We start from the raw sequence: 71,675 nt of genomic DNA on the forward strand, positions 1-71,675 counted from the left end.
CACGTCCAGCCTCATTAGTGCCACTTATAGGTCGTCAAGGGCTTTGCTCAGGGCGCCACATAACTTCATAAGCAACTTAGGGACGGATTGTACCTAGCGCAACTGTAGTTAGGCCTCCACCACACTAGGTACAAAACTGCGTTCAGCGTGTCACCAAGTAAACGGGCGTGAAATGGATGCTCAAGATATGTCTTGTAAAACGCTCTCGATGTTTTCTGAGAATTAATAAATTTGAAAATTGTCGCGTCACCACGTTGCAACATAGCCAATTTCCTTACCCACGACGGAAAGCGCCTCCTCCAGCTACACTACCAGGCACAGCTCCAGACAGTCAGTATGCCAAACAGCGCAGTACCTTTTTTTATAATAAACTGTCAGAGGCAACCCTTGTCACTCCAAACAGCAAGTACTTCCTTCCCTGAGTGACTCGAATTTAACTAGCTGCAAAGTTCTGGGAAATTGCAAAATAATAGTGAACAAATCTCGATTTGTGTGATCGAAGCATTTTTGCGTGCCGTGCGTCGGCTAGGCACCGGCGGATAATGTCGGCAGAAAAATAGGCAGAATTCGGTAAATTTTCTGGTAAGTTTCATGCATGTTTGATATGTGGATAAAGAAATGGAGCAGAATTTGAGGAATTGCCCGCCATAAGGTTGGTATGGTTCTGCCAATTTCACTGCTTTTCGAGCAGAATCTGCCACCTTTTCGAGCATTATCCGCCGGTCCCTAGCACCGGCCACCGCGTGACATAGCAGATAGAGGGATTTCATTGAGTTGATCGACAATTCCATTTGCTGGTGCCAGTTTTTTACTTTTTGCAAAAGTTGCCATCCCCTGCTTCAGAAAATGGGTCATTGCCTGCCCTGACCTGGGTTTAATACGGTCCTTCAGAACATAGATCACTATCATAACGTTTCTAACGGTCATAGCTATTATTGTTCAGGAGTTCGCAAATGTCACTGACATGCAAACTTGCTTCGTGGTACATGTACATGTAGCTATGAGTTTCGTTAGGATTCACACTTTTAAGTCACAGGCTTTGTCTTCACCTTCTATCGCACCTGCTGATTGAGTTCTTCGCATCCAAGTGCTAAACGGTATCACCGTGAGGGTCAACGGGTTATAGTGCTTATGAGGTCGTTGGAAGGCTTCAAGCAAGTGCGACTTGGAGTCAGAGTTTTCTAATAGAGTTCTTTTGCTAAAGTTGTGAGCTGGTTCTGTAACCGTTCCACCTCCTTCTGCCTTCTTATCACTGCACACCTATGTACGTGCCTATCACTGCAGAGCTTGTGCGCGCCTATCAGTTGCAAACCTTGTGCAACTTCTAGCACTTACTGTTCACGGTTAACCTTGGCACGTGTTATTCTACTTACTGTATAAAACTGCTTCTTTACTAATAAAGAGACGACTATTCCTCAGCTGACTAAGTGAGACGTTTACAGGTTGTTTTTGTGATTTTGGTGTGTGCTGAGGCAGGAGCACGCCTCTACAGAACAATTATGCTAGATATTTAAATCATTAGTCATGTTCTATGTTCCAGAGGTGATATGCAAACAGGTTTTGACAAAAGTTACAATTTGTGACGCATCCCCAGTGGGGCATGCTCGCATGAAATTAGTCATACCGTATTGAATAATGTGCGGATCCGTCTAATGGTCTCTTTTCCAAGATTCCACACCTATCAATAAGGTTCTGCAAGTAACTGGTTTCCACCAAATGCCCTTCGGAGATCGATTTTTGAACACCAAATTAGAAATTTGAATAGTTTGCAGGCAACCTGCCTGCAATCAAGAGCGCACTGCATTTCACACAAAAGCATTAGAAGTATCGCTTCCACGTTTCGGTCTTCATCACCATCATCAGGAATGAAGTGGGCATGAAAAAACCAGCAGTACAAAACAAGGAAGCAAAGCGCGTTACCTAGTGAGAGCTAGAAGCTAAAAATATGGCTGCATCGGTGGAGCTACAGCAGGTCCCAGCCCCTGTTGTTGTTGTTGTTTTCCGGGGATCGCTCCCTGATGTTGATGGCCTGTCGGATCCTCCTCCAGGGCAGTCACACTCAGAACCAAGGGCTTGAAAACCGGAGAAGGCTGTTGCTCCCAATGGTAATGTCTCTGATGTATGCTATAACCCCACTTATGCGGCCATATTAGTAGCTTATAGCAGGCGTTCTGGGTGATACACTCGGCACATGTGTGTGGGCAATAGAGAGGTTCCGGGGTACGATTTTCCGTGCCAAAATCCGTGTGGGCGCTACGGATTTTTTTTCAGGCGTGCTTTTTTATTTTTTTATTTTATTGGGAACACAGCCCTACAAAGAGACATGTGGAGACAAACACAAGACAAGACACAGGGGATGTAGAGACGACGTGCCGATGTACAGGGAGCAACTCGACCGACCAGGGGTCTCGGCGTTAGCGTTGCAACCTGGCATCGAAAAAGGGGGGGGGGGTGCATGGTCAGGTAGCAAAAATAATAATTTGGTGCGAGAAAGGGGCGCTAGTATTGCACCAAATAATATAAATACGTGTAATGACTAAACCAGAAGGGAAAATGAAGAAAGAGAACAATAATCATAATAAGCAAGTAGTAGTAGAGAGGTACATGTAAATACTAAATGGGTCTCAAATCTCAATATCATCGTCACAGGTACTGTGTGGACCACAGCCATCTCTTTCGGATTAGATCCTTACATACGTTGACCTTGAAGGTTTGGAGGCGTCTTGAATGAGGCTCGTGAAGCAGGAGGTCCGCAGGCAGGTTGTTCCAGGGTGTGATGGCGAAGAAGGGGAAGGATCGCAGGAGGTAGTCAGGGGCTGTGCGAGGGGGTGTCCACTTCAGCTGAAAGGCATGGTGCGTCTGACGTTTTTGCCGTGTGCACATGCTAGCTACGGCAGGGGGCTTGGTTGGTGGCAGCATGGGCTTTACCTGGGGAGGCCCTGGAATGTAGTGCAGCTTGAACAAGTATGACAGGGCTGCCACCATCCGACGAAGCTGGAGACTTTGGAGGATGGTTCCAGGTCCCAGGAAATGCAGGGCACGTTGCTGAACCTTGTCCAGCTGGGCCATGTTAGTTGCGGCTGCGCTCGACCAGGCCAGTGGGGCATATTCAAGTAGGGATCTCACGAATCCCTTGTAGACCGTCACTCGACCATGGTCGTCCAGGATGGGTGCTGCCTTTCGTAGGAAACCCAGCCTTTGGGAGGCGCGCAGTGCAACACTGCGAGTGTGCGCTCTGTAGGAGAGAGTAGGGTCGAGCATGACTCCCAGCAGCTTCAGGGTATCTGTCTCCTGGAGTGCTTCACCTCCAAAGGTGACTGGTAGAGTGCAGGGAGGAACGTGCTTGCGATGTAGAGTCATGCGCTGTGTCTTGGCTGGCTCAAAACAGATACGCCACTTGCGGCCCCACTCCTCAAGACTGTTGAGGGACCCTTGGAGGGAGGCGGTGGACTGTTGGAGATCGTCAGTTGGCTGTACTAAGCTGTAGAGTGTGGTGTCGTCTGCAAAGCTGCTCAGCTGCGTTCCTGGAGTTAAACATTGTTCAATGTCACAGGTGTATAGAAGGAAGAGGCTAGGTCCTAGGATGCTGCCTTGGGGGACACCAGCCTGGATGGGTTGAGCATCTGACCTCTGGCCTCCAACCACAACGCGGATGTTTCGGTTGGTGAGGTAGTCCTGTAGCCATACAAGCGGGCGTCCGTCGACGCCGGCCTGCTTTGCTTTGTACAGCACTCCTGTGTGCGATACCCGGTCAAACGCACCGGCAATATCCACGGCGAGGACCTGGACACAACCGCCAGTACTTATGGTGTGGACCCATTCATGTTGGAGAGCCGTTAAGATATCTGCGGTTCCTCTACCACGTCGGAATCCAAGCTGGCTGTTTGGCAACACCTCATGCTTCTCTAGGTAGTTAACCAGTTGCGTGTTTACAATGCCCTCCATGACTTTCGACATGATCGTTAGCAGTGATATTGGTCGGTAGTTAGATGCCAAAGATCTGGAGGACCGTTTGTGAACTGGGACTACATGAGGAAGTTTCCATGCCCCAGGTTGCACACCGGCTAAGAAGCAGAGGGCGAAGAGCTTTGCCAGTGGGTCTGCAAGTTCAGATGAGCACATCTTGAGCACACGAGCAGAGATGCCATCCGGTCCAGTTGCTTTTGATACAGCCAAGTTCGCCAAGTGCCGTTTGACCGTTGCTGCGCGGAAGTGAATGTGCTTTAGCGTGGCATAGCCAGGTCGTTGCAGGTCAGGCAGGTCAGCAGCACAGAGGTCGTTATTGCCAAGGCTACACTTGTTCGCAAACTGCGCTGCAAAGCACTCGGCTTTCTCACGAGAAGAGTGGAACTCTTGTCCTGCAGGGTTGGTCAGCAGGGGGATATCAGAGCAACGTTCCTTGCCTGCTGCGCTCTTGATGGTTGACCACCACTCTTTGTCCCGGAGGGAACCTGTAGTAAGCTTGTTGCGAATTCTACGTTGATGTGCTAATCGCGCTGCATGACACGCTTCCACTTCGTGGTTAACAGTTGTGATGTACTGGACCTTGTGGTTATCGTTGCGGGGGTTGCGTCGCCACAGCTTCCATGCCCGCTCCTTGGCATGATTGGCGTTAGAACAGTCCGGTGTCCACCATACAGGGTTGGATTGGTGCACCACAAGCTCTTTGGATGGTATGAACTGTTTCATTCCATGCATGATGACATCAGTTACGCGCTGACAGGACTGCTCCGCACACCCATGGATCTTGGCGGGCCAGTCCATGTTGCGGAGGTAGGCTCTCAGGCGGTGCCAGTCAGCAAGGGAGTATTTCCAAACCTGTCGAACAGCAGGATCTTCGCGTCGTGGATGCTGTTGGAGAAACTCGGCAATGATAACGGCATGATCAGATCGTCCAAGTGGTGCATAGGCTGTGGTGCATACGGGGTGTGGGAAATCGGAGATGATAAGATCGAGAGTATTGTTGCCGCGGGTTGGCTCCATACGATTTTTCGGCACGGAGGATCCGTGTGGACTGGCTTTCACACGAACCATGTTTCGTATGGAGATTTTGCGTCATCGGGTGCAGAAAGATTTTTCGCGTACAAATTTGGTACGAGAAACATGGATTTTCCGCGGGAAGTTTTGATTTCGGTACAAATTTTCAAAATAAAAAGGCATAGCGCGGGAATGTGACGTGTTTGCGATCGTAACCTAGGCAATGACGGCAAACACATTAGTTCCGTACCCCGGAACTTTTCACTGCCCGAAAACGACGTATAAAAAATCCGTAGCGCCTCCACGGATTTTGGCACGAAAAATCGTACTCCGGAACCTCCCTAATGCATGACCTCACCTACGTAGGATGCCACTTTTATGCCACGCCACATTCTACCAGGGTCTACATAATGCTTCTTCCTCAGTTACCTATAGCATCATGCATGGGATGTTAGGGTGGCAGACTACCCAAAAATTCCATGAAAAATCGAATTTGTAAATTCATATTGAGTGCTACGTCAGTTGAAAGAGCATGAATAGCTGCAAATTCTCTGAAAATTGTGTCCCGACCTGACCGGCCGTTCAAGAGTTATGGCCGAAAATGTGCCCTTGCAAGGAAAGATTTTTTTGTTGCACGCTGTCATTTGTTGGCAGCACTGTATTTGAACGTGAGCAGACCGTGCGCAACTTGTCGTATCATGGAAACACGTGAAAGTGTGCAGAATTTTGCTCCAAGTCCAAAAAATCAGGTTTTTGAGCCACGTATTGGGCTGCACGGCAGCAGGCTTCGCCCGCCGCCGTGCAGCAGGACTTTTGCCAGCACCCTCGTGACGTTGCAGATATGTGGCTTGATTATTGTAGTTGGCGTTGATTTAGTAACTTTGGCAAGTTTGAGTCGTGTCAAGAAGTCAGGTAGGATTCAGTACTAGGCAGTAGTGAGACGTGAGTGGTAGTTTTTGCCGGTTTCTGAGGGTATCCTGGATTTGGGGTGCAGCGCTGTGGAAATGGCTTGCTGTGTAGGTCCCAGCACTGGATGTTGTATCAAAGGTACGACCTCGTAGCACGTGCTAAACCTAAACAAATTCAAAAATTGACTTGGGTCTGTGGGAGTGTGTGAGAGAACGCCCACTCGTTCCGTTGTGACAGATTCCAGGGCCTCGTTGAGGGGCCTACCCCATCACCCATGGCTGCTTCTGGACTTGTTCTAGGTTTGAGTCCCGCGCACGAACAAAATGAGCACGAAAATGTGAAAAAAATTGTAAATGCATTTGTTTGGCTCCTGGGTGGCTCGCACACCCTGGCACTATGCCGGAAATTTGAGTTTTTCCGGCCTGGAAAGCCTGTCAGTGAGGCGCAAGAACTTGTAAATCATGTCCTGAGGGCCAGCATAGTGGCAGGAGCGTGTGGTCAAAAGTTCACTCAAATCCATTGTGAAACACCAAAGTTACGGTCAATTGAATGCCATATGACCTCGTGGCCAGCTACAGTTTATATCCCGGAGTTCACCAGCCGACTCGGTTCTCAGCAAACTCTGCACCAACCACACTGGATCAATTTTACAATACACTCGACCCTCTAAATATGGCTACTGTTATCCCCATCGCGTTCAGTGACCATGCAGCAGTTCTCAGTGAATTTCAACTCAGCCCAGTAAGAAGTACTGTAACTTCTGGGCTACGGCGACACTACCGAAACATAAATCATGACCAGTTCAAGGCAGATTTGGTCCAACAGGATTTTTGTGAAATTGACGGAAGCCCAACTGTCATGTGGACTGAGTGGGCCAGCCGCTTTCTACAAGTGTTAGACAGACATGCTCCTCTTGCACCAAGCCCTCGACGCAAGAAAAAATCAGTACCATGGATGAACCGCCAGTTATTACACCTCTTGACCAAGCGCAACCGGCTCCATAGGAGGTGGCTTAGTGATGGAACAGAACATTCCCACTCAGCTTTCAAGGCTGCCAGGCGGGAAGCTACCAGCTATAATAGGCAACAGAAAGAGACATACTACCAATTCAAGTTTCGAGCTGCGTCTGGCAATACCAAACAGACATGGCACACGATCAAAGAATTGAGTGGTAAACATCGACAATCTCAGCCACCTCAATGTTCTGTTGATGCCATCCGAAACACCTTTGCAGAGATAGTAGAGGACGCCAGCCGCCCAGTGCATCTCTCATTTCCCTACGGGCCCGCCTCAAGCACTGATCTGACAGCCTTTGCGCCAGTGTCTATTGCCAGAGTGAGGAAGCTCCTCGAACGTTTAAATCCGGCCAAGTCCAGCGGTGATGATGACATTTCTGCAGCCCTTCTCCGCACACATGCAGACGTACTGGCGCCATCTCTGACTTTTATCTTTAACAAGTCCCTGAGAGAGGGCATATTTCCTGCCCAGATGAAAAGTGCTAGGATATCGCCACTCTTCAAAGGCGGAGATCCGAGCATGCCAAAGAATCATCGACCAGTGTCCTTGTTATCGATTGCATCCAAAGTGTTGGAAAGGATAGTCCACGAGCAACTCACACGATATCTAGTCCAGAGCAATTTATTCCCGCCAACTCAATTCGGCTACAGATCCCACCACTCTACATCCGACGCACTAGTGCTAGCTGTGGAAGGTATCTGTGAGGCCCGTATGAACAGACTCAACACAGGTGTAGCCTTTGTTGATATGTCAAAGGCATTCGATAAAGTGAAACATCAAACTCTTGTGCAAGATCTGTTCGAACTTGGCATCTGCGACACGGCACTCTGTTGGCTGGTGGATTACCTCTCTGATAGAGAACAGTACGTTCAGGTTGGCCAGACTAGAAGTCTCCCGTACACCAGTTACTCAGGTGTCCCCCAGGGGTCGGTACTGGGCCCACTGCTATTTATTGTCTATGCCCGCGGCATAGCAGAAGAACTATCGCCGTTTAATGTGGGAGCAATCCAGTTAGCTGATGACATCTCTATACGATGTAGCAGGGAGTCTGCGGAAGCTGTTTCTGCACACCTTTCAGCTGCTGTTCAGCACCTGGCCACCTGGCTGAAGGGCCGTGGTTTAATTCTTAATGAAAGAAAGACACAGATATTGCCTATTCCCCCATCCCCATCTCAAGCACTTGAGCTGCATGTAATTTGTAATGGGCAGACGCTGCCTGTTGTGAAAACGGCCAAGTATCTTGGCCTACATTTCGACTCAGACATGAGCTGGAACACCATGACAAGCCATGTTGCACGCCGCGTTGCCGCTAAGATTGGGCTACTAAATCGAAGTGCAGCATGTTTGCCTTTTTCTTGCCGTGTTCAGTTTTTCAGGTCCTTTATACTATCAGAATTTGACTATGCATCTGCTGCCTATGCCCCTTTCTTATCGTCTTATCAGGATAAGCGCCTAAATAGTTTGTTCAAACGTGCGGCTCGCTCCGTGTGCAGGGCAGCCCCTCGCACTCACGCGGCTCCCTTACTTGAACGCATGAATGCCCATACCCTCAGCATATACACCCACATGCACATCCTTGTATTCATTTGGCGCTGCCTGAACAAATCTTCAAGTACTCTGTTTGCAAGCTTTTTCACCCATAGTCCCTCTCTCCGAACACGAGGAGGGAACAGCAAGTTACTCATCATTCCTGTCTCCCCCACTGCATCCTCAGCTAAGCGCATTAGCCATGCTGGAGCTATCCTGTGGAACCAGCTCCCAGACACAGCACGCCTCGAAAGAAAGCGCTCCACTTTCAAATCGCTAAGACTGGCCTTTCTGTTAGGCAGTACCGTCAACTAGGATGAACTCATCTGCTTCACTACCTCTCTCTCTCTCTCTCTCTCTCTCTCTCTCTCTCTCTCTCTCTCTCTCTCTCTCTCTCTCTCTCTCTCTCTCTCTCTCTCTCTCTCTCTCTCTCTCTCTCTCTCTCTCTCTCTCTCTCTCTCTCTCGCTCTCTCGCTCTCTCTCTCTCTCTCTCTCTCTCTCTCTCTCTCTCACTCTCTCTCTCTCTCTCTCTCTCTCTCTCACTCACTCACTCCTTTCTTCCCGGTTGCCGTGCTTGTGACTTTTTCCCCTGCTGCCGTGCTCATATTAGTTATCTAACTACAGCTGTATCTTCTTCTTGGTTCTGTTATATTTTCTTTTCTCTTATTATCAGTGGGACCATTGTCATTAGGTTTAGGCCTGTTTTGGAACTCCACTTTAAATAAAGCCAAACAACAACAACAACATATGAAATACCCATAACTTTCATATATTTTAAGGGGGCAGCCTACCCATAACTTTCATATGGCATTCAATTGACCGTAACTTTGGTGTTTCTCAATGGATGTGAGTGAAATTTTGACCACACACTCCTGCCACTATGCTGGCCCTCAGGACATGATTTACAAGTTCTTGCGCCTCACTGACAGGCTTTCCAGGCCAGAAACTCAAATTTCCGGCATAGTCCCACGGTGTGCGAGCCACCCAGGAGCCAAACAAATGCATTTACAATTTTTCACATTTTTGTGCTCATTCTGTTCGTGCGCGGGCCTCAAACCTAGAACAAGTCCAGAAGCAGCCATGGGTGATGGGGTAGGGCCCCTCAACGAGGCCCTGGAATCTGTCACAACGGAATGAGTGGGCGTTCTTTCACACACTGAACAGTTACTGCCAGCCCTCGGCAACGACTTGCCTTTCACTGTGCCTTGTAGAATTGGTCCACCGAAGGAGAAGGCGAAAGGCAACCTGTGCTAGTCCCAGGAAATTCATGTCATGTAGCCGCTGTTCGACCAAATGCTGATGCTTCAATGAGCGATCGCGATGTTCCACAGGTAAGAAGACAAACAAACGAGTCAGAGCTCGCCAGGCAGGGAACGCCGAGAACATACAACACGGAGCTGCTGATCGGATGGAGGCGAACGTGACCAGCAAATTCGCGAGGCGTTAGTTGAGGGCCACTAAAGGCCAGGTTTCCAGAGGTACCAGTTCCTCCATGATGGCGAAATGCGCTGACACAAGAACTCCAGCGAGAACGAAAGCACAGCAGCCAACTCCGCGGGCGAACTGAGGAGAGAACATCTGAAAATCTGTGCGCAATGATTTTCTGTTGGACGGCGCGCGTTGCTGTTCCGCTGCATGCATGCGTTTTTCTTGTTGTTTGATCTGGTGCTGCTTTTGCACTTTTGGCGTTCTGCGCGCTGAGTGGCACTCACTCAAAAATGTCCACTACATCTCATTCTTGGCGGATTTTGATCATCTATGGCTTATTTTTTTCAGCGTGGAATTCTTCAGACATTTACCGATCACTTTTCCGATTGCTGTGCCGAAATCGAAGCCAAAACGACCAGACTTTGGCTAATCCGTGCCGGAAAACTGGAGGGAAAATGGTGAAACGCTGCGGTAGATCACTGAGTTTGGGGGTTTTGAATCAGCACAGCGAATCCCAGCTTCGTGGACATCAGCCTCAGGGCCGATGTAGTGGACAAGATCAAAGATTTGAGAATAGAGGAGAATAGAGGCCTGTGATTAGTCAGTTGTCATCACGTGACATCCGCGCAAAGCCGTGCGCGACTCCACGCTTTTGTATTGGACTGTGAGCCCTGAATATGAATTTACAAATTCGATTTTTCAGCGAATTTTTGGGTAGTCTGCCACCTTAAGTATTTCATCCTATTGTGTTTTGCACAATCAAGAGGAGGGGGATGGTGTAACCATTACACCTTCTTCTGCCTTCCTATCACTGCACACGTATGTGCCCGCCTATCGCTGGACAGCTTGTGCGCGCCTATCACTGCACAGCTTGTGTGCGCCTATCACTGCACAGATTGTGCGCGCCTATCATTGCACAACTTGTGCGCGTCTATCACTGCACAGATTGTGCGCGCCTATTACTGCACAGCTTGTGCACGCCTATCACTGCACAGCTTGTGCGCGCCTACCACTGCACAGCTTGTGCGCGCCTATCACTTCACAGCTTGTGCGCGCTTATCACTGCACAGCTTGTGCGCGCTTATCACTGCATAGCTTATGCGCACCTATCACTGCACAACTTATGCGCCCCTCTAGCTCTTCACAGCTTGTTCGCGCCTATCACTGCACAGATTGCGCGCGCCCCATCTCGCAACAATCCCTGCTGATATATAGGCCAGAGCGTTTTTAGACAACATTCACTTGTTTCATGTCCTTTACCGTTCAGATTTTCAAATTGGCGTTTGTCCTTTCAGTGTAAAGTCAGACCTATTTGTTTGCCAAACAGCTTTGATCCGTTCCAGTGTCTAAGAGAAAGTGTTCGATTTTCAGATTTTAATCGGAGATGGCAGCTATACTGAAGTTAGTGAGTAACGACGGCGAGGTATTCGACGTGGAGGTCAAGGTCGCCTGCCAATCAAAAGTACTCAAGGCCATGTTACAGGACACGGGCGATATCGCCGATGACGATGAGCCTGTGCCGTTGCCCCCTGTAAATGGCGCGACTTTGCGAAAGGTGATAGAATGGTGCACGCACTACCAGAACGAAAATTTAGTGGAAGGGGAAGATCTCCTAGACGAGAATGAAAGAATTAACATTGATAGCTGGGATGAAGAATTTTTGAAAGTAGACCAAGGAATCCTCGTTGAGCTCATCAATGCGGCGAATTACTTGGACATAAAGGTGAGACAATTGGTAGATGCTGTATGTCGTTTCGTATACTAGTATGCTGAATTGTGATTCTTGTCCAGCGAGTACTTTGATACACTGTATTGTGTTTTTGGGTCCTGTTTGCAGCCGGCTGAGTGTTGTTGCCATGGATAGGCACTTGTAGTTTCATTTTCAAATCAGGTTTGTGATAGGGGATACTCTTTCTCTCTGTCTCTCTTTCTTTCACTCTTTGTCTTCCTCTATCCTTTTAGTGTTTCATCTCTCCGACTATCAATCTCATTATCTCTCTCGATCCGTCTCTCTTTATTCTCAATCTCTCTCTCCGTCCCTCTCTCTTTCTCTCTCTCTCTCTCTCTCTCTCTCTCTCTCTCTCTCTCTCTTTCCCTCACTCTCTTTATTTCTGTCCACTGTAGGGACTTTTGGATGCCGCTGTCAAGACTGTCGCTAATATGATCAAAGGCAAGACTACCGAGGAGATCCGGAAGACATTCAACATGGTGGGCGACTTCTCTTCCGACGAAGAGGAGGAGATCCGCAAGGAGAAGGCATGGTTGCAAGACAAATAGCTAATATGATCAAAGGCAAGACTACCGAGGAGATCCGGAAGACATTCAACATGGTGGGCGACTTCTCTTCCGACGAAGAGGAGGAGATCCGCAAGGAGAAGGCATGGTTGCAAGACAAATAGGCATGCAGCCCTCGTTCCTGACACGAGTTTTCGACGTCTTGTCAGACAAGCGGAAGTGAATGGGCTCTTTTCCAGTAGGATGGCCTGTTTCCGGTCAGAGATTTCTTTTGTTGGATGTACTCTGCAAACATATGTCAGCAAACATGGTCATCGATCAGTGGACAATGTGCTCATTACGCTCGAGTAGCGCTTTTGGTAGGGGCATGTGCCGAAAGGCTTGTATTTGGTTGTTGTATCGTGGAGTCCAGTGTCTGATGTCATCTCTTCCAAGTGTACGTTTGGGTATGGCGTGATGTGTGACGTTTATGGTGTGTGGTGCATGCAACAGTACGCGTTGTCCGAGCGTGAGAATCTGCTTCCGTCTTGTGTTAGATTGACTGTCAAGTGAATGCTGTACATGCTCGGTGCTAGTTTGAACTGGTAGTGAGAATCATGTGTGATTTGTTCGTGGCCTGGTTGTCTTGGTCTAGGTCATGTGTTCTGTACGTATTGCTCCTTGATTGGCCGTCTAGATTATAAGGCTCTATATTACTGCTTGTTCTTTGTTGTTTCTTCGTGTCTTTTTCCGTTGGCTTTTCATCAAGTCTTGTTTTCGTCTTTCTCCTCCTGCTCTCTTTCCGTTTGCATGAGAAGTCGGAAACTATACCAAGTTGTTTGAGTTGTTATGTGACAGGGGCCGGGTGGAAAAGGCAATACTACTTCAGTGATCATCGTATTTAGGAAGAAATTTTGTTCCTGGAGTGTGTAGTAGAGTGGCATCTACAGTCGCGCTAGGTGTAATCCGACATAAACGCAAAGCTAACGCCCTCGACCAGTTTCGAGTACATCCCTCTATCTGTACATGATGTGTATTGTTCACGTCCAGCCTCATTAGTGCCACTTCTAGGTCGTCAAGGGCTTTGCTCAGGGCGCCACATAACTTCATAAGCAACTTAGGGACGGATTGTACCTAGCGCAACTGTAGTTAGGCCTCCACCACACTAGGTACAAAACTGCGTTCAGCGTGTCACCAAGTAAACGGGCGTGAAATGGATGCTCATGATATGTCTTGTAAAACGCTCTCGATGTTTTCTGAGAATTAATAAATTTGAAAATTGTCGCGTCACCACGTTGCAACATAGCCAATTTGCTTACCCACGACGGAAAGCGCCTCCTCCAGCTACACTACCAGGCACAGCTCCAGACGGTCAGTATGCCAAACAGCGCAGTACCTTTTTTTATAATAAACTGTCAGAGGCAACCCTTGTCACTCCAAACAGCAAGTACTTCCTCCCTGAGTGACTCGAATTTAACTATGTAGCTGCAAAGTTCTGGGAAATTGCAAAATAATAGTGAACAAATCTCGATTTGTGTGATCGAAGCATTTTTTGCGTGCCGTGCGTCGGCTAGGCACCGGCGGATAATGTCGGCAGAAAAATAGGCAGAATTCGGTAAATTTTCTGGTAAGTTTCATGCATGTTTGGTATGTGGATAAAGAAATGGAGCAGAATTTGAGGAATTGCCCGCCATAAGGTTGGTATGGTTCTGCCAATTTCACTGCTTTTCGAGCAGAATCTGCCACCTTTTCGAGCATTATCCGCCGGTCCCTAGCACCGGCCACCGCGTGACATAGCAGATAGAGGGATTTCATTGAGTTGATCGACAATTCCATTTGCTGGTGCCAGTTTTTTACTTTTTGCAAAAGTTGCCATCCCCTGCTTCAGAAAATGGGTCATTGCCTGCCCTGACCTGGGTTTAATACGGTCCTTCAGAACATAGATCACTTTTAACGTTTCTAACGGTCATAGCTATTATTGTTCAGGAGTTCGCAAATGTCACTGACATGCAAACTTGCTTCGTGGTACATGTACATGTAGCTATGAGTTTCGTTAGGATTCCCACTTTTAAGTCACAGGCTTTGTCTTCACCTTCTTTCGCACCTGCTGATTGAGTTCTTCGCATCCAAGTGTTATAAACTAAACGGTATCACCGTGAGGGTCAACGGGTTATAGTGCTTATGAGGTCGTTGGAAGGCTTCAAGCAAGTGCGACTTGGAGTCAGAGTTTTCTAATAGAGTTCTTTTGCTAAAGTTGTGAGCTGGTTCTGTAACCGTTCCACCTTCTTCTGCCTTCTTATCACTGCACACCTATGTACGTGCCTATCACTGCAGAGCTTGTGCGCGCCTATCAGTTGCAAACCTTGTGCAACTTCTAGCACTTACTGTTCACGGTTAACCTTGGCACGTGTTATTCTACTTACTGTATAAAACTGCTTCTTTACTAATAAAGAGACGATTATTCCTCAGGTGACTAATTGAGACGTTTACAGGTTGTTTGTGTGATTTGGGTGTGTGCCGAGGCAGGAGCACGCCTCTACAGAACAATTATGCTAGATATTTAAATCATTAGTCATGTTCTATGTTCCAGAGGTGATATGCAAACAGGTTTTGACAAAAGTTACAATTTGTGACGCATCCCCAGTGGGGCATGCTCGCATGAAATTAGTCATACCGTATTGAATAATGTGCTGATCCGTCTAATGGTCTCTTTTCCAAGATTCCACACCTATCAATAAGGTTCTGCAAGTAACTGGTTTCCACCAAATGTCCTTCGGAGATCGATTTTTGAACACCAAATTAGAAATTTGAATAGTTTGCAGGCAACCTGCCTGCAATCAAGAGCGCACTGCATTTCACACAAAAGCATTAGAAGTATCGCTTCCACGTTTCGGTCTTCATCACCATCATCAGGAATGAAGTGGGCATGAAAAAACCAGCAGTACAAAACAAGGAAGCAAAGCGCGTTACCTAGTGAGAGCTAGAAGCTAAAAATATGGCTGCATCGGTGGAGCTACAGCAGGTCCCAGCCCCTGTTGTTGTTGTTGTTTTCCGGGGATCGCTCCCTGATGTTGATGGCCTGTCGGATCCTCCTCCAGGGCAGTCACACTCAGAACCAAGGGCTTGAAAACCGGAGAAGGCTGTTGCTCCCAATGGTAATGTCTCTGATGTATGCTATAACCCCACTTATGCGGCCATATTAGTAGCTTATAGCAGGCGTTCTGGGTGATACACTCGGCACATGTGTGTGGGCAATAGAGAGGTTCCGGGGTACGATTTTCCGTGCCAAAATCCGTGTGGGCGCTACGGATTTTTTTTCAGGCGTGCTTTTTTATTTTTTTATTTTATTGGGAACACAGCCCTACAAAGAGACATGTGGAGACAAACACAAGACAAGACACAGGGGATGTAGAGACGACGTGCCGATGTACAGGGAGCAACTCGACCGACCAGGGGTCTCGGCGTTAGCGTTGCAACCTGGCATCGAAAAAGGGGGGGGGGTGCATGGTCAGGTAGCAAAAATAATAATTTGGTGCGAGAAAGGGGCGCTAGTATTGCACCAAATAATATAAATACGTGTAATGACTAAACCAGAAGGGAAAATGAAGAAAGAGAACAATAATCATAATAAGCAAGTAGTAGTAGAGAGGTAAATACTAAATGGGTCTCAAATCTCAATATCATCGTCACAGGTACTGTGTGGACCACAGCCATCTCTTTCGGATTAGATCCTTACATACGTTGACCTTGAAGGTTTGGAGGCGTCTTGAATGAGGCTCGTGAAGCAGGAGGTCCGCAGGCAGGTTGTTCCAGGGTGTGATGGCGAAGAAGGGGAAGGATCGCAGGAGGTAGTCAGGGGCTGTGCGAGGGGGTGTCCACTTCAGCTGAAAGGCATGGTGCGTCTGACGTTTTTGCCGTGTGCACATGCTAGCTACGGCAGGGGGCTTGGTTGGGGGCAGCATGGGCTTTACCTGGGGAGGCCCTGGAATGTAGTGCAGCTTGAACAAGTATGACAGGGCTGCCACCATCCGACGAAGCTGGAGACTTTGGAGGATGGTTCCAGGTCCCAGGAAATGCAGGGCACGTTGCTGAACCTTGTCCAGCTGGGCCATGTTAGTTGCGGCTGCGCTCGACCAGGCCAGTGGGGCATATTCAAGTAGGGATCGCACGAATCCCTTGTAGACCGTCACTCGACCATGGTCGTCCAGGATGGGTGCTGCCTTTCGTAGGAAACCCAGCCTTTGGGAGGCGCGCAGTGCAACACTGCGAGTGTGCGCTCTGTAGGAGAGAGTAGGGTCGAGCATGACTCCCAGCAGCTTCAGGGTATCTGTCTCCTGGAGTGCTTCACCTCCAAAGGTGACTGGTAGAGTGCAGGGAGGAACGTGCTTGCGATGTAGAGTCATGCGCTGTGTCTTGGCTGGCTCAAAACAGATACGCCACTTGCGGCCCCACTCCTCAAGACTGTTGAGGGACCCTTGGAGGGAGGCGGTGGACTGTTGGAGATCGTCAGTTGGCTGTACTAAGCTGTAGAGTGTGGTGTCGTCTGCAAAGCTGCTCAGCTGCGTTCCTGGAGTTAAACATTGTTCAATGTCACAGGTGTATAGAAGGAAGAGGCTAGGTCCTAGGATGCTGCCTTGGGGGACACCAGCCTGGATGGGTTGAGCATCTGACCTCTGGCCTCCAACCACAACGCGGATGTTTCGGTTGGTGAGGTAGTCCTGTAGCCATACAAGCGGGCGTCCGTCGACGCCGGCCTGCTTTGCTTTGTACAGCACTCCTGTGTGCGATACCCGGTCAAACGCACTGGCAATATCCACGGCGAGGACCTGGACACAACCGCCAGTACTTATGGTGTGGACCCATTCATGTTGGAGAGCCGTTAAGATATCTGCGGTTCCTCTACCACGTCGGAATCCAAGCTGGCTGTTTGGCAACACCTCATGCTTCTCTAGGTAGTTAACCAGTTGCGTGTTTACAATGCCCTCCATGACTTTCGACATGATCGTTAGCAGTGATATTGGTCGGTAGTTAGATGCCAAAGATCTGGAGGACCGTTTGTGAACTGGGACTACATGAGGAAGTTTCCATGCCCCAGGTTGCACACCGGCTAAGAAGCAGAGGGCGAAGAGCTTTGCCAGTGGGTCTGCAAGTTCAGATGAGCACATCTTGAGCACACGAGCAGAGATGCCATCCGGTCCAGTTGCTTTTGATACAGCCAAGTTCGCCAAGTGCCGTTTGACCGTTGCTGCGCGGAAGTGAATGTGCTTTAGCGTGGCATAGCCAGGTCGTTGCAGGTCAGGCAGGTCAGCAGCACAGAGGTCGTTATTGCCAAGGCTACACTTGTTCGCAAACTGCGCTGCAAAGCACTCGGCTTTCTCACGAGAAGAGTGGAACTCATGTCCTGCAGGGTTGGTCAGCAGGGGGATATCAGAGCAACGTTCCTTGCCTGCTGCGCTCTTGATGGTTGACCACCACTCTTTGTCCCGGAGGGAACCTGTAGTAAGCTTGTTGCGAATTCTACGTTGATGTGCTAATCGCGCTGCATGACACGCTTCCACTTCGTGGTTAACAGTTGTGATGTACTGGACCTTGTGGTTATCGTTGCGGGGGTTGCGTCGCCACAGCTTCCATGCCCGCTCCTTGGCATGATTGGCGTTAGAACAGTCCGGTGTCCACCATACAGGGTTGGATTGGTGCACCACAAGCTCTTTGGATGGTATGAACTGTTTCATTCCATGCATGATGACATCAGTTACGCGCTGACAGGACTGCTCCGCACACCCATGGATCTTGGCGGGCCAGTCTATGTTGCGGAGGTAGGCTCTCAGGCGGTGCCAGTCAGCAAGGGAGTATTTCCAAACCTGTCGAACAGCAGGATCTTCGCGTCGTGGATGCTGTTGGAGAAACTCGGCAATGATAACGGCATGATCAGATCGTCCAAGTGGTGCATAGGCTGTGGTGCATACGGGGTGTGGGAAATCGGAGATGATAAGATCGAGAGTATTGTTGCCGCGGGTTGGCTCCATACGATTTTTCGGCACGGAGGATCCGTGTGGACTGGCTTTCACACGAACCATGTTTCGTATGGAGATTTTGCGTCATCGGGTGCAGAAAGATTTTTCGCGTACACATTTGGTACGAGAAACATGGATTTTCCGCGGGAAGTTTTGATTTCGGTACAAATTTTCAAAATAAAAAGGCATAGCGCGGGAATGTGACGTGTTTGCGATCGTAACCTAGGCAATGACGGCAAACACATTAGTTCCGTACCCCGGAACTTTTCACTGCCCGAAAACGACGTATAAAAAATCCGTAGCGCCTCCACGGATTTTGGCACGAAAAATCGTACTCCGGAACCTCCCTAATGCATGACCTCACCTACGTAGGATGCCACTTTTATGCCACGCCACATTCTACCAGGGTCTACATAATCCTTCTTCCTCAGTTACCTACAGCATCATGCATGGGATGTTAGGGTGGCAGACTACCCAAAAATTCGCTGAAAAATCGAATTTGTAAATTCATATTGAGTGCTACGTCAGTTGAAAGAGCATGAATAGCTGCAAATTCTCTGAAAATTGTGTCCCGATCTGACCGGCCGTTCAAGAGTTATGGCCGAAAATGTGCCCTTGCAAGGAAAGATTTTTTTGTTGCACGCTGTCATTTGTTGGCAGCACTGTATTTGAACGTGAGCAGACCGTGCGCAACTTGTCGTATCATGGAAACACTTGAAAGTGTGCAGAATTTTGCTCCAAGTCCAAAAAATCAGGTTTTTGAGCCACGTATTGGGCTGCACGGCAGCAGGCTTCGCCCGCCGCCGTGCAGCAGGACTTTTGCCAGCACCCTCGTGACGTTGCAGATATGTGGCTTGATTATTGTAGTTGGCGTTGATTTAGTAACTTTGGCAAGTTTGAGTCGTGTCAAGAAGTCAGGTAGGATTCAGTACTAGGCAGTAGTGAGACGTGAGTGGTAGTTTTTGCCGGTTTCTGAGGGTATCCTGGATTTGGGGTGCAGCGCTGTGGAAATGGCTTGCTGTGTAGGTCCCAGCACTGGATGTTGTATCAAAGGTACGACCTCGTAGCACGTGCTAAACCTAAACAAATTCAAAAATTGACTTGGGTCTGTGGGAGTGTGTGAGAGAACGCCCACTCATTCCGTTGTGACAGATTCCAGGGCCTCGTTGAGGGGCCCTACCCCATCACCCATGGCTGCTTCTGGACTTGTTCTAGGTTTGAGTCCCGCGCACGAACAAAATGAGCACGAAAATGTGAAAAAATTGTAAATGCATTTGTTTGGCTCCTGGGTGGCTCGCACACCCTGGCACTATGCCGGAAATTTGAGTTTTTCCGGCCTGGAAAGCCTGTCAGTGAGGCGCAAGAACTTGTAAATCATGTCCTGAGGGCCAGCATAGTGGCAGGAGTGTGTGGTCAAAAGTTCACTCAAATCCATTGTGAAACACCAAAGTTACGGTCAATTGAATGCCATATGACCTCGTGGCCAGCTACAGTTTATATCCCGGAGTTCACCAGCCGACTCGGTTCTCAGCAAACTCTGCACCAACCACACTGGATCAATTTTACAATACACTCGACCCTCTAAATATGGCTACTGTTATCCCCATCGCGTTCAGTGACCATGCAGCAGTTCTCAGTGAATTTCAACTCAGCCCAGTAAGAAGTACTGTAACTTCTGGGCTACGGCGACACTACCGAAACATAAATCATGACCAGTTCAAGGCAGATTTGGTCCAACAGGATTTTTGTGAAATTGACGGAAGCCCAACTGTCATGTGGACTGAGTGGGCCAGCCGCTTTCTACAAGTGTTAGACAGACATGCTCCTCTTGCACCAAGCCCTCGACGCAAGAAAAAAATCAGTACCATGGATGAACCGCCAGTTATTACACCTCTTGACCAAGCGCAACCGGCTCCATAGGAGGTGGCTTAGTGATGGAACAGAACATTCCCACTCAGCTTTCAAGGCTGCCAGGCGGGAAGCTACCAGCTATAATAGGCCACGGTGACTTCGTGTGCACCAACTAACGACATGGCGTCCTTTCATGCGGTTTACCGCACGGATTTATGAAGTCGGACATATTCCGATTTATTTGCATCAATCGCACAAAATTAGGTACATTTCTCTTGTAAACCCTGTCAGTTTGAGAATTTAGACAAACACCGAACAAATTTTAGCCGCGACGAGGATCGGGAGGAATCCATCATAATTATTTTACATAGCTACTACCATCACGTCGACCGAGTGAAGATCGAAATGATAATGGAGTGGAGAGAAGAAGACCTGAACTAGAGTGCTTGAGAGACTATGTAGTGTCACATGAGAATTGCTTCGTTAGGAAGGCTCTCCTTTTGAATGGAGAAGCCCAACGTCGCTGATTTGCATCGCCGTTTTCAAGCGCTGATCTGCAGTAGGAATGTTTCTGTAAATTATTCGTAGTTGTGGACGTGGATGGATTCAGCGCTCTGTTCTCTCAGCAAGCCTACTCAGTCCAACACGAAGGACTTCCATGAGCGAAACAACGTGCTCCTCGAGCAAGTGCAGCTCGGGGTAATATGGCCAATGCCACGGGAGACCACCTCGTGCCTGCATAAGGCCAAGAATTGATGGCAAGAAATCTTTGATGAGCGCCTTCGACTTCAAGGACGCAATATTATATCTCCTCAGCAGTAACTGCAGCGCTCTTGCTGAAAATATCACTGCAAGCATGCACTAGGCATGATTTAGTGAAGAGCTACTTGTACTAGCGATTGGAGATTTGGTGTTGGCATATCTGCTCCATCATGGTAACTGGTGCGCTTGTCAAGGCAGTGCAGTTTCTGCTGCTGTTTCACAAGCCATATGCGCAGTGAGTAGGAATTTGTTGTATGATAGCTGAGGATCACCAGCCTTCATGGACAAACCTATGTTGGGACTGGTTGCTGAACAGTGCACACCTAAATCTCTCAGCAAGCTCTCTTGCTCAGCTGGTGACGAACACTATATACCCGCTGCTTTGGGCTTGCAGCCCCGTCTCCCGACCGTAGACGGATCGAAAGGCTGTCACGGTCCTGTGACCATCGGCGTACAGTTGACACTGATGGGGCATCGGATAAAGTGCTGGTGTCAGTAATTCTCTGGTATACCTGGAATCTACATCTACAGCTGGTTTCGACTTCCAGCCATCCTTCGCTAGTTATTTATGCTTGTGACTATCATGCCAGCAAGTCGATCAGCAGCATCACCTCGCATCTTTGATGGTGAGGCCTGCAAAACGTCACCGACCAGTGACGATGCTCAAATAGGGCACCCTACCAGAGCTGGCGCAGTGTATGGTGCAGTCTTTCATGAATCCATAAACTATGCTGTTTGGCTGCTGTAGCTCTGACGCTTGCGTGTGTGCCTTACATTAAGGACAGCGGGCCGTCTGCTCTAGCCATTTGCCAATGCATGCACGGCTGAACGTCTACCAGCAAGCTGCAAACACTTCTCTCCCTACCTGTGACATAGTGGACATTGTGCGTGTGTTATTGCATTCCTATCTGAACTGTTCTGGATGCAGAGATTTACCCACTAAGCCCTAGAGAAATATGAATAAATACTATACTACTACTACTATTACTAAACTTGGTATGCGGGTGTGACGTGCTGCTGCTCATCAGATTCGGTCCATGCGACGCTCGTGTTTTTAGTTTTGTTATTTTGTCTTCCTTTTTTGAATTCGTAAACCGAACAGACTAAACTATCCAGTGATCAGGTACTGGTGTGGTGGGGTGAGGTTTTGTTGGTGATGCTGCTGTCAGTGGTGGCGGCGTGCATGTGCTCGTGCTTGCGGGCGATGGCCCGCGTTTTCTCCCATGCCGCAAGTTTGTCTTGCGTTTGTGTTTTGTATTTGGACTTCCTGCCAAGCTTGGAAGACATTTCAAACAGTTTGTCCCACTGTGTGGCTCCCAGTCTTTGAACGGTGTACATCCACCTCTGGAGCTCCAGAGAATGTTGGGCCCCTGGCAGTAGCAGTGCATTCCATGGCCAATTTGCAAGTGTGGCAAAAAAGTTCAGGGTGTATTTGGTTTCATCCACATTGAGATGAAACACTGCCAAAATGGATTGAGTATGATCTGCCACACGATACTTCGTCCGTCCACTCCTTGACGCGAATTTCTCCCCTCCAATACGACAACACGACGACAGGAAGCTAACATTAGCCTCCATTTCTGAACAAAATAACGTCTCTAACATGGCCAGGAAAAGCTACAGTGATGCACGTCAAGCTTAGGAATACACAAAACGAAAGGCTAGGACATCGATGTATACTAGAAAATTGTCTGCGAGGCGGAGAAAATTCGCTGACGAGGTTGGTGAGCCCTTGAAATCGAGCGACGATCCAAAAATAATTGCACCCACGTCGAGAAAGAAACCATGCGTAGCGCGTGGGTAACCCAAAAAGATCGCTCGAGCGGCGGCACAGTCGAAGGCAAGGCCAGTCCAAGCTCTAAACTCTATCGAATGACCTGGCAAACACCCGTGGTTTCGGTTGACCTTGCCCGTTTGAGATGGAAGTCGAGCGAAATTGCAAACATACGACTAGGCCAGATCGCGTAAAAAATGAAAAAGATTAAAATTTGGCCGCCATATTAAATGAACGCGCTTCGCATGCATGGGACAGCCGTGAGGCAACAGAAAGAGACATACTACCAATTCAAGTTTCGAGCTGCGTCTGGCAATACCAAACAGACATGGCACACGATCAAAGAATTGAGTGGTAAACATCGACAATCTCAGCCACCTCAATGTTCTGTTGATGCCATCCGAAACACCTTTGCAGAGATAGTAGAGGACGCCAGCCGCCCAGTGCATCTCTCATTTCCCTACGGGCCCGCCTCAAGCACTGATCTGACAGCCTTTGCGCCAGTGTCTATTGCCAGAGTGAGGAAGCTCCTCGAACGTTTAAATCCGGCCAAGTCCAGCGGTGATGATGACATTTCTGCAGCCCTTCTCCGCACACATGCAGACGTACTGGCGCCATCTCTGACTTTGATCTTTAACAAGTCCCTGAGAGAGGGCATATATCCTGCCCAGATGAAAAGTGCTAGGATATCGCCACTCTTCAAAGGCGGAGATCCGAGCATGCCAAAGAATCATCGACCAGTGTCCTTGTTATCGATTGCATCCAAAGTGTTGGAAAGGATAGTCCACGAGCAACTCACACGATATCTAGTCCAGAGCAATTTATTCCCGCCAACTCAATTCGGCTACAGATCCCACCACTCTACATCCGACGCACTAGTGCTAGCTGTGGAAGGTATCTGTGAGGCCCGTATGAACAGACTCAACACAGGTGTAGCCTTTGTTGATATGTCAAAGGCATTCGATAAAGTGAAACATCAAACTCTTGTGCAAGATCTGTTCGAACTTGGCATCTGCGACACGGCACTCTGTTGGCTGGTGGATTACCTCTCTGATAGAGAACAGTACGTTCAGGTTGGCCAGACTAGAAGTCCCCCGTACACCAGTTACTCAGGTGTCCCCCAGGGGTCGGTACTGGGCCCACTGCTATTTATTGTCTATGCCCGCGGCATAGCAGAAGAACTATCGCCGTTTAATGTGGGAGCAATCCAGTTAGCTGATGACATCTCTATACGATGTAGCAGGGAGTCTGCGGAAGCTGTTTCTGCACACCTTTCAGCTGCTGTTCAGCACCTGGCCACCTGGCTGAAGGGCCGTGGTTTAATTCTTAATGAAAGAAAGACACAGATATTGCCTATTCCCCCATCCCCATCTCAAGCACTTGAGCTGCATGTCATTTGTAATGGGCAGACGCTGCCTGTTGTGAAAACGGCCAAGTATCTTGGCCTACATTTCGACTCAGACATGAGCTGGAACACCATGACAAGCCATGTTGCACGCCGCGTTGCCGCTAAGATTGGGCTACTAAATCGAAGTGCAGCATGTTTGCCTTTTTCTTGCCGTGTTCAGTTTTTCAGGTCCTTTATACTATCAGAATTTGACTATGCATCTGCTGCCTATGCCCCTTTCTTATCGTCTTATCAGGATAAGCGCCTAAATAGTTTGTTCAAACGTGCGGCTCGCTCCGTGTGCAGGGCAGCCCCTCGCACTCACGCGGCTCCCTTACTTGAACGCATGAATGCCCATACCCTCAGCATATACACCCACATGCACATCCTTGTATTCATTTGGCGCTGCCTGAACAAATCTTCAAGTACTCTGTTTGCAAGCTTTTTCACCCATAGTCCCTCTCTCCGAACACGCGGAGGGAACAGCAAGTTACTCATCATTCCTGTCTCCCCCACTGCATCCTCAGCTAAGCGCATTAGCCATGCTGGAGCTATCCTGTGGAACCAGCTCCCAGACACAGCACGCCTCGAAAGAAACCGCTCCACTTTCAAATCGCTAAGCCTGGCCTTTCTGTTAGGCAGTACCGTCAACTAGGATGAACTCATCTGCTTCACTACCTCTCTCTCTCTCTCTCTCTCTCTCTCTCTCTCTCTCTCTCTCTCTCTCTCTCTCTCTCTCTCTCTCTCTCTCTCTCTCTCTCTCTCTCTCTCTCTCTCTCTCTCTCTCTCTCTCTCTCTCTCTCTCTCTCTCTCTCTCTCTCTCTCTCTCTCTCTCTCTCTCTCTCTCTCTCTCTCTCTCTCTCTCTCTCTCTCTCACTCACTCACTCCTTTCTTCCCGGTTGCCGTGCTTGTGACTTTTTCCCCTGCTGCCGTGCTCATATTAGTTATCTAACTACAGCTGTATCTTCTTCTTGGTTCTGTTATATTTTCTTTTCTCTTATTATCAGTGGGACCATTGTCATTAGGTTTAGGCCTGTTTTGGAACTCCACTTTAAATAAAGCCAAACAACAACAACATATGAAATACCCATAACTTTCATATATTTTAAGGGGGCAGCCTACCCATAACTTTCATATGGCATTCAATTGACCGTAACTTTGGTGTTTCTCAATGGATTTGAGTGAAATTTTGACCACACACTCCTGCCACTATGCTGGCCCTCAGGACATGATTTACAAGTTCTTGCGCCTCACTGACAGGCTTTCCAGGCCAGAAACTCAAATTTCCGGCATAGTCCCACGGTGTGCGAGCCACCCAGGAGCCAAACAAATGCATTTCCATTTTTTCACATTTTTGTGCTCATTCTGTTCGTGCGCGGGCCTCAAACCTAGAACAAGTCCAGAAGCAGCCATGGGTGATGGGGTAGGGCCCCTCAACGAGGCCCTGGAATCTGTCACAACGGAATGAGTGGGCGTTCTCTCACACACTCCCACAGACCCAAGTCAATTTTTGAATTTTTTTAGGTTAAGCACGTGCTACGAGGTCGTACCTTTGATACAACAACCAGTGCTGGGACCTCCACAGCAAGCCATTTCCACAGCGCTGCACACCAAATCCAGGATACCCTCAGAAACCGGCAAAGACTACCACTCACGTTTTACTACTGCCTAGTACTGAATCCTACCTGACTTCTTGACACGACTCAAACTTGCCAAAGTCACTAAATCAACGTCAACTACAATAATCAAGCCACATATCTGCACGAGGGTGCTGGCAAAAGTCCTGCTGCACGGCGGCGGGCTTCGCCCGCCGCCGTGCAGCCCAATACGTGCCTCAAAAACCTGATTTTTTGGACTTTTTTGGACAGCGTGCAACAAAAAAATCTTTCCTTGCAAGGGCACATTTTCGGCCATAACTCTTGAACGGCCTGTCAGATCGGGACACAATTTTCAGAGAATTTGCAGCTATTCATGCTCTTTCCACTGACGGAGCACTCAATATCAGGGCTCACACAGTCGGTATGCAGGATCGACAAAAGCGTCGTGCGAGGGCGGGTTTGGTGCACGTGAGTCGCGTGACCCCACGAGAGCACAGATTGTGTACATCCTACGCATCCCAACAGAAGAAAGAAGAGAAAGAACCTTGGCTTGAGTAGCCTGTTCTTGTCTTGTAAAGCCGATGTTCGCGATATTTTGGTCGGACCTGTCCTTTCCTCGCTTCTCTTGGCATGCAGTGTCACACCATTCTCGTTTCCGTTCGTCTCGATCTTGTGCTTTTACGATCGTGCATACTCGAGTGGAAATAGTTTGCTTTATTATTTTCACTGGGAATTGCACTGCAACACTGAACAGTTACTGCCAGCCCTCGGCAACGACTTGCCTTTCACTGTGCCTTGTAGAATTGGTCCACCGAAGGAGAAGGCGAAAGGCAACCTGTGCTAGTCCCAGGAAATTCATGTCATGTAGCCGCTGTTCGACCAAATGCTGATGCTTCAATGAGCGATCGCGATGTTCCACAGGTAAGAAGACAAACAAACGAGTCAGAGCTCGCCAGGCAGGGAACGCCGAGAACATACAACACGGAGCTGCTGATCGGATGGAGGCGAACGGGACCAGCAAATCCGCCAGGCGTTAGTTGAGGGCCACTAAAGGCCAGGTTTCCAGAGGTACCAGTTCCTCCATGATGGCGAAATGCGCTGCCACAAGAACTCCAGCGAGAACGAAAGCACAGCAGCCAACTCCGCGGGCGAACTGAGGAGAGAACATCTGAAAATCTGTGCGCAATGATTTTCTGTTGGACGGCGCGCGTTGCTGTTCCGCTGCATGCATGCGTTTTTCTTGTTGTTTGATCTGGTGCTGCTTTTGCACTTTTGGCGTTCTGCGCGCTGAGTGGCACTCACTCAAAAATGTCCACTACATCTCATTCTTGGCGGATTTTGATCATCTATGGCTTATTTTTTTCAGCGTGGAATTCTTCAGACATTTACCGATCACTTTTCCGATTGCTGTGCCGAAATCGAAGCCAAAACGACCAGACTTTGGCTAATCCGTGCCGGAAAACTGGAGGGAAAATGGTGAAACGCTGCGGTAGATCACTGAGTTTGGGGGTTTTGAATCAGCACAGCGAATCCCAGCTTCGTGGACATCAGCCTCAGGGCCGATGTAGTGGACAAGATCAAAGATTTGAGAATAGAGGAGAATAGAGGCCTGTGATTGGTCAGTTGTCATCACGTGACATCCGCGCAAAGCCGTGCGCGACTCCACGCTTTTGTATTGGACTGTGAGCCCTGAATATGAATTTACAAATTCGATTTTTCAGCGAATTTTTGGGTAGTCTGCCACCTTAAGTATTTCATCCTATTGTGTTTTGCACAATCAAGAGGAGGGGGATGGTGTAACCATTACACCTTCTTCTGCCTTCCTATCACTGCACACGTATGTGCCCGCCTATCGCTGGACAGCTTGTGCGCGCCTATCACTGCACAGCTTGTGTGCGCCTATCACTGCACAGATTGTGCGCGCCTATCACTGCACAGCTTGTGCGCGCCTATCACTGCACAGATTGTGCGCGCCTATTACTGCACAGCTTGTGCACGCCTATCACTGCACAGCTTGTGCACGCCTATCACTGCACAGCTTGTGCGCGCCTACCACTGCACAGCTTGTGCGCGCCTATCACTTCACAGCTTGTGCGCGCTTATCACTGCACAGCTTGTGCGCGCTTATCACTGCATAGCTTATGCGCACCTATCACTGCACAACTTATGCGCCTCTCTAGCTCTTCACAGCTTGTTCGCGCCTATCACTGCACAGATTGCGCGCGCCCCATCTCGCAACAATCCCTGCTGATATATAGGCCAGAGCGTTTTTAGACAACATTCACTTGTTTCATGTCCTTTACAGTTCAGATTTTCAAATTGGCGTTTGTCCTTTCAGTGTAAAGTCAGACCTATTTGTTTGCCACACAGCTTTGATCCGTTCTAGTGTCTAAGAGAAAGTGTTCGATTTTCAGATTTTAATCGGAGATGGCAGCTATACTGAAGTTAGTGAGTAACGACGGCGAGGTATTCGACGTGGAGGTCAAGGTCGCCTGCCAATCAAAAGTACTCAAGGCCATGTTACAGGACACGGGCGATATCGCCGATGACGATGAGCCTGTGCCGTTGCCCCCTGTAAATGGCGCGACTTTGCGAAAGGTGATAGAATGGTGCACGCACTACCAGAACGAAAATTTAGTGGAAGGGGAAGATCTCCTAGACGAGAATGAAAGAATTAACATTGATAGCTGGGATGAAGAATTTTTGAAAGTAGACCAAGGAATCCTCGTTGAGCTCATGAATGCGGCGAATTACTTGGACATAAAGGTGAGACAATTGGTAGATGCTGTATGTCGTTTCGTATACTAGTATGCTGAATCGTGATTCTTGTCCAGCGAGTACTTTGATACACTGTATTGTGTTTTTGGGTCCTGTTTGCAGCCGGCTGAGTGTTGTTGCCATGGATAGGCACTTGTAGTTTCATTTTCAAATCAGGTTTGTGATAGGGGATACTCTTTCTCTCTGTCTCTCTTTCTTTCACTCTTTGTCTTCCTCTATCCTTTTAGTGTTTCATCTCTCCGACTATCAATCTCATTATCTCTCTCGATCCGTCTCTCTTTATTCTCAATCTCTCTCTCCGTCCCTCTCTCTTTCTCTCTCTCTCTCTCTCTCTCTCTCTCTCTCTTTCCCTCACTCTCTTTATTTCTGTCCACTGTAGGGACTTTTGGATGCCGCTTGCAAGACTGTCGCTAATATGATCAAAGGCAAGACTACCGAGGAGATCCGGAAGACATTCAACATGGTGGGCGACTTCTCTTCCGACGAAGAGGAGGAGATCCGCAAGGAGAACGCATGGTTGCAAGACAAATAGCTACTATGATCAAAGGCAAGACTACCGAGGAGATCCGGAAGACATTCAACATGGTGGGCGACTTCTCTTCCGACGAAGAGGAGGAGATCTGCAAGGAGAAGGCATGGTTGCAAGACAAATAGGCATGCAGCCCTCGTTCCTGACACGAGTTTTCGACGTCCTGTCAGACAAGCGGAAGTGAATGGGCTCTTTTCCAGTAGGATGGCCTGTTTCCGGTCAGAGATTTCTTTTGTTGGATGTACTCCGCAAACATATGTCAGCAAACATGGTCATCGATCAGTGGACAATGTGCTCATTACGCTCGAGTAGCGCTTTTGGTAGGGGCATGTGCTGAAAGGCTTGTATTTGGTTGTTGTATCGTGGAGTCCAGTGTCTGATGTCATCTCTTCCAAGTGTACGTTTGGGTATGGCGTGATGTGTGACGTTTATGGTGTGTGGTGCATGCAACAGTACGCGTTGTCCGAGCGTGAGAATCTGCTTCCGTCTTGTGTTAGATTGACTGTCAAGTGAATGCTGTACATGCTCAGTGCTAGTTTGAACTGGTAGTGAGAATCATGTGTGATTTGTTCGTGGCCTGGTTGTCTTGGTCTAGGTCATGTGTTCTGTACGTATTGCTCCTTGATTGGTCGTCTAGATTATAAGGCTCTATATTACTGCTTGTTCTTTGTTGTTTCTTCGTGTCTTTTTCCGTTGGCTTTTCATCAAGTCTTGTTTTCGTCTTTCTCCTCCTGCTCTCTTTCCGTTTGCATGAGAAGTCAGAAACTATACCAAGTTGTTTGAGTTGTTATGTGACAGGGGCCGGGTGGAAAAGGCAATACTACTTCAGTGATCATCGTATTTAGGAAGAAATTTTGTTCCTGGAGTGTGTAGTAGAGTGGCATCTACAGTCGCGCTAGGTGTAATCCGACATAAACGCAAAGCTAACGCCCTCGACCAGTTTCGAGTACATCCCTCTATCTGTACATGATGTGTATTGTTCACGTCCAGCCTCATTAGTGCCACTTCTAGGTCGTCAAGGGCTTTGCTCAGGGCGCCACATAACTTCATAAGCAACTTAGGGACGGATTGTACCTAGCGCAACTGTAGTTAGGCCTCCACCACACTAGGTACAAAACTGCGTTCAGCGTGTCACCAAGTAAACGGGCGTGAAATGGATGCTCAAGATATGTCTTGTAAAACGCTCTCGATGTTTTCTGAGAATTAATAAATTTGAAAATTGTCGCGTCACCACGTTGCAACATAGCCAATTTCCTTACCCACGACGGAAAGCGCCTCCTCCAGCTACACTACCAGGCACAGCTCCAGACAGTCAGTATGCCAAACAGCGCAGTACCTTTTTTTATAATAAACTGTCAGAGGCAACCCTTGTCACTCCAAACAGCAAGTACTTCCTTCCCTGAGTGACTCGAATTTAACTAGCTGCAAAGTTCTGGGAAATTGCAAAATAATAGTGAACAAATCTCGATTTGTGTGATCGAAGCATTTTTGCGTGCCGTGCGTCGGCTAGGCACCGGCGGATAATGTCGGCAGAAAAATAGGCAGAATTCGGTAAATTTTCTGGTAAGTTTCATGCATGTTTGGTATGTGGATAAAGAAATGGAGCAGAATTTGAGGAATTGCCCGCCATAAGGTTGGTATGGTTCTGCCAATTTCACTGCTTTTCGAGCAGAATCTGCCACCTTTTCGAGCATTATCCGCCGGTCCCTAGCACCGGCCACCGCGTGACATAGCAGATAGAGGGATTTGATTGAGTTGATCGACAATTCCATTTGCTGGTGCCAGTTTTTTACTTTTTGCAAAAGTTGCCATCCCCTGCTTCAGAAAATGGGTCATTGCCTGCCCTGACCTGGGTTTAATACGGTCCTTCAGAACATAGATCACTATCATAACGTTTCTAACGGTCATAGCTATTATTGTTCAGGAGTTCGCAAATGTCACTGACATGCAAACTTGCTTCGTGGTACATGTACGTGTAGCTATGAGTTTCGTTAGGATTCACACTTTTAAGTCACAGGCTTTGTCTTCACCTTCTTTCGCACCTGCTGATTGAGTTCTTCGCATCCAAGTGTTATAAACTAAACGGTATCACCGTGAGGGTCAACGGGTTATAGTGCTTATGAGGTCGTTGGAAGGCTTCAAGCAAGTGCGACTTGGAGTCAGAGTTTTCTAATAGAGTTCTTTTGCTAAAGTTGTGAGCTGGTTCTGTAACCGTTCCACCTTCTTCTGCCTTCTTATCACTGCACACCTATGTACGTGCCTATCACTGCAGAGCTTGTGCGCGCCTATCAGTTGCAAACCTTGTGCAACTTCTAGCACTTACTGTTCACGGTTAACCTTGGCACGTGTTATTCTACTTACTGTATAAAACTGCTTCTTTACTAATAAAGAGACGATTATTCCTCAGGTGACTAAGTGAGATGTTTACAGGTTGTTTGTGTGATTTGGGCGTGTGCTGAGGCAGGAGCACGCCTCTACAGAACAATTATGCTAGATATTTAAATCATTAGTCATGTTCTATGTTCCAGAGGTGATATGCAAATAGGTTTTGACAAAAGTTACAATTTGTGACGCATCCCCAGTGGGGCATGCTCGCATGAAATTAGTCATACCGTATTGAATAATGTGCTGATCCGTCTAATGGTCTCTTTTCCAAGATTCCACACCTATCAATAAGGTTCTGCAAGTAACTGGTTTCCACCAAATGTCCTTCGGAGACCGATTTTTGAACACCAAATTAGAAATTTGAATAGTTTGCAGGCAACCTGCCTACAATCAAGAGAGCACTGCATTTCACACAAAAGCATGAGAAGTATCGCTTCTACGTTTCGGTCTTCATCACCATCATCAGGAATGAAGTGGGCATGAAAAAACCAGCAGTACAAAACAAGGAAGCAAAGCGCGTTACCTAGTGAGAGCTAGAAGGTAATAACATGGCTGCATAAGTGGAGTTACAGCAGGTCCCAGCCCCTGTTGTTGTTGTTGTTTTCCGGGGATCGCTCCCTGATGTTGATGGCCTTTCGGATCCTCCTCCAGGGGCGGTCACACTCAGAACCAAGGGCTTGAAAACCGGAGAAGGCTGTTGCTCCGAATGGTAATGTCTCTGATGTATGCTATAACCCCACTTATGCGGCCATATTAGTAGCTTCTAGCAGGCGTTCTGGGTGATACACTCGGCACATGTGTGTGGGCAATGCATGACTTCACCTACGTAGGATGCCACTTTTATGCCACGCCACATTCTACCAGGGTCTACATAATCCTTCTTGCTCAGTTACCTACAGCATCATGCATGGGATGTTAAGATACTGACCCGTGCGTTCTGCATGCATACAATGTCATAATTATTACTGTTATTTACCCCGAGTGGCGCGTGGTTCTACACACCTCACTGTACTTGTAGGTGTTAGACTGGAGTTATGCTTGTATCACTGTTGTAGCGGAATAATTATGTTACAGTTAGATGGAACTTTGATCTGGGCATGGAAATTCTGTCGTTATTCGCGAATTGTCGTTATATCTGCAGTCGTTATTAGCGAAGTTGACTGTACTCATATCACAATCAGGGCAACAATTGAAGGATTCCAGAAAGATTTCTGGTGACAATTATCAATAGAATTCGTGAATAAAGCGAATGATGAAAATAGGACTTACAACCTTGGAATGACGAAAACGAGGATACAAGGATAGTAACGAAAATAACACAAACATTGGAAAAGTATATTGCACTGGTAATAAAACTATACAGGTGAGAAGTGAACCTGGGGTATGTTATGCCTTTCTCTTTGCATCAGATGGAATATACAATTGAGAGCTACTGATAGGCCAAGACAAACACCTCTTGGGATCGTCAGATTAATTTATGCGGACCGAGCTAGCCGAGAACAAACCCTCGCGCCGACGGACGCATGAATAAGGGAAAAAACCAGGTGTATAATCCCAAGTGGCAACATGGCATCATGAAAACAGGCACAACATTTTATCTACACCCCAAGGAAGAAAAAGAAGATGCGCAGACATTTTTTTATTCTTCGCAAAACACTGAACTGAGATAAATATAATGACAGCATGCTAGACTAATGACTATGTGGAAGGTAATACCGCATACGGGTGTATTGAGAGTTCACATAACAGTAGCAATTCATCATGTATTGTGTTTCAAGTCTGTGTCAGACATGAATGGTGGGAGCGCGGGTACAATGTTGAGACTCATCAAAGTGACTGGGATGCTGTCTCAGGGCAGGCCAATGAGTTTACTTGGTAGAATGCTTGTTTACCCTCGTGGAGTGTAGATAAGGTCGACCATAAACAATTTGTTGAAGTCGCGGGTGTACGCATCCTGCTTCGCAGTAACATCAAGCACAATGGAATTAACATTCGCTAACTCTTCAAAAGTCATGTTGAGGAATTTCTTGCAGGTGACATGCAAAAGACCCTGGATTAGAAGAAAGAGAGATACAGAGAGAGAGAGAGAGAGAGAGAGAGAGAGAGAGAGCGAGAGAGAGAGAGAAAGAGAGAGAGAGAAGAGAGAGAGAGAGAGAGAGAGAGAGAGAGAGAGAGAAAGGGACCGGGAGACAAACAGATTGATGTGCACAAATGGCAAAGAGGAGGCTGTTGCATTACGCATCTCTCGCTATCTTACGTCATTAGAGCACTATGGCTCTAGAGCAACGCGTTATCTTATTTTCTGTGGTGCCACCTTTGCATCATGGCCGGGTTACTTAGGACTCTTAGCTGTACATATGAGGCCTATATCGCCGAAACAGCTTTCTGCCTACAACATTAATAATTGTGTGTTGCTCCCTACATAGTACATGGGAGCTCGCGCTTTTCCTGCCGACTTGATTTCTCGCTTGACTAACCCAAGACTGCCATCCAGAGCACACGAGAAGGCCATCGAACCGTCCACTCGCAAACCTGCTAGAACGCACCACTCCACGCTCAATACACAGTTTTTCGGGGAATTCACCCCTCATCATTTGAGCTTGAGTAGGCTGAGGAAGATTGTACCTGACGAGCACCACTTATAAGCGCTCTCCGAGCACACACATCACCAGGGATACAAACGTACACAGACGCTCCGTTTCCAACGCAACAAACACCTTGCGAACTACAGATAGCAGCGTGAGTCAGTATCGCTTATGGAAGTGCTGAACAAGGAGCGAGCTGCCATGCAGGGAGCAACACGCAATCCCCAAGTACCGCCAAAGTCGCACCAACCTCTTCCACACAACATTTGGTATAGCATTGGTGATAGGGTATATATTATTATAAAGAGAGAGAGAGAAAAGGAGAGATAAATAGGTAGAGACAGAGAGACAGAGAGAGACAGACAGACAGAGAGAGAGAGAGACGGAGAGAGATACAGAGAGAGGCGGAGTGAGGGAAAGAGAGGAGAGAGAGAGAGAGGGCGTACCTGAGAATAATACGGTGATGGACACAAGGAGAGAAAGAGCCCACAACTCAAACCAATACATCAATTATTAGTCTCACCTTGATCTGTAAGTACTTGGCAGCTAGGATGAGCTCAACTAGGGTTTTTAGGTCAACTCTCAAATCCTCCATGCCAACGGCATCCATGTTGTCAGTACTTCTTTCTTTGGTATCCAGGGGATCATCCTCTTTCACTGGCGTGTCGTTCTGGTGCTGCTCGCACCAAGTAATGATCTTTCTCAAAGTTCTGGCGTTCACATAGGGCAAAGGCACAATCGTGTCGCCATCTTCGGATTGGACACGGTGCTCCAACTTGGTCTTGATTGTTTCAGACTGGTGGGCAACTTTAACTCCAACGGCGAACACCCAGCCCTCAGTACACTCCAAACCTATGGTACTTGCCATTTTCAAACAATTTCCGAAGATCGAACCACGTTGATCAGACTTCAAAAACAAGCAACCTTCTCTTGCACACAAGAATTGAACAACTCTGTTTGGCGAAACATATACTATAGATCTGACATTTCCCTCCTTGCTAGCAGCAGCGGCTACGTATACCTCAACGCAGGGTGTTCGGTGGAGATTGGCATCAATGCAAGTACAATCTAAGAACCATTACGTAGGCTGGGTTGGAGGGATAATTATTGTGTACTGGGTTGATTACGTGCATGCGTTCACTGCATGCAAACCACTGCAATGTACAGTGACTAGAGTGTCTACGTGTCATGCTCCATTGACCTACGCTTAGAAGGCGCGGGTGGTGGCATATTTTTTTTTTTTTTTTTTTTTTTTTTTTACTAAGTACACAACCTACTCGTCAGAAGGGGAGAAGACAACAGAGTATACAATGACAAAACAGCAGGGAGAGCAGGGGCTGCAAAGCAAGCCTGTGCTGGTGAGGCAAGCCCACAACACCGACCTATGGTCTCGGCGTTAACGTGAGCTTGCGCAATATGGCGAGTGTGGGTTGCGCTTTTCTTTATGGTTACAAACTACACTCTCAGTAGTTGCTTGGTATGACGTAGTGCAACAACGACTCCTCTCCTAGTCCTCATGCTGGGTGTGTAACCGTGGGTACCAGCGTACAGATCACTGCAGGGTTCATCAAATCTGCTGGCATAGGGACTGGTTCACCACGTATACAAAGTACGTACTTGAGTAGCTAAGAGGTTTATTAGCACAGACGAGAAACCATAGTAATAAGAGAACCAAAGCGAAAGACTGAACTCGGATGGAGGGCCAAGGATTAGTTAAAAAAAGTAAAAAGGACCAAGAAACTACAAGTAATAATGTCCACTATCACCGCCAGTTACTGAACAATCCGCTCGTGTGATAACGTTGCACGACACTGACCGACGGAGCTGATTGTTTAGTAACTGGTGGTGTTAGTGGATAATATATTCTAACTTGTAGTTTCTTGGGCCTTTTTAACTTTTATAAAAGCGAAAGACAAAAAATAGAGTGCTTTCATGAAGTGTAAGATTAAACACAAAGGCTTGACATGACAAGTAATTAATTGACGAACTCCTTACCGCGCCACCGCATTCTATCCAAAAATATCAAGAGTACCATGATCATGAATGTACTCTTGTGTGTGCAGACTTCTTCATACCTGCATACACGATGCGGATAGGTTTTGTACTGCATTGTACAATGCTAGCAAAAGAAATCTAACAACATGAAAAAACCGCCGCGTTCGAGATAACCGACAAGTATGTGTAGTGCTGAGTGTGTGTAGCGCCCGGCACTATTATACCCATGACGTTGGATTTCTTTGGCCCGCACTGTACATTGTACATTGTAGTGCGTAGTGGTAGATTTGATTACTCAACCATTCGCTACCCCGTTATTGAGCACTCCTGCTCGTTTGGTCTTGCGAATTCAAATAAAATCTATTAAATATTTAACGGACGTACTGACGATGACGTCACCACACTGCTGTACAGTGTTTTGGTTTCGTACGCTGAGAGCCCACGCACGTCATCAAGAATATAAAGAGTGCAATGATCACGATTGTACTCTTGAGAATATGTGCAGGCCCACTTCTTCCCACCTGCATACACGAGGCAGAGAGGCGGAGAGGTTTTTGTACTACAATCATGTACAGTGCTAGCAAAAGAAATCCAACTACATGAAAATGAATAAAAAACACCGGGTTCGAGGGCACAGACCAGTATTGTGTAGTGCTAAGTCTGTGTAGCGCCCGGCACTATTATACTCATGACGTTGCATTTCTTTGGCCAGCACTGTGCCCTGTGCTCGATTCCTAGACTGGGAGCCGCGGGCTCGCTGAAGCTGTCGCAGCCTACGAGTTTTTTAGCGATACAGCCGGCCCGATCTCGAAGCAATCCCTGCTGATATAATGACCAGAGAGTTTTAACCAGCATTCACTTGTTTCATGTCCGTGGCAGCTCAGAGTTGCAAATTTGCGTTTTACCCTTTCAGTGCGAAGTCAGACCTATTTGCTTTGCCGAACAGCTTTGATCCGTTCCAGTGTCTAAGAGAAGGTGTTAGGATTTTCAGATTCTATTATTTGGAGATGGCCGCTATACTGAAGTTGGAGAGTGGCGACGGCGAGGTGTTCGACGTGGAGGTCAACGTCGCCTGCCAATCCGAAGTAATCAAGGTCATGTTAGAGGCCACGGGCGATATCGCCGATGACGATGATCCTGTGCCGTTGCCCAATGTAAATGGCGCCACTTTGAGAAAGGTGATAGCTTGGTGCACGCAGCACCAGAATGACAATCCAGTTGAAGAGGAAAATACCCTAGAAGCGAGTGAACCAGGAACGGATAACCTTGATAGCTGGGATAAAGATTTTTTCAAGGTAGACCAAGGAATCCTCTTTGAGCTCATCCTAGCGGCGAATTACTTGGACATAAAGGTGAGACAATTTGTAGATGCTATGCGCAGTTTAGTCTATGCTGAATCGTGATTCTTGTCCACACGAGTACTTTCATACACTGTAGTGGGCGCTTTCGATTATAGGCATTTCGGTAAATTCTAGAATTAGTTATTGTTGATGCAAAGTTCGATTTCACAAAAATGAAAAGTACAGTCGTTAGAACTGATTTTATCCAATTCCGTCATATCCGTCAATTGTGAACAGAGGGCGGAATTTCTCTAATTCTGGCGCCAAAATTGCACAGTCGGTGGATCACCGATCTGGTCATGGCTCAAGCGCGCGAATAGCCTCCCTGGCCGGCGTGTGCGCGATGCTGGGTCAACGTGCGCGCGAGGGTGTATGTGATTTTTTTACGATTATCATCAATTTTGTTTGTGAAATGACATAAAACATGAATAAAATGCGTTGTGAATTCCAGTCATGCGTTTGCAAGGCCCGAATCCGCTCATTCTGGTCATTCCAGAATTAAAAAAAAAAACAGTTCCAGAACTGTGTAAACGTGTAAGCGAAAGCGCCCATTGTGTTAATTGCTGAGTTCTGTCTGCAGCCAGCAGCGTGTTGTTGCCATGGATATGCATGTGTTGTAACATTATGAAATCAGGGTTGTGATATGGTATGCTCTTTCCCTCTGTCTCTCTTTTTCTCTTGTCTTCCTTTCTCTCTATCCTTCTACGTTTCATCTCTCCATCTATCAATCTCATTATCTCCCTTGAACAGTATTTCTTTCTTTTCAATCTCTCTTGATCCGTCTCCGTTTCATCTCCGTCTCTTTTTCTCTTTATCTCTCACGAACCATCTCTCTTTCGTCTCTCTCTCTCTCATTCTCTTTCTCTCTCTCTCACTCTCTCTCTTTCCCCTTTCTTTTGGTTTCTATCTCTCGCACTCTCTCTCCCTCTCTCTTCCCCTTCTCTCCTTCTATCTCTCTCTCTATCTCTTTATCCCTCTCTCTCTCTCTCTCTCTCTCTCTCTCTCTCTCTCTCTCTCTCTCTCTCTCTCTCTCTCTCTCTCTCTCTCTCTCTTTCTGTCTCTCTCTCCCCCCCGCTCTCTCTCTCTCTCTTTTTCTCTCTCTCTCTCTCTCTTTCTCTCTCTCTCTCTCTCTCTCTCTCCTTCTCTTTCTCACTCCCTGTCACTCTCTCTTTTTGTCCACTTTAGAGTCTTTTGGATGCCGGTTGCAAGACTGTCGCTAATATTATCGAAGGCAAGACTACCGAGGAGCTCCGGAAGACATTCAACATCGTGAACGACTTCTCTTCCGACGAAGAGGAGGAGATCCGCCAGGAGAATGCATGGTGCGAAGATAAATAGGCATGCAGTCCTCGTTCCTGACATGAGTTTTCTACGTCCTGTCAGACAAGCGGAAGTGAATGGGCTCTTTTCCAGTAGGATGGCCTGTTTCCGGTCAGAGTTTTCTTTTGTCGGATGCCTTCCGCAAACCTATGTCAGCAAACATGGTCGTCGATCAGTGGATCAATGTGCTCAGGATGCTCGAGTTGCGTTTTTTCCTTCCTTTTTTCATTATTTGATTTATATTCTTTATTGTTGTTTTTGAACACTCTGATGTTTTAGTTTGATGTATAATTTTTGTAGGCGCATTTGCCGAAAGGCTTGTATTTTGGTTCTTGTCTCGTAAAGTCCAGTGTCTCATTAAATGGTCTAAGTGCACGTGGCGGGTATGGTGTGAGGTGTGACGTTTATGGTGTGCGCCTCGTGTATGCAGGTAGGAAAAAGTGGGCCTGCACATTCGTATTCTCAAGAGTACAATCACGCTCATTGTACTCTTGATATCATGGGGTGGCGGGGTAAGGAGTTCGACAGATTACTTGTCATGTCAAGCTTGTCAAAACAAGCAATGATCGTCTCAAAAAACAGTTCACTGTTAAATTTTTTGGTTTTCCGAAAATGGTAATCTTCAATGGATTGTCATTAACCCTTTACCGTTTGTACGTACAAATTTCGACCGCTCACGGTCGATGACTTCTATGCGCACAGCGCTGGACTGGTTCACCGCAGAGAGCTGGGATTTTCCCTACTGGTAGCCAAGATGTACGCGCAGAGGATGCCGACGATTTTTTTGTGTGATGCAATATAAAAAATCGCGAAAATCGCGACTTGAAAAATGCGCTTTGGGAAAAGTGCGTACCCTGCGACTTTTGGTATTGCCTGCAGATTATTTCGACTTTTGCTTGAGCTGGCCTCACGACTGTCTGCCCTGCTGTGCAAGCCATGGACGCGGAGCAAGCTCTTTCGCTTCTGGAGACCCTTCCTGACGACTCTGTCGCTGCCTCATCCAGCGAAGATGAGTTTGTGGAGCCAGACAATCCTGTTGAAAATATTTATTCTGACGACGACCGCGATGATGACATGGCGAGTGAAAGCAGCGCCAGTGAGAGTGACATGGATGTCACAGACGACGACAGTGTTGCTGAGATGAGTGCCACTAATGGTGGAAGGGGACGTGGCAGAGAGAGAGGATTCGGCCGTGGAATAGGCCGTCGTCAGGGTAGAGGTCGTGGTGCACAGGTACTATGTACAGCCAGCGGTGCAACCTGCACTAGTCGATATTTGCAATACTTGGGACAATGCTGACACCGCTGTGACTGGTAACACTCCTGCATTCCACCCAGAGAACGAACCTGGTATCCACTTACCTGAGGGAGCCACTCCAGTGCAAGGATCTGATTTATTGCATATTGCAACAGTTTGCCCGATCGGGAATAAATCCAAATAATTATTAGTGCTAAATAGTGAAATCTGTGTTCGTTTTCTGGACTTGAAAGTTGTTGCATCGCATTCCTGAGGGTTTTTACTTTCAGAATCACCCCATTTTGTACATAATAAAAGTGAAAAATAAAAAAGTTACGGCATGAACAATGACGGTCGGTTTATGCTGTACAAATACCTAAAACGGTAAAGGGTTAAAACAGAAAAAGAAAATAATAAGTAGGGCTGAAACAATTATACCGATAACTCGCATATCGATCGTTAAGAGTGCAAAACGAGTGCTATCGATTTTTTATGCATGCATAAGCGTAAGCGAAGCTGTGGACGCAGCATACTGCTGCTACACTTCAGCGCGGGAATGCGTATAATAATAATAATAATAATAATAATAATAACAATGTGTAGGTAAGCTGGCGGCCAAAGCACAACATTGCAAACCGTGATGATATTTGCCTAAGGATTGCAGTTTGCAGACCACACCATGGAAGCAGTGAATACAGAATTATTGTAATGTCATACAAAGACAAGCAAAGAAGTGGCCACCATACACCAGAAACTTGCAGAAAGTCACATATCCAACAGATAGAGAAGTGAACAGCATCTGGTACAGCCCACACAAAACCAAGCTGACCTGATACTCGTCCGAAGATCGTAAGTGGCAGATCCTTTTCAACGATAGCATGCAGGTGTACGTTACACGCATGGACAAAATCTGACCGTGTCACCGGCATACATTGTCATCACATGCATACCCCACAAGTTACACACATGCACAGTAGAAGCACAATAAAAGCAATGGAAAAATATGAAGGGGTTGCTGAAGCATCTTCACACTTCAATTTCAGACTTCGATGTGGTCGTCACGGGGTGATATACCTGCAAGATACAAGTGATACAGAAAGAAAGCATAAGGTCGTGAGGTAGGCTATGAGACACCACCTAATAATAAGGCACCCATTTTGATAGTCCAGGGGATGGCCCACGCCTGGTAAAGAGAAAAAAATAGAGAAAAGAAAAGACGGGTATTTCACAGGAAGTACATGTACATGTACATGTGCAATGGGGACACAGTGCAGTTCAGTATTAAATGGCGATATTGCCTGGAGCGAATCCATGAACAAATTGTGGGCAGAGTCACGAAATGGCTTGGACGTTAACAAGTCACCGCAGCTGCAAGAGGTGATTGTGCTTCTGCTGGCCCCGAAACAAAGTCGTGGATAGTTGCTGCACAACTCGCTCTCATGTGTTTCTTCTCTTTTTTGCATATCTTTTTTAGGAACGGGTTTGCTCCTGATATCCACCATGGTAATACTAACATCAAGAGTACATAAAACTGGTTATGCACTCTTGCTAACATGAGCCTGCAGATTATGGGTCACGTGTGTAATGAGCTGGCTTATATTCGGACGTTAACGTAATTGGTCGCGCCAAAATGGGGCGTGCAAGAGATGAGACGAGCTGTAGTGACACCGTGTCACATTAGGTCGCGCTGTACTGGGGGTGCTAATATGAACACGCGCCGTTTATGGTTGCGCTGTTTTGGGTGTAAATCGTGCTTACACGTCAAGCAAGCACTCCATTTATTGCTGAATTTCGGTTGTCGTTCGCTATTTCTTCCATTAAGAGTAAAAAACTGGTGTTATGTACTCTTGAAACTATGGTTTCTGTTTTGTGCCAATAAACCTCTTAGCTACTTTCAAGTACGTACTTTGTAGACGTGGTGACCGAGTCGCTATGCTTGCAGATTTGACGAGCCCTGCAGTGATCTGTACGCTCGTACCAATACAGACCGAGTAGGAGGAATAGTATAATGAGTCTCATAATAATTATTATGAATTAATACTCTGACCTACCATGAGAAAAAAAAGAAAAAAGGTTAATCAGTCTCTGTGGCATTACGTCATACCAAGAGTACATAACCAAGAGTGTGCAGCGGCGAAATTGTTATGACATCAGTCTTTGGTGGCAGTTTGGCTTACTGATGCCATCATGCGTAGCCAGAGATAAAAGCACAGATAATTTATTTTTTAGATCAATAGATCGATATGTCTTGAACCTGGTGAACTCTCAACGTATCTACAAAACAAGTGCGGGAAAGCCTACGCACTTCATCTTACCGCTGCCAATGAATGACGCAATAAAAAAATCCGCTCTGGGTTAGCCCATTGCAGCCCAGAATGGGAGTTGTACACTCTCTATAGTATGTACTAGTCTTGGTCATACCCAAGTACTACTCAGAGCAGAGAGTGACACAGTAAAGCAAATAGACAACTCAAATTCGTCATGCGCCCACCAGAAGCAGTATGATTGTACACGTAGACACTCTAGTCACTATACATTGTAGGGGTTTGAATGCAGTGAATCTATGCAAGTAAACAACCCAGTACCAAAATAATTATCCCTCCAACCCAGCCCACGTAATGGCTCCTGCACTTGTCTGGCATGGATGCCAAGGTCCTTCCGTCACTGATCAGATCGGTCCTAGAGAGATCTATGCAGGCCACGCTGCTGGCAAGGAGTGGATTCGTGCAGACCAACCCGGTATTGGGAAAGATTCCGTGCAAACCTACAGTCACAGATGTGGCACCTCCGCAATACAGTATTGAATCACTTTGTATTTCACAAATTGAGATGCTCCAGTGAAGGACCAACGCACACTGAGTGCCAGGGTTAGCTGACGTAATCAATGAAATCTTAAATTGTAGGGCTAATCGTCGGTCTCTCCACGCAAACGGCTAACTTCTGCGTAGGTGCATTGAAAATGCGGAGATATTCTATACTACACGTGTATTTGTATCCTATCAGTGGCCGGTTGGAGAGTGTTGTCAAAATAGAGAGTGTCCTGAAGATGTATGGATTCACGTATGCTAGGCTCGGAGCCTCGTGCTGGCGGGCGTGCTCGCAGCCCCGCGCGAGTAGCCCTAGCCATGATCTCCTTGTACCACTTGCTAGTAGCTTGAAGGCAAGGAAGCTTCGGATAATACTCAATTACTTGTTCCTCTTGATAGCTCAGAGTTGCAAATTGTTTTCAAGGTGCAGAGTCAGATCTTTTTTTATTTGAAGATGGCAGTTATACTGAAGTTGATGAGCAACGACGGCAAGGTATTCAACGTGGAATTCAACGTCACTTTCCGATCCAAAGTACTCAAGGCCATGTTAGAGGACACTGGCGATATCGACGATAGCGATTAGCCTGTGTCGTTGGCCCCTATAAATGGGGCGACTTTGAGAAAGGTGATAGCTTGGTGCACGCAGCATCAGATCGACAAGCCGGTGGAAGGGGAAGATCCCCTAGATGGGAGTGAAAGTAGAACGGATAACATTGATAGCTGAGATAAAGAATTTTTGAAAGTAAACCAAGAAATCCTCTCTGAGCTCATGCTAGCGGCGAATTACTTGGACATAAAGGTGAGACAATTGGTAGATGCTGTGTGTTGTTTCGTCTATGCTGAATCGCGATTCTTGTTCAACGAGAACTTTGATAAACTGTATTGTGTTGCTGAACTCTGTCTGCAGCCGGCTGAGTGTTGTTGCCATGGATATGCATTTCCGGTTTCGTTTTCAAATCAGGGTCGTGATAGTTTATGTCTCTCTTTCTTTCTCCCTTTATTTCCTCTCTCTCTATCCTTGTACCGTTACATCTCTCCATCTATCTATCTCATTATCCCCCTCGGTCCTTCTCGCTTTTTTCTCAATCTCTCTCGGTCCGTCTCTCTTTCGTCTCTCTCTCTATATTTTTATATCTCTCACGAACCATCTCTCTTTCTTCTCTCTCTCTCTCCTTCTCTTGCTCTCCCGCTCTCACACTCTCTGTGTGTGTGTCTGTGTGTCTGTCTATCTCTGTCTCTCTCGCTGGCTCTCTGTTTCTCTCTGTCTCTCTATGTTTCTCTGTCTCTTCGTCTCTCCCTGTCCCACATTCTTTTTTATTTTCCTCTGTCTGTTGCCCTCTCTCTCTCTCTCTCTTTTTTCCCTTTCTGTTTGTCTCTGTCTCTCGCACTCTGTCTCTCGGACCCTGTCTACCTCTCTCTCTCTCTCTCTCTCTCTCTCTCTCTCTCTCTCTCTCTCTCTCTCTCTCTCTCTCTCTCTCTCTCTCTCTCTCTCTCTCTCTCTCTCTCTCTCTCTCTTTCTCTCTCTCTTTCTCTCCCTCTCTCTCTCTCTCTCTCTCTGGCCCTCTCTCTCTCTCTCTCTCTCTCGCTCTCGCTCTCTCTCTCACGGCATGACTCTGTGAAAAGGAAAGACAAGGGTTCTTTCCGTTTCCCATGATGGCATCAACGTGGTACGTCTATACCTAGCAGCTGCCACTAAGATTCGCAACAAGAGACGCATGTTGCGAAGTCGCAGGCTAACGTTTAAGCAAAACTGCCAAAAGCCGCTGGTACAAAGTACAGTGTGTACGTTACATTGTAGAGCTCCTGTTTTATTCAGTAATGCACACTCATGAAGTAAGAAAATGACACTTTTGGGCGCTAATGCTTGTTTTGGCTCCAAATCCGGGTACAATGCTGGAGCATTGCTAGTTCTCAAAAAGATGCTCGTAATGCCAGTTACAATGCTAGCATTACCCACCGACCTCTCAAGTCTCCCCCTCCCCCTATACTACTAGGGGAACGTGTGAAATAATGACTCTGTGAGATAATGACTCTGTGAGATAATGACTCTGTGAGATAATGATTCTGTGAGATAATGACTCCATGGTAAGACATGTGTGTGTGAGATCCAGGAATTAATTTTACAACTCCACGTCACCTCCACTGTTTCAACTGGTTCTCTTCCCATAGCACGAGAAACTCCCTTTCCCTTCCGAAACCTACATTGTAAGTCCTCCTTTATACCAGGCAGTTACAGTGGGTTGGTCAGAGACCATGATTGAGATACGAGAGGTACCTGGTTCAAGTCCTGCCTGGGAGCGGTTTTTCCAGCCGTGCTGCTACCCACAGTCAACTGGGAACTTGTGGCCAGGCACAAGGGGTACATGGATGCAGCTAATGGGGTCGTTTTCGGCACTTGTGCCAGCGGTTGTGAGGCTTACCCACTCACCCCCACCGTTAGGCGCTGCATCTGCCGCTAGGGTTTATCACGTGTTAGCGGCCGTCGTGAGTTCCCTTCGGGAACGGATACGATAATTTACTTACTTTATTTTCTACTTCACTCTCCCTTTTTCACTGCGTACTCGGCGTGGCTGGCACTTCCCCAAGAATCTAAGGACCCTTCTTCCCTCCGCCTTTTTAAGAGCCTTGACGCACCTTGACTTTAATTTTGGGTTTCTCATTTTGTTGCAATCACTGCTTATCCATGCCGGTCCCTTTTTCTTCTCCTCCCCTTCTCCCTTCCTTGCCGTGGTTGGCTAACACCCTCTCTCTTTGTATTGGCCGGTGTTCTCACTGTGCTATGAGATTCTGCAATAAATAAATAAATAATAAATAAACTCCAAGTCCTAATTTTACCACTCCAACCACTGATCCCATGTTGGCTCAGCCCAATTCCAGAAAAGTGAGCCAACTTGCTCCCTCCGAGAAATCAGACCGAAATCGGAAGTGAGCCAACTTGAGCTTTTCACTTACCCGATCTTGGCTCACTTCGAGGACTGATGTGGGATCGGTTGCCATAGGTATAGTCAACTTCAAGTGGTTCAGCTTTGGATGAGGATTAATAATAATAATAATAATAATTCTCGTCTACGTTCCAAAGGGAACTCACGACAATGGAGTGACAAAAAGCACCGCGGCAGAGAGAGAAAAGAGAAGATATGATATTTGACGAAAACAATCACGGTGTAGATTTCACATGAGTTCCAATACACCACATCAGCAAAGCTCTTTCTTAGAAAAATAAAAAATAAGATAAATGAAATGAAATCATTGGTCATCACAGTTAGTCATGTGCGTCCACACCAAAATCACAGCCGGTCATGTGTGTTCACACCACCGCAGAACAAATGTTACTCCACTTCTGCCGGTCAACTGCACAACTTCTTAGGGTTTCGAGGTGCCGGCTCGTCTTCAATGCGATGGCGGTGAACTTGACGTCTTGCTGGAGGGTGGTGACTAAACAGGACCTTGGAGCTCCCCTCCTGTGCCTCACAGCGTCCTCCATTGGATGAGGATTCACCACCATCAATTGGTAACTCATACATATTTTCCATCTCATCATCAACACTAATATTTCCCCATCTTCTTGCTCTCGTGTTATCTTTTCAGTATACTCAACTGTTTCCTGTTTTAGTTTTGTTAAGGGATGGCTCATTTCCTCATATATCTTTTCTTGTTTTTCATCAGCTTTTTTTGCAATCGGTGGTCTCCAACTTGACTTCAGTGCTGCTCTCACATCAACAAGTGTTTCGTTTTTCGGTGTGAAAGTTGTATTTTTCACCTGATCATCTTTACATGAGGTACATGTAGGTGGTTTTGAAAGTGTGAAGGTCTTCATACTTCTTTCTATGATATTTTTTTATTTGTCTGTGAAACAAACAGCAGTAAGCGGGATGAGAAGAAGAAGAAGGAAAAGGAGGTACAGTCGGTATCGCCTATAAGGTTGGCGGCTATAGTAATATACCGGATATAGTGATCAATTTCTCAAATTCATTTTCATTTGCCATAACTAAGTATACACAATTATCGCGTATAGTAATAATCGCCTATAGTAATAATATCGCCTATAGTGATCACATTCTTATTTCAAAAGACCTTCATTGCATTATTTTTGCATCGATTATAGTGATTGATGTAAAATCAAGTGGTGTCAGAGGAGAATAGGGTGTTACTTCTTCGTGAAGAACTAACTTGTCCAGTGTTGTTTGGTGAGTTCTGCTTGTAAAAGTTGCCAAATATGCCTCCATCGTGAGGAAATGCTGATGTTGTGTGACATGAGCTGTAGCCAGCTATGCAGTGCGTATGTGCACGACGCCCTTAGTCGTTTGACACCCCACTCGCATACATTGCATGCAGTATCGGTCATAGTGATATATCGCTTATAGTGATAACATGCTCAAAATCAAACACCAACGCTATAGGCGATACTGACTGTATATCAAGTTGTTTGATATTCCCGATGTGCTGCTTACTTCACTATTTCAAAAATATTCAAGCAGCCCACTAACTTTCGAATGCTGAATATTCATTGTACCCATACATCGTATACATAAATTGCGACAATTTGGAGTACATAATAGAGAGGTTTTGCAGAGCGAACGTTCGCAATGATTATCGCGTTCCGGGTTGCGAAAACTATTGCGAACGTTCGCGCGAAATTTGTGTTTTGCATGTTTTTCGCTCCAAGACATTTTCGCGTGCACTCGCTAGCGCTTGTTTGAGAATTGGTCTTCATCCGATTATTTTGTTGTTGCGAGTGGTGGCACCCTGAGTCACGGCCTGAGACGAGAGCTCTTTGACTACCTTGTCCATGGCCGGAGACCCACAGACAAACGGGTTGGCTTGTGCCGTAATCTGGCGCATCAACACCTGAAATTCAAAGAGGCATCGTTGATATAACCGACTCTGCATCTGAGCAGTGAGAAGGCGAGCAGGCAGGAGATCGGAGATGGTTCCGGAGATGAAGCAACACGGGCTGCCACAAGTATAGGAAAGCTAGCACCCGCGGACCAAGCCAAGAGTAGAGATCAAGCACAAACATGAAGACTGAGGGTGGCTCACCGTGCACGAACAGTCCACAAAGAGCGAAAATTACTGCGAAAGTTTGCATGTTTCTCGCTCCAAGAAATTTTCATGTGCACTTGCTTGTTTTTGAAAAGTGGTCTCCATCCGATTATTTGTTTGTTGCGAGTGGCGGCATGCGCACCAGGTACTCTGAGTCACGGCCTGAGACGAGAGCTCTTTGACTACGTTGTCCATGGCCGGAGACCCACAGACAAACGGGCCGGGTTGGCTTGTGCCGTAATCTTGTGCATCAACACCTGAGATTCAAAAAGGCATCATTGATGTAACCGACTCTGAGCAGTGAGAAGACGAGCAAGCAGGAGATCGGAGATGGAGCAACACCATCATGGCATGAACACGGGGCTGCCACAAGTATTATATCGGAAAGCTAGCACTGGCGGACCAAGCCAAGAGTAGAGATCAAGCACAAACATGAAGATTGAGGCCGAAATGAGGGTCGCTCACCGTGCACCACGCTGACCAGCGGTCCACAAAGAGCGAAAATTACTGCGAAAGTTTGTTTCGCGTTTCCTTCAACTTTCGGGTTCAAAACTGCGAACGTTCGCACGAAGTTTCGCTTTTCGTGACGTCAAACGAAAATTCGCGCGAACGTTTGCTCTGCAAAACCTCTCTAATATTGTATATTGGTGTATACATCCGTTTAGAATCGGAATATTGAAGTTTTTCTTGGCTAAGGTCCTTCAGTAGATGTGGTTCAACAAATTTCTAACCAAAAAGGAATTTTGAAAATGTTGACCCTGGTTTTCGCTGGTTGAGGCCCACTGTAAAAGGATCAATAATGATATTATCTTTATTGATCCTTTTACAGTAATTTGTGTTGCAATTTGTTAATTTATACAACAATGCTTCCTGATGAGCGTTGTGCGAAAGCTAGTTCGATGCATGTTTATATTTTTCATCATTCCTATTATTGTTTTCACATTACATTTCCATCACAGTAATGTCTGTGTCCATCACCACTTTACATTTCAATAAAACCTTCGTAACATGTTGCCTCATCTGATTCTGTTTATTCACTTGATTGCCATCCTAAAATTATAATTATCACTGTCTTCATCATTTGGCGAGAACTGTGGCAATACGCCCGGTGGGAAGGGAGATTTTGCCTGTGCTTATAGTGAAGTAAAATAATGCTGAACACACAAAAAACAACCACCGACGGTCAACTGGGTACTCACTACTCGCAGCGAGGGTAGCATGGATGCAGCTGGCGAAATTTGTGAGACTTACCACATCACCCATGCCGCTGTGGCTATACTCGCTGCATCTACCACCTTGGTATGCTAGACATGGCGGTGGTCTGACACAAGCCAAACTTCCTATGTTGGTTGTGTTCTTCAATGGTTTTGACACCATTGCTGGGCTCTTGATGTGCTACCTACCTCACAATCCTGTGTGAATCCTGCTACAAAACGACTATTATCACGAATTGAATTGGGATCTCCTCAAACGCCTCTCCAGGGTTTCAGTGCTCCACCCTCAGAGTTTCATCCATCTTTTTCTCGTCAGGCAGTTGTGTTCGGTGTCCCAGGTCGGTTTTTGACATTAATGTACTAAGTACATCGTAGTTGTACATTTGGAAATACAATTGTTATTATTTACATTATACTGTATTTACAGCCATTTAAAAATTCTTTTTCTCGTCCGTCGGTTTGGGGAAAGTCTCTCGAAAAATTGACTCTCACCACCAGGGACACCCGCTTAGGGCCAGCGATGCTCTGCCACCATTTTTCTCTTTCACCCTCCCGTTTTCCAATTCTCCTGTACCCAAGTGCCAATGTCACTGACTCCGATACGTACGGACGGATGAGCTGCTCGGACCTCTACACCACTGGCATTGTGCTGCCTTCACAATATTTGTACATTCATATGTCTGAAGATTTGTAAGTTTTGCAAAAACAAAAATGAACTGTGGCTTCAGACAACTTTCAGTGCATGCGACGAACACTGCTACATCATCTCATGACCAGGACATGTGATTTTATTTATTTTTTATTTTTTATTATTATGAAATGACCCAAAGGCAATGTGCCTATCGAGTGATACGAACCCACGGTATGGCAATTCATCCCCCCCCCCCCACCATGTAGTTAATATTAGCAAACTGCACACATACGTAGCAACGGTTACGTTCGGGTGAAAAAATGACTAGGATTTAAACCTGTTGACCGCTGAGACACATTACAAGACTCTTTCATGAGGATGGAAAGTCCTTCCAGAAGGCATAGGTATTGTGTTTCTTAACAGGAGTACCTATCCGAGCAGGATTCCTGTCATCCTTCTGTACTTCGTGGACGTTAGTATGCACAGAATTGGGTATCAACATAATATAATAATTATGTAAACAAGACCTGTGTGGGTATGTGTGTATGCGTGCGTGCGTAGATGTGTGAGGTTTTTGTATTTCGTGTGTGTATGTGTACGGGGGATGATGGTGCGTGTTGGTCACAAGGTACATGTACGTGTAAATGTATGTGTGTGTGTGTGTGTGTGTGTGTGTGTGTGTGTGTGTGTGTGTGTGCGTATGTTCGTGTGTGCGTATATGTATGGGTGTGCTTTGTGAGCATGTTCTCTTCTATGATTGCTATAACGCTGGATGTGAGGTGCCGTGTCGTTGGTCAAGCCTTCTCAATCGTTTCCTGACAGGCTTCTCTGCTTTACGGAAAGCATCACACTGAGCTCGAACAATGCGCTGCAGAGGAGAATCAGGGTGCAACTGCTGTGTAGGAAGGCTCCAGTGACGTGGATCAGGTCACACCTGTGTTTGGGGAGGGCTCCTATCAGGTGAACGTGGGTTGAAATGACGTTTGGTAGTTAGTCACCCATACCAAGTTTGCTTTTTACTGGCAATGCATGATGCTGTGCACACCGTGATAGCTGAATAGATTAGTCTAAACACTATATGCATGACTATGGTATGTAAAGAGAGGACTCCGCTGGTCTTGGAGCTAGGACCAGCCCTTTCCGGGGTATGGCCACGTTAGCAACCTACTGGGTCTTGTTTTAAATTAACTTATGACAATAATCTGTCGATTGTCTATGAAGTGTTGTGCTCTGCCACCTCAGCTGAGTCAGGGCTTGCTGGGCAGGGTTCAGGTTCTCCTTCAATGGGATGAAATTCAGTGACGTGTGGCTTGGCAAACTGAAGCGTGGAGTCGATGTTTCCTTGGACGTGCGTATTACTCTCATGAAGGTGGTCCGCACTCACGTTTGTAGAATCGGCACCCGGCACAGCGGAAAACGCGCTCAATTCGACAAGCTCGCCACCCGTTTGGATGGCCTCAATGCGTGCTTTGAGGCTGTTGCTAGCGGATACATCGGGGTTGGCGGCGACTTCCATGACTTCCATGGAGTTCTCATCCCATGATGCGCTATCCGCACTCGCTCTGGCTGAGTCGGCACTAGATGCACTGGATACTCGGATGGTGCTGCTCTTAGACATGGTTTCGCATCCCTCACTTAATTCACAGGAGTCGCTGGATATTGCTATTGCTGCGATGTCAATACTCTCAGACGCGGCATTGAATGCGACACTGACTCTACCAAAGTCAGTTTTGGGAGGTGTGGGGTGACGGTCCGAACGCTTTGCTGCTGGTTCGTATGCTACAATCACTCCGGCCGAGTTGGAACTCTGTGTTCTGTACTCGGAGTCAAATGGCCCGACGTTGCATGTCTCCTCCACCGGGATTGAGCTTACTGCTCCCATTTCTAAGGGGCCTGCGAGTAGGCCGCGGGCATCGCTGGAAGCTGAGCTAGACGATTGGCATGAGTCAAAAAATTCTGAGCCTCTCTCCATAGAGTCGGACAGGGTAAAGGATAAACATAAAACAAATACTAGTTAACCAACGATTCGTGTACGTTGGACAACACCACAAATTGTACTGTAGTTGTTTCAGTAGACGTTGACTTCACGACAACTTACATGTACATACACGTCATAGTGTGGAGTGGAGCAATTTTGTGCATAGAAATATGCACCGTCTACAACTTCTTAGTTAGAAATTTTACACCGTTGTGCGTTGTGATATGGGGTGCAAGTGTGGTGCCCTTGACCATTTCCTAATGATATTACACTACTGTATCTGTGCATGGGTGTATCAAGCGGCACTCGCACTTGCATTTCACATTCACACACGCATAACTATACCTACTGTATTCGTTATAGGTGCACTATTATTACTTCAAAGTATTATTATTATTATCTTTTCTCTTCTACATTTATTTATGGCTCAACATCCGAGTTTCAAATTATTATTATTATTATTATTATTATTACGAAGTAGTGGTTGCGACTTCGGCGATGATTTGTAAGAAAGGTTTGCTCCCCACACCGGAGCTCGCGCTATTCCGCCGACTTTACTTGACACTTGACTGACTAACGACTGCCATCCAGAGCACACGAGAAGGCCATCGAACCTTCGACTCGGCAAACCTGCAAGAAAGCACCACTCCCTGCTCAATACACAGTGTTTCGGGGAATTCACCCCTCATCAGTTGAGCTTGAGTAGGCTGAGGAAGATTGTGCCTGAAGAGCACCACTTACATAGTGCTCTTCAGGCACAAACATCACCAGGCATACAAACTTACAGAGACGCTCCGCTTCCAGCACGACCAACACCTCGTGAACACCAGATAGCAGCGTGAGTCAGTGTCGCTCCTGGACGGTGAGACAGACGTCGAGGACCCTCGGTCATTCGCAACGCTGACTCACGCTGCTATCTGAAAGAAATCACGTTTCTAACATACATGTACAGGTGGCGTTTAATACAGTGTAAGACATGTACAATTGTCACAAAAAAGACATTCAATCAGGTGCTCTGCAAAAAGGAGTGCGGAGGGACGATGGTCGCATGCGCAGTTGTCGTCAAAAAAATCCCAACTCTCACTATGGTCTGTTTGATATACATGAAGATGTACATGTGATTTGAAAATGTTGGATGTTCAAAAGGTTTGGCTGACACTAGGACTATTGCTTCTTGGTCACTAGCTGACACTGGACTGACTCACGACTGACTCACGACTACCCGGTATACCGTAGGAAGCATACAGGAACACGTCGAGCCTCGAACATCGCAGTCTTGTAACAAAGCACTAGAACTAGTGTTGACACTATTCGGCTGCCATCCCTATGTGTATCCCTGTGCGTTTTTGCCGGTGTTTGCACCATGATGGTTTGTGGGTTTTTTGTAAAAAATAAAAATAACAACATACACAGACATTCCGTGAACAACCCTTCTCACCAGTTCAAGTTTGACTAAGCCTCTTAAGACTGCACTAAAGGTGTAATACTATTGTGTGGAAAACTGAAATCCGACACCAGGTCAGTGCGTCTACATGTCTAAACCCACCACTGCATGTTACATACATGTATACAAAATCAAATTGAGACAACTAGAGTCGGTTCTTGACTAGGGTGCGAAAATCAGTGGCAAAAATCGGGTCCGTCCGGGGGGTGTACGCTGATGGATGGGGAAGGATGCTGGCCTGCTACGCGGCTGCCTCTGACCAGCTGTGCAATGTATTTCCAGAAGCCGCACGCAGGATATGCGCCGCCAGTGTTGGCGAGAGGGATCTTGAGGCGTTCACTGCGGCCCGGTTGATTGCCCTCGACAAGCGTCCTGGTGTGCGTCCCATTGCCGTCGGTGAGGTCCATCGCGCATCATCGCCAGGGCAGTCATGCGAGTGGTGGAGAGCGATGTTATGGACATTGTTGAACCTTCTCAATTATGTGTTGGAATCCCATCCGCCTGCGAGACTTGCGTCCACGCTATGCGTGAAGGATTCAATAACCCCAGCACGGAAGGAATCCTGTTAGTTGACGCATCACATGCGTTCAATTCCGTGTATCGTAAGGCTGTACTCCACAACATTCGGCGTCTCTGCCCAGCACTGGCAACGTTTCGCTAGCAATACCCATAGGGATCGCGGGAGTTTGTTCGTGACCGGCTCTGGCGAACTACATTCAACAGAGGGCACATGTCTGGTGACCCCCTCGCAATGGCCATTAATTTACGCCTTCGCCATTACCCCGCTTGTCGGCAGCCTGACTCATCTGCACCCGGACACCTTCCACATGTGGTATGCCGATGATGAGGTTGCTTCCTTTTCGCGGCTACTGGGACACGATCGCGGTTCTCGGACCACGCTATGGCTTCAATCCAAATGCTAAAAAGTCTGTGCTGGGGGGGGGGGGGGGAGGAGAATAATAATAATAATCTTTATTAAAGGATCTCACAGAGGCGATGGGCTTTCGAGGGGATCTCCTGATGCAAATCATGCAATAGAAATAAACAGTGAGGAAAACTACACGCGTTACAGTATATGCTACATAATAAGCAATAAACACATGGCTGGGTTGTTCAAAATAAAAAAAACGTTATTTTAAATGTTCAGGGATATGCCACTATGCAAATAATCGACGTGGAGACAACAATTTTATAATAGCAATAAAGAGAACAAATTCTGCAGTCATCGCCACACTACAACGAAGTCATGAAAGTTTACCAGAATTAATTTTCTTGTCACATGCATCAGTGGAAAGTCGTGACTGAAGAGTACCCCTGCTGAACAATGATTAAATATACAATCAATGATGCGAGAACAAAATACAGTGCAAAATAGAATGAGGGAAGGTGAGACAATAGAAGTGAAGTGAGAGCTAATTGCAACGGCGGGTGAGAAACTAATAATTATAATCTCTGTCGAGGGGTCCATGTACCTGGGTGCACGGATCGGAACACTTGAGCAATGCAGGTAAGACCTAGCGGGTGAGGTCGGTCGCTTTTCACGTCAGGTCCGCAGGTGCGGTGATTTTGCGCAAACCCAGTCACATGCAGCGTACACAGCCGCAGTGAGGGGGCTGGTCTCTCGACGATGAATGGTCATCTTCTGCCTCCTCTGTTGGGTCAACCATTTGCCGCCGGGAGCGCCTTGAGCAGATTGCTGTCGGCACCTTCGAAGTGTGGCGGCATAGCCATTCCGATGTTGGCGGACATCGCCACAATAATCTACAAGGATGCAAGGATACAGTTCAGGCGACTCGGCCCGTGCGAGGGCTATACATGTTTCCGGACGTGCCTGAGGCTGGTCGCGTGGGCTCAGCCGCTGATGGCAGGGCTGATGGTGGTGTTTCGTCTGGCATACGGGAGATGGCGGAGGTTCTACAGGAAGAGGGAGGCGCACGGCGGGCTGCTGCACAGTCAAGGCATCGGGCTGACAAAGCATCTTTGGCCAGTCTGCACGATCAGTTATCCGCGACACAGCAGCTCTTGACCGACGTTGCCGGCTCTGCCGGTCTGCCTTCGTTGCTTACGGCGGAGCCTCGTCTGGCAGACCGGCAGAGCCGGCCTGCCTTCGTTGCTTACGGCGGAGCCTCGTCTGGCAGAAGGCACTGTTTTAAATGCGAGAGACTTCCGTGACGGACTTGCTATACGGTAAGGCCTGCAGCTCCCTGGTATACCGTCTACTTGTGTCTGGGGTCATGCCACCACGATTGACCATTTGCTAACCTGCCCCGCCGGCGGGTATCCATCTGCCCGGCACGAGAATGTGCCTGACATCCTGACGGAGACGCTCTCCAAAGCCGTTCGGGATGTCCAGACTGAGCCACGTCTTCGGCCGCTGTCTGGCGAGGATCTGCCCTATGCCACGGCTAACCAGACTGATGAGGCTTGGCTGGAAATCCGTGTCCAGGGTTTCTGGACAAGGCAGCAGGACGCCTATGTTGATGTTAGGGCAACCCACCCTAAGGCGTCTGTGCTGTCTGGTCCAGAAGTCCTTAACCAACTCAGGGCCCATGAACGGCAAAAGAAGCAGCAGTACGGTGCCAGGATCACTGAATTCCAAAGAGGCTCTTCCACCCCTCTTGTGTTCTCCACGAATGGGATAGCGATCCTTGCTAGTCGGCTCGTGGAGGGCAATAAAGACATCCGGTATTCAAGCATCGTCAGTGCCTGTTCGGCTGGTGTTCTGCCTTGTACGGTGGGCAATAACCTGCTTTCGCTACTGCCAGTCCTCCTACCAACGTCGCGCCCGCTCGTCGATTTTGGCGCAGTGTCGAAAGGCTGCCGGCTGAAGGAGGTGCGTCATAGCCAGGCGGAGTCGGCACGGCGTATCAGCAATGACGCGTCGGACGCCTTGCGACACACCATTGTCCTCGCCCTTGAACCTGGCGCCTCGAGTTGGTTGACTTGCCGTCCATTGAAAAAGTATGGCTTTTCACTGAGCAAAGCTGAGTTCATGGACGGCTTGTGCCTCCGTTATGGTTGGATGCCGCCGAGGTTACCAACTCATTGCTCTTGTGGACGGGACAATGGTATTGACCATGCCTTGTCATGTCCCCTTGGTGGGTTTACCATTATCCGCCATAATGATATCCGGGATGTGACAGCCTCCCTCCTTCAAGAGACCTGTCACAATGTTTCCATTGAGCCACTGCTGCAGCCACTCATTGGAGAGAGACTGAGATACAGGTCTGCTATTGTGGAGGAGCATGCGCGGCTTGATGTAGCGGTCAGTGGTTTGTGGGGCAGTCGTTTTGAGCGTACTTTACTTGATATACGGGTTTTTAATCCTCATGCACGCTCAAATCGATCTGCACCACACACCACTGTCCATCGGCGTCATGAAAAAGAAAAGCGACGATGTTATGAAGAGAGAGTGAGAGAGGTGGAGCATGCGACGTTCATGCCTGTTGTGCTGTCGGCAAGTGGTGGCATGGGAAGAGCGGCGACATCACTCTATCGCCGAATCGCGTTATTGAGAGCGGAAAGGAGGAAGGAGCAGTACTCCCACGTAATATCTTACATCAGATGCCGTCTCTCATTTGCCCTGTTGCGATCATGCATCATGTGTTTGCGGGGTTCACGGGGTCTTTTCCGTGAGCGATCGGTTCGGCATCCGGAGTCTGCTGAGCTGGTTGTTGCTGAGGCCCAGGTTGCTCGCATGTGAGAATCTATAAATTGCAGCAGATTATTTTTATTATAAATACTGGACATGTATATTGAATTAAAATGTACTCAGTGACTTTTTACATTTTACAGGCTACGTTTTATTATTATTATTATTATTTAATAAGGATGGCGTAACTCCTCTGTAGCCTTGTCATGATTTCTAATTTTCTTTCACCGCCCACGGCCGCACAAAGTCCTTGGCTACAAAAAAAAATTAAAGTCTCCAAATCTCTCAAAACCAAACTTCAAACTCCTTTGAAGTTTGTTTGAAGTTTGGTTTTGAGAGATTTGGAGACTTTAATTTTTTTTTGTAGCCAAGGACTTTGTGCGGCCGTGGGCGGTGAAAGAAAATTAGAAATTATTATTATTATTAATATTGTTGTACTAAAGAACAAAATGAGAACAAAGGAAATAATAAAGCAATCAAGGTAGGGTGACACGATACAATGACAGCACTAGAATATCGAGGTGCGATTTCTCACAAAAGTGTGCAGAAAACAAGGGTATACAAGTAAGAACTAAGCGTGACAAGTGTGTATCAGCAACAAAAAACAAAAAAGTGAGAACGAATGATAATAATAACAATAATAAACAAGATGATTGCTATATTATTATTATTATTATTATTATTATTATTGTAAAGCTTTCCTTTTGATCTTGTCTCTTGTTGCTGAGATACAGTATCCCTGCGTCAATCTGGACAATAATTATAACAATGGCTCAAAGACCTTCACAATCGATTACTTCTCTTGAATATACTAGTACTCTTCCCGGGTTCCTGTCTCTCTTTCTTTCTTTTTCTCCTCAATTACTTGTGTTGGTGCGATCTTCTGTAGCTTCTGGTCTTTGTCCAAATGTCTCACTGGACGCTGCGGTTCAACTGCTGGTTCTGGGTGATGATCATTTCGGCTACGGTTCTTCTCTGCTTCCTTCTTCCACCTAAGTCCGAATGTGAGGCGCTCCACACCAATCTCTGCACTTTGAATGATGACCGAGGCCTGACCGGGACCTTGAAAGTGTGCATGTATGTCGAGGCGCTCGCGATACTTTTGACAAACTTCTACAATCATGTAGTGCATAACATTTCACAGCGCGAAATTTTCTGGGACCCAGGTCACGTGGACAGAACGCCAGGATCTTTTGCACATGAAATGGCAGTGGGGATGCAACTTTGCGTTATCGAAAAGCTGAACGCAAACGTGTAGTTAATTTTGTACGTAGTGTGGTTGCACCCTTACGCGCTGCCATACGCAAACAAGACATGGAGTAAACGCAATATCAGCTAAACAAGTATTATTGGACAGGCAGGCATAGTAGAACGCTCTAAAACCAGACCATGATTGAGAAACAAAGGGTACCAGGTTCAAGTCCTGCTTGTAAGCGAAAGGATATTTTCCAGCCGTGCTGCGACCCACAGTTAATTTGGGAACTCGTGGCCTGGCACGAGCAAATCAATGATACAGTGCATGGTATTTTCAGTCTTCGACCACTTGCTGTAGGTGAGCTGATCTACTCACCTCCAACCGCTTTAGGAGCTGCATATGCGCATTCCTCCTTGATATATGAAGGGTGGTGGCGTTCCCATCGATGCGGAAAACTCGGCCTCTAGCCGAGTGTGCCACGAACCGAGATTCTTTTGCATAGTGCACACCACCAAAACACGTGTATGAATAGAGTGCTGCACGGATGCTAAATATCAGAGAGAACAAGATCGGGGCCAGACCCGGCCACGAGACCACTGAAAACAACGAGATAACAACAACGAAAAGACTAGTTGCGCAAGCACTATGCGCCAGGCACACACAATGACAAACGGGTCATTGATGATGGCTGGTTAAGGGAACAGCTAAGTAAAGGTGTGTTGTATGAGACAAACATAAAACGAACAATGTTCCACACTCTTCATCATAACGTTAATTACGGGGTAAAAGACAGCGATGACGTAATGCGAAACTGCCAAGGGTAAACTAGGATCTACACTCTGCTGCACGAACGCTGGTCCTGCGAAGAGTAGTCCGGACGAACGCACTACGAGTATGACGTGCTTGACAAAAATGATACAATCCTTGTATCCGCTACTCTAAACTCCATGCTAACTTGTCCGCACTTGCTATGGTTCCGTTCCATTCAGCTTCCGTGATTACTGCAGGCACCAGCCCGGCTCCAACATGAATATGTACATGTACACTTTTAAAATGACTTTCAGAATTTCTCAATCAAGCCCAGGGCACACTTGATAGATAACATGAAATGTCCGATGAAATCAGTCCTGGGATCAAGTGGGTGACGACTAATGTCGTCACGTGTAAAGCCGGTTGTCGGGAATATGAACTCTCTAGCATCGATCGAAATATGTCTGATTGTGAGCTGATAGCCGCCATCCACTTCCGCTAGCTGGTACAGTACAGCAAACGTCACAGTTCCAGTACATTCGGAGGGCTGTCAACATTCGGCAGCAAATGAACTGCAAAGAAAGCCGTCCATAGTCCAGTAGACCTCATTGAATTCTGCACCATCTAGTTCGCGAAAAAAGGATAACATAAACATGATGTCTTCTTTACTGAACAAAAGACCAGATCTACCCGACTTTCCGCGTACCCATACTATAGTGCCAGGATGGATACAGTCACGTGACAGAATGAACCTAGACGGGGTACAGGACTGATGGAGTACAACACCCTGTTTGTTGCCATGGATACGGGTAATTATCGCATATGTTAGGGTTTAATGTTAATTCTTTTCCGTCAAGAAATGAATTATGATCTGGATTGGAGTCGGATGGAGAGCCAATGATTAATTTATACAAAATAAAATGGACCAAGGAACTACAAGCTACGCTATACTGTCACCACCAGATACTAAACAATCAGCTCATGTGATAACATTGCACGACACTGACCACGGGTACTGACATTCTAGAACTAACTGGCTAACAGATCCAGCACATTAGACTTCCAAGTTGGAAGGCTGTTGTAGTGCGCATCCAAGATATGCTGGACCTGTTAGCCAGTTTGTTGTAGAAGGTCCATGCCGTCGGTCAGTGTCGTGCAATGTTATAGCATGAGCTGATTGTTAAGTAACTGGTGGTGTTAGTGGACATTATAGCGTATCTTGTAGTTCCTTGGTCCATTCTTCTTTTGTATCAATGATCTGGATGTTGAATTTTTGCACACACACGCGATACGGTTGTGGACTGGGGGGGGGGGGGGGGGGGGGAGAAAAATGACAAAGGCTATCGCTGACAGATCCACAGCATCTAAAGTAGGGCAATATCAGCAGATATGCAGCTGACACAAGACTGATGTTGTATTGTTCACACATCGATATCGAACAGCAGCAAATTCGCAGTTACACAGTCAGCACATCCTGTTCAGACTTTCTGGAGTATATTTGTTGATGCCATCCGTTCAGTTAGGCCGCCCAGTTACCAAACATTAGCTAACTTCGGGGGTTTTGTAAGGAGTTGTCTTGTGCAGTTTGGGAATTTTCAGATGGGAGGCTAGACGCTCGATGTGTTGTTGGCTGTCACTTGGCTTCTAATTCGCACCTAAGCCTATTTCTTCTAAGGGCTAGTGATGTGTAGTTGATAGCATAAGCTTTTTGTGTAGCTCCTTTGCTCGTGACTGCCCTGGCACTTCTATATGTTTTGTCTATCAGGGTTCTCAACACCTCCATTGTTCGTTATTGTGTTGGAGTCAGTTTGTCACGTACATTTTTGTTAGTGTGTTGAATGTACACAGTTGCCCCGGTATATTCAACCCAGAAGATGGCATTCTCTAATTTTAAGCTACAAAGACAGAAGGATGAGATTACCAAAAGGTGTTTTAGTTCTGTTTTCTGGAGAAGTATATGTGATATCTGTCACAGCGTGTACCCGCAGCAGCCTTTCACATTCTTTACAGGCAAAAGGAAAGAAATGGATGACAATGCAATACAAATTTAACCTCATAAAACCATAAATGGAAAAATGTACCCCCAAACGAAAAACCATGCGTGATTAACACTATGCATGTCATGTATTCGCAGCATCACTCCAAAACTACAGCAGCACTTAATAATAAAATAAATAATATTCGCGGGATCCGCGTCGGCATCGCTTGAATGTTCAGAAACACACAAACTAGCCTTCGCATCCGCAGGCCACCACTATGCCTGTTAACCTTAGTGGCGAATGCAGACCTCACAAGTTAGTCAGGGGAGAGGAGGTTAGTCTCTCAACCAATCGGGCGTGTAAAGGCCCATAACCCTGTAAACTGCATCCTTGTTATTCTCACTCCGAGCTGTGAGTACCCAGTTGACCGTTGGCGTCGGCTGCCTGCGAATCATGAGGTCCCGAGTTCAAGACCCGCGCTGGTAGCAGGGAGCGTGTAAAAAGACTTTTTACGCGTGTTGAACTGCAGCACTTAATACAGATTAAAATACAATTAAAATCATGAGAACTAAGACCAACAACACCTCACATGTGCCCCTCCGCAACAGCCAACTTTCGGAGTGCATTAACTGGACATTGGTATGCTGAGCAGTAACCGTGGGTGCACGTTATGGCAGCTCTTAGCAGAGCGATTGGCAACCGAGTCCGGATAGATCACATCATTTCTCCATACTTCTTATTTCTTTGCAGTTCAAGCCTCTTGTACGGGGAAAAATAACATCTTGATCAATAATAGAAATGCAACTAAAACCCCCAACAATTTTTTAATGTAAAGAACTCAAAGCAAATGAGGCAGCACAAAGTGTCATGAAACTAGACCATACGTGATGAAATTTTACCCTCCCTTCGTTGTTTACCTTCGGGTGGCGTCTGGATATGTCGATTGCCTCCCTTTTGCGGCGGTTCCGGCGACACTTCTGTTGCGAGTATGGATGTTATTGTGAAGGGAATGAATGGCGCTGCGGATGGATGTTGTAGTGGTGGGTGCAATGCGTAGTGCTCTCCCGAGGACTTCTAGCGGTGCACAGACTCTTGCTTCTCATTAAATGTTCCTGGACTCGCTCCCAGATCGTTCCGTCTCTCCCAAATACTCCTCTCCACAAACGGAACAAAAATCGAATAGACCACATTCTGCGACATACACTAACCGTCACTCATACTAATCTCACATGTACGGCCTTTTACTGGCCTCCCCCTCCTCTTCGCCTTCCTTCTGTACACTTCACGGGGGCACTCTGGACTGGCAAAGGAAGAAGACATCAACATGTGTTTCAGGGATTGACCAACACGAACGTTCTTGCTGTACGACCGAACTGCACGACTAACGTCATGGGCTAGGCGATGAACTGTGCTATCAGACAAAAACCTTCGATTTATCACCAGGAGTACCCTAACCACCTGAGGGTTACATGTTACATAACCTCCAGGGGATTATGTACTCTTGGTGGTTTATATCGAAGGTTTTTTCTGATACATAACCCCCAGGGGGTTAAATAACAACATTATAACCCCCTGGGGGGTTATGTACTCTTGATACCACGAACACACCTAAAAGCCCTTCTTTGGGCCAGAACGTAGTGCGCCAATTCATTCCATGCCCTTTTGATATGTACCCACTGTAGGGAAATTCATCCCCCCTCCCCCACACACAAACCACCATCACCGGGTAATAATAATAACCAAGTTTGAAGCAAATGTTGAACGGTTTCTGCTGGGATGACGACTACACCATAGCTCAATGGTTAGAGCATCGCTGGCCTCAAGCAAGGGTCCCTGGTTCGAGTCCTGGTGATGGCAGTCAAGTTTTCTTCAGACTTTTCACGTTTGCGTCTTTTCCTCAAACCAGTGAATAATCAATTTATTGATCATAAAATATGAATCCTAGCCACGTATTAACAATTAGCACGGTGGACACCCACACAAACAGATGTGTGAAGAGAGTGCTGCAGGGATGCTACATATCAGAGAGAACCAGCCCAGGACCAGGCAAGGCCACGAGACAACTGAAAACGACCAGAAAACAACAACGACAAGATTAGTTGGCCAAGCACTATGAGCCAGGCACACACACACACACACACTGACATATGGATCTTTGATGATGGCTGGTTTAATGAACTACACTGCTACGGATTAAAGGTGTGGTGCAGGAGACAAACATAAAAACAAATAATGTTCAACACTTTCTGATGATGGTTATTCTTATCACCGAAACGTTGAATTTTTTCTTTCTAAAATGAATTTGCGAAAAAACGTAAAGCAGTCTGAGCCAGTGTTGCTCACAAGCCAATTTTTGATGTTCAAAACTCTTCATGATAATTATGAGGTAAAAGACAGCGATGGCGTAATGCGAAACTACTACGGGAATATCAGGACCTGAATTCTGCTCTACGTACGCTGGTCTGGTGCAGAGTATCCGAGGTGACTGGTGTGGGAGGGGGGGGGGGGCGGGGAGGGGGGGGGGGGGAGTGCCTGGAGGTTGAGAATATCGACAGCCTGGGCAGACGCGCTATGAGTATGAGGTACTTGACAAAATATGAAACAACACTATCCGCTATGCTAAACTCCATGCTAACTTGTCTAAACTTGCTAAACTTCCCTTCGATCTACTCTCTGATGACGTCACGCATTAGCATGGCTCATGCATTAACATTTACATGTATTTTAACATGACATTCAGGACAAACAGGACTTCTCAATCAAACCCAGGACAGACATGACAGATAACAGGAAATATGAGATGAAATCCATGCTGGGATTAAGGGCAATACGCATAATGTTATCATCTATAAAGCCTAGTGTCGGGAATTTGAACTCTCCAGCATCAATCGAAATATGTCTGATTGTGAGCTGATAGCCGCTGTAATCTGCCGCTAGCTGGTACTGTACGTCAAACTTCACGATTCCAGTACATTCGGAGGGCTGTTTACATCCCGCAGCAAATGAACTGCAAAGAAAGTCACCCGTGGTCCAGTAGACCTCCCCTTTTTCTGCAAGATTTAGGTCGCCAAAAAATGATAATATACCCATGATGTCTGCTATACCGGACACCAGACCACAATGATCCGACTTTCCGCGTAGCCATAATGTAGTGCCAGGATTGATAGAGTCACGTGACAGCATGAAATTGTACGGCGTACAGGACTGTTGGAGAACAATATGGTCTTTGTTGCCCTGGCTATGGAGGAAGAACGCATGTACTAGGCCTAACTCGTAGAATACCTCCTGTACTGGACCCTGCATGCGTGTTATAACGGGATCTTTAAGAATACTCTCGCCAGGCTCGGCTCCTGATGCAGCGCAAGCTTGGTTACTCGGCGCAGATCCACTCCCGTTCATTATCGCTGGTAATCAATGTCTCCGCGAGTTATTATGGCAAAGCTCCGTATACATGTACCTGTACGCCGTCGGAGTTCATTCGACGATTATCGTCTTGCAGAGTACTACTGTGGCAATTAAACGAGCATGCACTTTCCTTTTCCATAAAGCAATACTTCTCCATAAAGAAATGAAGACTGATCTGGGTGTTCAATTTATGCACGCACACGCGGTACGGGTATGTTGACTGCGAAAAGAAAAGTGACAAATGCTCTTGTTGACAGATCCACAGCATCCACTATAGGGCAATACCAGCAGATATCCAGCTGATACAAGACTGATGTTGTATTGTTCACACATCGACATCGAACAGCAGCACATTAGCAGTAACACAGTCAACACATCCTGTTCAGACGTTCTGGAGTTTATACAATCTTCATTTTGGGCCGTTCAGTTAGCAACAGTCGTCAACTTGTGATTACATGAAATAGTCTTGTGCAGTTGGCAATTTTCATATAGCACGTTAGACGCTAGATAATAATATCGATGCATAAAAGTTGCATAACATTGTGTTTTACTTCTGATTTCTGCTGAAGTCCATGTAATATCTGCACCGGCGTGTGCCCATTGTAACTTTGTCAGTCTCCAGTGCGGAATATCGCTTCAAATCGCACACCATTATTGTCAATCTCTATGTGCTGCCTACCTCGTAATCCTGTGTGAATCCTGTTACAAAACGACTATTATCACGAATTGAATTGTCCAATTACTCAAACCCCAGGCCTTGATTTTTAGTCCTCCATTTCAACAGTTTGGGGCCAGCCATGCTCTAGCACTAATATTCTCTTTCACCCTTCAGTTTTTTCTAGTCCCCTGCACCCAGCCAGCAAGGACTTGGAGACGTATGGCAGGATCAGCAGGTTTTGATCTCAAAACCACTGCCGCTGTGCTGCATTCACAATACTTGTAAATGACTAAATGTACATCCATATATCAGAAGGTTTGCTAGGTTTGTGAAGGATGATAACATAATAAAATTATAACTACCCTTTGTGTAAAATTATAAAGGAATTGGCTCACCCTCCGAGTTCACAAAGAATATAATAGTTATATTATGAACTGTGAAAAACCTTAAACACATCATCTGTAAATCAAGTGGTCTCTTCGCTGAAAATTACAATATCTCAATCCAATTTTTGGCCGGAGCCACGATCAGAATTGACGAGAAAAACAAGTATCAGGCAGCACAAAGTGGAACGAAACTACACCATACGTGTTGAAATTGCACAATCCTTTCGTTGTTTATCTTCGAATGGCGTCTGGTTATTGTGAATTGCCTCCCTTATGCGGCGGTTCCGGCGACACTTCTGTTGCGAGTACGGATGTTAATGTGAAGGGAATGAATGGCGCTGCGGATGGATGTTGTAGTGGTTGGTGCAATGCGTAGTGCTCTCCCGAGGACTTCTAGTGGTGCACAGACTCTTGCTTGTCATTAAATGTTCCTAGACTCGCTCCCTGACACATCGTGCCGTCTCTCTTACATACTCCTCTCCACAAACGGAACGAAACATTGAATAGAACACATTCTGCGACATGTACTGACCGTCACTTATACCAATCTCACATGTACGGTATTCCACTGGCCTTCCTTCTCTTCGCCTTCCTTCTGCACACTTGTCGGGGGCACTTTGGACTGGCAAAGGAGGAAGACACCGACATGTCCTTCAGGGACTGACCCACACGGACATTTGTGCTGGACGACCGAGCTGTACGACTAACGTCACGGGCTAGGCGATGAACTGTGTTATCAGAACAAACCTTCAATATAAACCACCAGGAGTACCCTAACCACCTGTAGGTTATGTAACATAATATCCCCCTGGTGGTTATGTACTCTTCATACCACGAACACAGCTAAAACGCCTTCTTTGGGCCAGAACGTATGCCGTCAAATAATTCCATGCCCTTTTGATACGTACCCACTGTACCCCCCCCCCCCCCCAACACACACACACACTCACAAACCTCTATCACCATGTATCAATAAAATTAATAATAACCAAGTCTGAAGAACATGTTGAACGGTTTCTCCTGAGATGACGACTACACCATAGCTCAATGGTTAGAGCATTGCTGGCCTCAAGCAAAGGTCCCTGGTTTCGAGTCATGGTAGTGACAGTCAATTGTTTCTTCAGACTTTTCCCGTTTGCGTCTTTACCTCAAACCAGTGAATAATCAATTTATTGAACATAAAAATATGAATCCTAGCCACGTATTAACAATTACCACTGTGGACACCCACACAAACAGATGTATGAAGAGAGTGCTGCACGGATGCTACATATCAGAGAGAACTAGACTGGGACCAGGCAAGGCCACGAGACAACTGAAAACATGCAGAAAACAAAAACGATAAGATTAGTTGACCAAGCACTATGAGCCAGGCACACACACTGACATATGGATCTTTGATGATGGCTGGTTTAATGAACTACACTACCACTGAATAAAGGTGTGGTGCAGGAGACAAACATAAAAACTAATAATGTTCAACACTTCCTGGTGATGGTTATTCTTATGACCGAAACGTTGATTTTTTTTCTTTTTGAAATGAATTTGTGAAAAACGTGATACATTGTGAGCCAGTGTTGCTCACAGGGCAATTTTTGATGTTCAATACTCTTCATGATTATAATTATTATGAGGTAAAAGACAGCGATGCGTAAAGCGAAACTACTACGGGAAAACCAGGACCTGAATTCTGCTGTACGTACGCTGGTCCTGCGCAGAGTATCCGGGGTGATTGGTGTGGGAGGGGGGGGGGGGGCGGGGGCAGGGAGGGGGTTTGCCGGGAGATTGAGAATATCAACAGCAGGGACGGACGCGCTATAAGTATGAGGTACTTGCCAAAATATGAAACAACAATTGTATCCGCTATGCTAAAACTCCATGCTAACTTGTCCGCACTTGCCATCCTTCCCTTCAATCTACAAAGTAGATTCTCTGATGACGTCACGCATCACCATGGCTCATGCATAAACATGTACATGTATTTTACCAGGACAATCAGGTCTTCTTAAACAAGCCCAGGACAGACAAGAGTGATATCACGAAATATCCGAGGAAATTCGTGCTGGGATTAAGGGCAATATGCCTGTCTTCATCTATAAAGCCGAGTGTCGGGTATATGAACTCTCTAGCATCGATCGAAATATGTCTAATTGTGAGCTGATAGCCTATGTAATCTGCCGCTATCTGGTACAGCACATCAAACTTCACGATTCCAGTACATGAGGTGGGCTGTGTACATCCGGCAACAAATGAACTGCAAAGAAAGTCATCAGTGGTCCAGTAGACCTCTCTTTCTTGTGTATAATGTAGTTGGCGAAAAAGTGATAATACACCCATGATGTTTGCTATACTGGACACCAGACCAGATCGATCTGACTTTCCGCGTAGCCATAATGTAGTGTCAGGATTGATAGAGTCACGTGACAGCATGAAATTGTGCGGCGTACAGGACTGTTGGAGAACAATAATATGGTCTTGGTTGCCCTGACTACGGAGGAAGAACGCCCGTGCTAGGCCTAACTGGTAAAACACCTCCTGTACTGGACCCGGCATGCGTGTTATCACGGGATCTTCGCAAATACTCTCAATAAGCTCGGGTACTGGTGGAACCCTAGCTTCGTCACTCAGCTCAGATCCACTCTCGTCCATTATCGCTGGGAATCAGGCAACCGCAATTTTTCCGCGAGTTATTAATTATGGCAAAGCTCCACACATGTACCTGTACGTCGTCAGAGTACTTTCTACGTTTCGCGTCGTGCAGAGGACTACTGTTGCAATAAAACCAGCACGCACTTTCCTTTTCCATAAAGAATTGCTTTTCCATAAAGAAATGAAGAATGATCTGGATGTTCTATTTATGCACGCACACGCGGTACGGTTATGTTGACTGCTGGGAGAAAAGTGACAAAAGCCATCACTGACACATCCACAGCATCCACAGTAGGGGAATATCAGCTATTATCCAGCTTACACACGACTGATGTTGTATTGTTCACACATCGATATACAGCAGTAAATTAGCAGTAACTTAGTCAGCAAATCCTGTTCAGACTGTCTGGAGTTAATTCTTTGATGCCATTAGTTCAGTTAGGACGTTAAGTTACCAAACGGTAGCTAACTTGTGAGTTTCTAATACAGTTGTTTTGTGCAGATGGTAATTTTCAGATGGGACGTTAGACGCTCAGTATAATTTTACTCAAGTATTGGCTGTCACTTGGCTTCTACGTCACACCTATGTCTATCTCTACTCCAGTATTGATGTGTAGTTTATAGCGTAGGCTAAATTTGTACCTCTCTTGATCCTCGTGACTGACCAGGCACTTTTGTTAGTTTTGTCTGGCATAGTTCTTAACACCTCCATTCTACCCTATTGTGTTGGTTTCAGTTGGCCCCGTACATGTATGTGAGTTTGTTGAGTGTACACAATTGCTCCGGTATATTCAACTCACAAGATGGCATTCTCTAATTCAAACATACTCAGACAAAAGGATGAGATTACCAAAATGTGTTTGTATAGAATCAGGTTTCTGAAGAAATAAATGTAATATTATCGTATGCGTGAACCACTCTAAAAACAATGACCTGCGAAGACACCAAGTAAGAAAGCAATTACAAAAGGTATCTTAAACTCTCTTACCCTCTCCTCTCAACCAGTAGAATGTTGTGTTTGTCTGGCCGTGTGGGGCCAGAATTTTGTCACTGGTGTTGTTTCATACTTGACTTTTGTCCCCTTTGAGTGTTCGATTGTTATTGTTCACGTGCATGGTATCGTTCAAGAATACCTTTGGGATAATGTTTTGGCATTGTTAAGGTGTTATAATATCACTATTGATCCTTTATAGAAATCTGTGTTGCGATTTGTTAATTTTTAATCTTTAACACTTAATAATTGTACAAGTATTGCCGGTGGTACAGCGATCGTGTAGCTTTACTCTCTATTTCCTTTTTTTAGTTGTTATAACTGTGACGGCGTTTATCCCCTGCAGCTTTGCACGTGTCCCGTGGAAAGTATGGCTTCAGATTTGACACCATTTCTGGGCTTTCGATGTGCTACCTTCCTCGTAATCCTGTGTCAATCCTGCTACAAAATTGGATTGGATTGGATTGGATTTTTATTTATAGTGGTGACTATCACAGACAATTGCCTAATAACAATAGACCTACTCGAGGGAAAGATGCAAAAAGATATGAATAATTAATATAATAGACTACCGGTATTGGATAGGTGATCATGTTCGCATTTTGCATAGCTGAAAGTCATAAGTACTAGCGTGAAAAAGCAAGGCATTGGGGTAACAGTTTCTTAAAACGGGCGGAGTTATCCACACAGCGAGCTAGAGGGTGCAAATCTTTCCACAGCTTAGCACATTGGAAGGAAGGGCCATGACGGGCAAAGACAGTTCTGAGCATGGGCAACTTAAGAGTGCGTGATACCATAATAATTATGTGCTTTTATGTTATTTAAACAAGACGTGTGTGGGTATATGTGAATGCGTGCGTGCGTAGGTGTGTGATTTTTTTTGTATTCGTGAGTGTATGTGTACGGGGGTATTTATTTATTTATTTATTTATTTCTGCACCTCGTGGCATGTCAAGACAGCCAATTAAATTGAGGAGAGGGTGAGACCAACCACGGAAGAAGAGAAAAAAAGAAAATGAAGAGCACGTACACAAAGTGGGAAGGGATTAACAACTTAAAAAGCAATGGGATGCTCAGCGAGCTATGCAGCGGAAGTGGTCACTGTGACTTTGTTTACTGGGAGATACTGAAGTGCTGTCTGACGAGGGTACGGAATTTGGGCATATCTGGAGCTTGCCTAACACTGGGAGGCAGTTGGAGCCACGTGGAGTGGGAGGAAAAGAAAGGGGAATTTACGAATAGGGTAGACCTAGCTAGGGGGAGACGAACGCAGCTGCGGGTGGTGCCAACTGAATTGAACCAATTAAGGGACTGTAAATGAGCAGGGTGCTGGTCAAGAAACATTGAATGTGCCAGGGTGCACTTGGAAGCATGAAGGTAATGTTGCAGAGTGGTAGTGGATGCAGCAGCATACAAGTCTAGATTTGTGATATAACGATCAGTACGAAATATGATGCACAGTATATGGTGATGGAGAACTTCTAATTTACCTATGTGGGTTTTGTTAATGGTGGGCCAGGCAGGGAAACCGTACGTGAAGAGAGGAAGAATGTATGATTTATAAAAATTAATCCGGCAATTTTGGGGCAAATGGGACAAGTGACTTGACATTATGCCGACAGATCGGCATACTTTGGACGACACATGATCAGCATGGTGAGACCAGGAGAGGGCGGAATCTATGACAATGCCAAGGTGTTTATGGTGGGGCGCTACAGAGATAGGGTGACCGGGATCATCGGGAAAGTGGAAGATGGGCACTGGATCTGTGGGAGGGGGAAAAAGGAGGAGCTCGGTTTTGGTCACATTTGGCTTAAGGTACCAAGTGCTCATCCAGTGAACAATGTCGTTGATACAGGTCTGAACTTTGGGGTACAGGGTGGCGTGAGATGGGGAGGAAGCAAGGACAGTGGTATCATCTGCAAACAAAGAAATATTGGGAATTGAATAGGGGAGGTCATTAACGTATGAGAGGAATAGCAGGAGACCTAAAATGGAGCCCTGGGGTACTCCGGATGTCACAGACTCGGGGTCAGATAAGGTTCCATCTACTGTGACGCACTGATTTCGGTCCAAGAGGTAGCTAGTTATCCAGGCGAGTAGGGAGCCGGAGACACCATGGGCACGAAGTTTGGCGATCAGGCACTTCTGCCACACGGTGTCGAAGGCCTTTGAGAGGTCGAAGAAACAGATACAGGAGACCTGCCGCTGGTCTTTTAGGGAGCAGAGGTCTTGGATTATGCGGGACAATTGCAGGGATGTGTTGTCCTTACGGCGGAAGCCAGATTGTGCGGGGTGAAGAAGAGGGGAGATATGGTCGTACAAGCGGTCGTACACTATTCTCTCTAGCAGTTTGGAGACGCAGGACAGGAGGGAGATTGGTCGGTAATTTGACGGGTTGTTCTTGTCGTCTTTATTTTTGTACACTGGAATGACAGTGGCTGACTTCCATCGCGACGGAAATGTGCCGGAGGAGAGGGAAAGGTTAAAAAGAATGGAGAGTGGGCGGGCAATTGAGTAGCTCAGTTTCCTGAGGATCTCATTGGTGATCCTATCAGCTCCGGGGGATTTTTTCAGAGGCAGTCTTGCAATATACCTGTGAACAGTCGATGAGGTGATGATCAGGGAGTGCAATGTAGTTGCTGGTGGTGGTAGGGAGGAAATAGTGGGAATAGGAGCATCGGGGTCAACCTGTAAGCCAGCACTGACGAAGTGGCGGTTCAATAAGTTACCAATGGATGCCGGAGAGGTGCTTGTTCGACCATTGGGGCCCACCATCTTCGAAGGTATGACCCGGGCGCTGGTAGGATTTCGCAGTTGACGAATGAGCACAGGGAGGGATGGGAGGCGAGGGTTTGCAGGAGATATCGTGGCACGGAGGTTGCGGATGTAGCAGCGATGGCAGGATCTGGAAAGGCATTTTACATAGTTACGTTGGTGTTTGTATTTGTTGAAATTTGTAGGGGATGGGTATTTCAGGAAGATGCTGTAGAGATCGCTCTTGACTTTAATAGCTGATTTCAGTGATGGAGTCATCCAGGGGCAGGGTTTGCGGCGTGATTTCCGACGAGGAGGTGAGGATCTTCCTATATATAGGTCCAAGGCACCTTCAAAGATGTCAGTTAATGCGGAGACAGCCGTGTCGATGCAGTGGGAGGCAAGGACCTGAGATATATATGTGGGTGGGTGGTGGTCACAAGATACATGTCATTTACTGTACAGTCATGTACATGTACATCTACATGTACATAATGTCATGTACATGTA

The 71,675-nt window shown here is 46.7% G+C and overlaps 4 protein-coding genes across 4 annotated transcripts; 3 read left to right on the forward strand and 1 right to left on the reverse strand.

Annotated features, from left to right (window-relative positions):
• Positions 1-11,095: 11,095 nt before the first annotated feature.
• On the forward strand, positions 11,096-12,884 carry LOC135824694 (S-phase kinase-associated protein 1-like). The gene is made up of 2 exons (XM_065337403.1): positions 11,096-11,581; positions 11,983-12,884. The coding sequence occupies exons 1-2, from the start codon at positions 11,243-11,245 to the stop codon at positions 12,133-12,135; spliced, it is 492 nt and encodes a 163-aa protein (XP_065193475.1). The 5' UTR covers positions 11,096-11,242; the 3' UTR covers positions 12,136-12,884.
• Positions 12,885-27,723: 14,839 nt separating this feature from the next.
• LOC135824596 (S-phase kinase-associated protein 1-like) lies at positions 27,724-29,535 on the forward strand. Its single transcript, XM_065337330.1, has 2 exons — positions 27,724-28,224; positions 28,616-29,535. Exons 1-2 carry the CDS (start codon positions 27,886-27,888, stop codon positions 28,766-28,768), a joined length of 492 nt encoding a protein of 163 aa, XP_065193402.1. The 5' UTR covers positions 27,724-27,885; the 3' UTR covers positions 28,769-29,535.
• Positions 29,536-33,038: 3,503 nt separating this feature from the next.
• Positions 33,039-34,603, reverse strand: LOC135824360 (S-phase kinase-associated protein 1-like). Its single transcript, XM_065337093.1, has 2 exons — positions 34,259-34,603; positions 33,039-33,104 (listed from the first exon to the last, which is right to left on the reverse strand). Exons 1-2 carry the CDS (start codon positions 34,601-34,603, stop codon positions 33,039-33,041), a joined length of 411 nt encoding a protein of 136 aa, XP_065193165.1.
• Positions 34,604-36,607: 2,004 nt separating this feature from the next.
• Positions 36,608-38,681, forward strand: LOC135824888 (S-phase kinase-associated protein 1-like). Its single transcript, XM_065337635.1, has 2 exons — positions 36,608-37,082; positions 38,256-38,681. The coding sequence occupies exons 1-2, from the start codon at positions 36,738-36,740 to the stop codon at positions 38,406-38,408; spliced, it is 498 nt and encodes a 165-aa protein (XP_065193707.1). The 5' UTR covers positions 36,608-36,737; the 3' UTR covers positions 38,409-38,681.
• Positions 38,682-71,675: the final 32,994 nt, after the last annotated feature.

This window comes from Sycon ciliatum, chromosome 9 (assembly GCF_964019385.1).
Source record: "Sycon ciliatum chromosome 9, ocSycCili1.1, whole genome shotgun sequence".
In the NCBI taxonomy this organism is placed as follows: domain Eukaryota; kingdom Metazoa; phylum Porifera; class Calcarea; order Leucosolenida; family Sycettidae; genus Sycon; species Sycon ciliatum.

Bases quoted from the DNA above. Each gene is read 5' to 3' on its own strand.
- LOC135824694 (XM_065337403.1), top strand. From the start codon at position 11,243: ATGGCAGCTATACTGAAGTTAGTGAGTAACGACGGCGAGGTATTCGAC. The intron at 11,582-11,982 runs GTGAGACAATTG...TGTCCACTGTAG, and splicing joins CGAATTACTTGGACATAAAG to GGACTTTTGGATGCCGCTGT.
- LOC135824596 (XM_065337330.1), top strand. From the start codon at position 27,886: ATGGCAGCTATACTGAAGTTAGTGAGTAACGACGGCGAGGTATTCGAC. The intron at 28,225-28,615 runs GTGAGACAATTG...TGTCCACTGTAG, and splicing joins CGAATTACTTGGACATAAAG to GGACTTTTGGATGCCGCTTG.
- LOC135824360 (XM_065337093.1), bottom strand. From the start codon at position 34,603: ATGGCAAGTACCATAGGTTTGGAGTGTACTGAGGGCTGGGTGTTCGCC. The intron at 33,105-34,258 runs GTGAGACTAATA...ACTGCGAAGCAG, and splicing joins CCAAGTACTTACAGATCAAG to GATGCGTACACCCGCGACTT.
- LOC135824888 (XM_065337635.1), top strand. From the start codon at position 36,738: ATGGCCGCTATACTGAAGTTGGAGAGTGGCGACGGCGAGGTGTTCGAC. The intron at 37,083-38,255 runs GTGAGACAATTT...TGTCCACTTTAG, and splicing joins CGAATTACTTGGACATAAAG to AGTCTTTTGGATGCCGGTTG.